Genomic DNA, 67858 nt, shown 5'->3' on the forward strand with positions numbered 1-67858 from the left:
TCTTCACTGTGTACATGTTTATTTCTCTGATTTTGTATGTCACATTTAGTTCCCTTAGTAAGAAAGCCTGGTTTTAAGGACAAGTTTCATGCTAGGATTGGTACTATGCAAAAGCAAGTAACCCAAGTTGTTTGGTCTTAGGGAACAAGGTAGTTTATTGCACATGGGAATTACATACCTACAAGGGAGAATGATGGATGAAAAGGCAGGAACATTTGGGTTGTGGGTGGAGGAGCTGTACTTTGTTAGCTTAGTTGATTAGTATTTCAGATTCCCATGAGACAGATGACTCTGCCAGAGTTTTGCCTAAACCACAAGACTGTGCCTTGAATAATAGGTCAAGACTGACTGTGTTCACCAGATTTAGAGAAGAGAGTCTGTGGCTTTTGTCTGTAATTTTGATCGCTTGGAAAATCAGGAGACCGGCAACTAGCATATGGAAGTACGTGGATGTCCTGCATCATGCAGTTGTGCTGTCTGGAAGGATTTGCAGAGCAAGCCAAGGAGTGAGATCCTCTCTGCCTCTTTCTTCTGACTCTACAAGGAGACTACAGAGACCAGCATGTCTCACCGAGTGGTGTGAAGATCTGCAAATTTCTTGCACCAATATGCTTGTGAATGAAATTGTGATCTACTGCGTAATAGCCTTCCTTTCTGCCTATTCTCCCATCTTTCCTCCTCAATGTTTAGTCCACTGTATCTTTTGGAGCTTACTAGGAAGAAGCTCTATGCCGCTGAAAAAAACGTGTAGCTCATTGAAAGAAATATGTTAACCAGTCATGATATTTTGTTTTCTATGCAGTTTCAGCCAAAAGCTCTTATCACAACCAAAACCCTTGGAATAAATATTTCACTTCTAAGTGATGATAGCATCTAATCCTTTCTCTTTCTCCTGTTGAGATCTGAGAGTACACTGGAAGAGGAGGACTTACAAAAAGATATTATCCTTTTTGACTGCTTCAGATCATTCTGCATTTTATCCTTCTCTAAGGCTATTTTCTTCACAGTAGCTCTTTATGCTGAAAATCCTTAAAAACCTCTTGGTAACAGTAATGTAAGAAGTCTATAGAAGTTTAATATAAAAATTGGCATTTCCATGATCTTGTCCACATCCAATCATGCTTTGAATACTTGCTTATATTTCAAAGACTAATTACAAGCAGCGCAGACATTTAATCAGATTTGTATGACCAGGATGAAAGCTGGCATTTGTATGTGCTCTGTCTAACTGAATACTCAATGAGTAATGTAAACCTGAATTATGTGCTATATACAAAGTATATTTAGAAGTCTTGCTTTGTATGTTGCAGAATTTTTATTCCTAGGAGTATGCATTGTCTGCTTTATTTGTAATAGGACTAATAAAGAAAATTTCCTGACACAAGAACTTAAACAATTCCATACCAATTTACAGAGACTTCCATTTATTCCATCATCATTATGATAGCCAGGAAGGAATGTTTTAGAAGAAAATATAAGAATCATGGAGTATATAGGCATTATTTGAATATAGTATTATTATTTGGTATTAATCAATTAAAATAGGCATTATTGCTTGAATATATATATCACTATCTCTCCTGAATCCAGGTAGAGTTACCTCCTGTGGCAGTGAGCTCTGCTGTCTATTCACACATTTTGAGAGAGCATTTCCCTAACCCAATCTTGAGTTTGGCACCTTTTAATGTTATTGAATATCATTCTTTTTCTTTCTTGTGTTATGAAGCAAAGAATAGAGACTTTGTATGTCATACAGTTTACAATTTATAGATTGTTCCCTGAAGGAAGATATCTTTCACAAACTAAGCTCTTGTCTGATGCTTTCATACATCGTGGATAATTGCTCTGGTGTGCTGTGGCCAACCCTCACTACAGCCCTGGCTCTCTAATGTGTTGTGTGTGGTATTCCTGATGTATATAGAATATTCAGCCACCTCATGAGTGCTTACACTCCTTTCATGATCCTGGATCTCGCAATATGTTTCCACATGGCTACTGTTTGTATTTTCAATGGGTGTTTTTGCTGAGGTGTCTTCCTGTTACTAGCTGTGTTTGCTAGGCAAGACGTTGAATGCTATTGTTAAGGCTGTTATGTACATATGACCAAAATATTTCAGTCTGAAGGCAAATGTAGTAGGGCTGTTTGTGGTAGGTCATACATAATGTCTTCTTGAGAATGAGTGCACTTGATTTATCAGATTTATCTCAGATTGAAAATATAAACAAAAATATAAACAAAACCATGAGGACTTTATTTTGCAGTAAAAGGCAAGTTCTTTCAAGATTTTTGCATTCACTGCTATAATGAAACTCAGTGCCTAGCTCTTCTTTTACACTGCATATTTTCTTGTGTTCAAAGTTGTTTTTTTATGTTTAGCCTCACTGATATCAGCTGAAATCTGAGTGAACAACTATGCCAAAACATAGGGTACAGTTACACAAAGAGTGCTTACATGAAAGTTTAGTTTACTCAGCACTGAGATCTGCTGGCATGGAATGGCCTATGCCTAACAAAAGGTCTCACCCTCCAAACCAGAGGGCTGCACACAAGCTCTCTTCTTGGAATAAATGGGACATTCTAACTGACAAACCATATCTAGGAATTGCTTATGGAGAGAGCTACTTAAAACAGGCCAAACTTGTTAGTAATAATCGAAAATTAAGTTCTTGAAAAAATGTGTGTGATTTTAACTCTTGCCAGGTTGCTTAGATAAATAAAATCATTTATATAGTATGCTGAGCTTATGAAGATAAATTTTCTTCAGAATGCATAGACTCTGCCTTGGTTTTGTCTTTCTAATAAGAATATGAAGTCGAAACACTAAAATTTAAATTAAAAAAGTTTCCTGAGATATATGATTTTATGAAATAAAGAATCATTTAATGTGAGTATTTGCAAACTATGCTTTCTACTCACACTGATTATAGCATAATAGATAGTAGGGATGGAAGGGATGTTGAAAGATCATGTAATTGTTCTAGCCAGCTGAGGGAAATGATGGCTAACCACTTCCAATGATGGAGAGTTTGTGGTCTCCCAAGTATTCTACCACTTAACAACACTTGCATTAGAAAATATTTCCTAATAAATAATCTATATGTCTTTTTCTTAAGTTTAGGCCCTTCCTCATTATATGCAGTGATATACAGAAAAAAATCATTTTTGTCTTTTTATTGTAGAAACTTATTGTATATTTAAGATTTTCTTCCCTGAGTTTTTTTTTTTTTCTGTCTTTTAGCCTGAAGAACCTTAATCTCTTTCAGCCTATCCCATAAGCGATATTTTCTACACCTGTAATCCTTCTTACTGCTGTTGTGTGGACATCAGAAAATCTAATACTCAGAACTAAACAGAATACTCCATTAGAAGTCTTGCTGGGAGTAGTGGGGTAGAAGACTTATTTACAGAGATCCTGTTAATACATGATTGTTTGATATATGCCTCTTTCACAGCAATGCAATGTTTCTAAGCCAAAGTTTGAAGTCCTCCAAGTTCTTTCCTGAAGAACCTCTGCTGATTTCCAACCGAGTGATTTTCTTAAGGTAGTTTCATCTAAACCATATTTTTTTTAGTCTGAAAGTTCTCATGTGCTAAAGGTGGGATCAGGTAGTAATTTTTGCTCGGAAGTAGCAATTCAAAATCTTGAGTTGCTTTGAAGGAGCAGGAATGGAAGGGCTGGGAATAGTGTCAAATCTCAAAACTAGAGATAACCCCTTTTGCCTTGAATTCATGCTCCAGGCTGGGTGGATAAAGCAGGAAGACACAGATTTCTTGGAGGAGAGAAGAAGGAGAGGTGGAGGAGGTGAGAAACCAGGCACCAGGCTGAAGCAGAGGGAAAGAGCTCTTCCTCGGCATGGCTTGGACAGCAGGATGAAGGTGGGTATATAGAGACAAAAAATGATGGGAACTAGGCTGTTAATAGCATGAAAAAATAAAGTAACATGCTTTTTCCCTTTGTTTCAATTTAATCTTTTTCTTTACTATTCTTAGTGCTACTGAAAAAAATGTTTTGACTGAAACAACTATTTTACATAATTGTAGAGTTTATTCCATTAGTCTTTTTTTATTCACCCTAAAAGCCCCTTAAAATTCTTTCAGTGTCTTCTCATAAATGCTTCTTTTTAAAAGTAATAGCTAGTAACTTTTCAGACAGAAATAAGAATTTTCTTTCAAACTCCAAAGGACCCTTTTATTTGTGAACAGTGAAACTAGGAAGAAATTATAACAGCATAATGAATGATTACATAAATTCTGCTCCACGGAAGAAATATAAAGGGAATAAACAATAAATGATGAAGTGTCTGCTAAGAAACCACAGTAAGCCTACTGAGCTCCTGCCTTTTTTCTTTCTCCCAGAATAGATGTAAAAAATATGCCAGTTTTTAAATACAGACCACATTCCTGGCTTTAGAAGTTTCTTCTTCTTCTTCTTCTTTTCTTTTTTTTTCCAGGGTGGGGGGTAAAGTCTTATTATTTGTATCTTCATGATTTTTTTTGTTTACTTGATTCTGCCTATGACTGATTTACAAACAGATGGACACAGTGAATTTCTGGAGAAGTCCTGCAGTTTGATTGGATTGTTTATTTGCAGATTTTGGCTAAGTCTGGGGAAATATAACAAGGAGAAAAGTCTAAGGTCAAAATTTAAATGCAGGTGTTTTCATAAGCTTTCGGCTCTAGTGCTGACTTTCCATATGGGTACGCATTTGTTCCCAAATTTGCTCACATGGCCCTAGTCATTTTATTTTTATCATTAATAACCTTTCTTTCAACAACTACATTGCACAGGATTTATTTATCTTTTATGTGAGACAGAGAGTGCCCAACTTTTTCATAAAAACACAAATTTTGCAAGGCTGTTCAGAATTATTACAAGACTGTCTCAGACATATGTTGATGTTAAGGCACATACAGTCAAAATGGCTAAAGTCTGCTGGCTTGGTTCCTTCCTTCTGAGAGCATTCCGAGTGTGAGGGCTAATGCTGTGTATGGTCCCACTTGATGAATCTCTTTTTAAATCATTGGCCCAAACAAGTCTTAATGTTATGAATTTCTGCACACAGCTGCCAGCCAGAAAACTTTGGGTTATGGTTAAGGCATGGATTAGATGGTTTAGATCTTCCAACTATGGTACCTCTTAAAATAGTGGAAACATTTCATTATACTGCTAGATGGATTTGTGTCTTCTCCATTATCTTGGAAACAGAAGGGACTTTGAAGGCAGTATAAGAACTGACTTAAAGACAGATAATAATTTTCCATCATAATTTCCATATTAACCCTTTATCCTATAGCATTTTCATTAAATAATACAATAAGTAAATACAATAATACAATACAGTAATACACAAAATTGTTGTGAAATAATCAGCGTAATAACTTCACTATATATGAAATGTGCCTGCTGAGAAGTAGAATTTTATTATACCTATCCTTCTAAACACTGGGCTTCTAAGTGAAAAATTATCCTAAGAAGACTTCTTGTACCCTGAATATTCAGTCTATTACTCTGATAGGAAGCAAGGCAATGGCATGAGGCCTGTGTATATAGGATTGTAGATCCTTTACCATTTTCTGTATGAAAACTAGGATATGATATATTTTCCTAAGTCCAACCAGTCACATAAAATGCAGAAATCAATATGATATACAATTGTAAAAGGACTATTTTCCTGACAGTATCTATTATCTGAGCTGTGATAGGACGTTGAGCTTGAAGTCTCCCATATGGATGCATATAGATGCAAAAGACAATCTTTATTTCAGGCAACAAAAATGAAGGCAGAAAGGCTGCATACGAAGCAGGCTTCAGCATTGCTCTGTAGACAACGCTGCACATCTTTTCAATAAGATAAATGTAGCATAATTAAAGGTTTGGTTGTTCTGGCTACTATGGTTGTCATTTCCACAGTGCAGTTCACTTTCCTGGGGTTTCCTGGTGTCATGGGATCTTCCTGTGTGTCTTAGGATGTAGGTGCCAATCTCTCAGGTTAGTGAATTAGGAGGAATTTGGTTCTGCCAAACTTAAACCCTCAAAAATTTTGCATGTTAGGCACTGTGGTTGGCCTAAGCATAGTGAGACTTTGCAACAATAGAATAACAACTATTATAATCTGTCCAAAAGCTTTTTTTCAAACTTTCAAAGTGAATTTTCTCTGCAACTAGTACAGTCAGTTTCAGTTTTAAGTTTTATCTTGTGATGCTGGGAGACAAAAAAAAAAAAAAAAATTAAAAAAACATAATATCATGACACAAAGAATAGAATTAAGGTGTAGTTATATCTGGTCAGTTTTGGAAACTGTGTGCTGTCCCCATACTATACATTTCTCCATGAGAGATACGATCTACAGAATGACTATGGAATGATTTTTCCACATAAGATAGGAGAAAATTACACTAATTTCTGCTTCATTAAAAGCTTGGCCTAGTCTATAGCAGAAATGCCATGTTCAGTTCATGAAGAGCTATTTTGTCTGTTCGATGCAGGACTCTAGAAATGTAGGCATGGAGAAAAAAGGTCATCCATGCTCCTGACCTGCATATCTAACAGTCATCCATACCTAGAATGAGGCCCAGGGCACAAAGTATGGGCTAATTTGCTTTACTGGATCTCAGTGCTGTTCCAGCACATGCAAAACAGGCTTCAATCAGCTGGATCCATGCAGCTTCAATCAGTGACACTTGTCATCCTGTTTACCATACATCCAGTACTATCTGATGACATACCTTACAAGTTGGTAAGGTATGTGTTTCTGAACACTTTAGCAGTGTTCAGAAACTGTTTTCATTCTGCCTTACTCTTATTAAAGGCAGTTTCAACCTAGTGGATGGGGAGAATTAGAAAAAGATGCATGCGCATCAGGCATACTGGCTCCTGCAAGGGAGCAAGCTAGAAATTTTTAAAGCATGGAACCATCCTGCTTGGGTAGACTGGTGTTTAGTCATGTGCATATTCTGCAAATCTGCCACTGAGAACATTTTGGAGGGTAAGTTAAACAAATGCAACAAACGTCATGTCGGCTCTCATGTGCTTGATAATTATCCACATGGTCACACTTTGTTCAGGTAAGTACTCCTTCACATTCAGTAGGGATTTTAGCCTTGGAGTTACCCTTCCTTTCGTGCAAATACTCCTGTTTAGGTTGAGAGTGAAATTGCAATTGTCATTTTTTTCACCCAGTAGGAAAAGAGACTCTCTAAAAGAAAAAAAAAAAAAAAAGGAAACAATTGCATGTGGCCACCTTCTTCTTACTTTAGGGGTGATCCTAGAGGAAAAACTAACTCTTTCAGGTAGTAGAAGTTTAAAGAATGGGGGCACACAAGTCTGATACAGTTCTTTGCCATTTCTTATGTTTTCACTCTGCCTTCTTTCCCTGCTATTAAAAGAGAAAGATAACAAGCAGATGATTATACTGATTTTACCTTTTACACTTGACTAATAATAAGTTTAACTGTTGATCTATGCTGAATAAGAGAGTTAGTGAGCAGAATATAAAAATAAATATAGAAGTGAAATCTAGAGCTTCACTGAAACTTATGCAATATTCGTTTTTTAAAAATACAGTTGTAATTTAGCTCTATTTCAAACCACTGAACTACTGCGGATTGTTTGAAGTTTTTCTGTCCCTGATCTTATAACAAAGATCAAAGGCAAAAAATCTTCAGGACAGCAAGAGAGAATGTTCAGTTGATACTGCTTGAAAGATAAGAAAAACAGAGATGAGCATTAAGCTTTCAGGTCAGAATGAAAAAGATCTCAGGGATGCTGTATGCTATTATTACAAGGAAACTTTCCAAGGAAACAGGTTTTATAGAAACAAATATGAACTAGAGGTGAACAATTTTATGAGGCTGCATTCAGCAAAGAGCTATTAAACAATGGCAATGAATAATAACGACTGAACTGCAAAAGTCTGAGAAACACATGTAGTTCACACAGTTCTGGGAAAAACTCAAAGTTCAGATAATAAATTAATCTCTATATAAACCTGAGAAGCTGAACAAGAAATCTAGTGGCAGAAGATTCATTCATAACAGTGCCAGTTATTTCTGTTTATGATTTTGCGATGCATCTGTTTGTGATGCATCTGTTTGTGATGCATCTTGCAGCTTTCACACCACATTTTACTTCATGGACTGAGGCCAGGAGATACAGAAATGCTAGCAAATGAAACGGCAACATAGTTATTGATTCTGCATCATTTCAAAGTGTATAAGTTCATTATGAGTTTTGTACGGGATTTCTTAGTCAAATCATTCTGCCCAAGATAAAGCCAGCAACTCAACAAATAGCATCACTGGAGAATTTTGAGGTGAGATCAGCAGCAATATTTAACATAAAGCGCCTGTGTGTATATATATATATACACCTATTGCTGTCAATTCTATTTGAATTTCATTTAAAACTTAAATAACTAGATGGCTTTTCTTCTTTTAGGAAAGGACAGTTCAGAGCAGAGAGCAAAACTAGTCCATTTTCCTTCAGGACAGCCATCAGTGGCAGTGGGTAGTGGGAACACAAAGACTTCTTAAGCCCAGGATTGCCTCATACACACTCATCCTCCTTCCCAAAACCCAGCTTTCCTGTACCTGCTGGGTGGGAGAGCTAGGTAAGTTTCTACCCAAAGGTAAATTTTCATGTCTAGCTTCGGTGCAGATCAAGAACCAGCTAATTCACTATTTCCCTGAAGAACCTGTACACCTTGCTACCCTGCCATAAAGGAGTTAAGCTCTTTTATAGAACAGACAACCAAAACACTGGGAATTATGACTCAAAACACATGCCAGCTGCAGAGATCTGAACTATGTGGGAGGAGGGCTCTGCTGGAGGATGTGTTTTGTGGAATAAGCTGCCAGTGTGGAGGCAGGGTAGAGACAGCAGAAACACCAGGGAATTCGACAGTCAAGGCAAGCAGTAAGTCAGAAGAATATTGCAATACGACCTGGGAAAACCCTAAGAGGAGAATTTGTAGGGATAGTGTTGTCAGGCTTGGAGCTGTTGGAGTCCTACAGCACATCAGGGAAAGGTTGCATCCTCTTGGCAGAGGCAGCTTACTAGGCAGTGGCCTCATGTCTGGTCCTGGCTGCAGCTTAGCAGAAGTGATTAACCTTTGCGGCGGACAAGCATCTCTGCAGCAAGTGATTCCTTTAACCTGAATGGTGCTCACATATTCTGCCTGGGTTGCCCCTGACCTGCTCTTCCGTTGCTTGTCACCAGTCCTGGCTGGAATTATTGCTGCCTTCCTGTTACCCCCAAAGCACCCCACCAAACTGCTGGCATGACTGTTCAGGTGATCACCTCAGCACTCAGCCTAGAAAAGACCTAATATTTATGACACTTATGTATGCCCAATTTGTTTTGATTGAAGCAGGAAGCATGTGTGTAGGAACAGTTAGGAAGGAACTGTGTAGGAACAGTTACTCCAGTATTCCAGTATTCTAGATTTAGCAGCCTCCAGCAAAGGGACAATAATAAGCAGCTAGGAACAAGCTGGGGCTGGCAATGTCTTCATTTAGCTCTGCTGCAGACCGAACAGGATGTCTGGCTGCAGGCTGAGATTCAGTATGAGCTGCTCAGGTCAAGAAGGCTAATTATCTTTGGAGGGGCTTGTATCTTTATTTTGATGCCCATGTGTAAATGTTTAAGGATTAGCAATGGTGAATGTTTCCTTCTTACTTGCTTTAGAATTGAACGTCTCTTAATCATTTATCAATGACATTCAAAAATAAACATCATTGCTCTTTATTAGGAAGATCAATAAGAAATTCTGGAGAATCTTTTTTTTTCCTTTTTTTTCTAGACTAACTTTGAGATTGCTGAATGTCAAGTCCCAGCATCATCTTTTGAAATGCAATAATAAAAGGTTGTGTGCCTCTCACCAAACAGTGCTATATTATAGCAGCCTGTAAATACCAATGACTGTCAGTGGTAGGAAGACTGAGAGAGTGATGCTTGCAAAACCTACCTTGCTTGACATCTGCCAAATTGCCGCGACACAGAACAGGCCACAGCTGGGTCACATCTGCTGCTCCTCCATCCCAAGCTGCTGCCTGGATGTCTTGCAGCTCACACTGCCTAGCTAAAGTAAACACCCATAGAAACCACTTGGAGACGCAAATCCTTTCAGTGACTGCAGTGCTTCATTGCTCACTAGACACAGGTAGAAATTACCATTTGTCTGAAAGACTCTGGGTCTTTGAGAAAGACACACCTGCACCAGAAAGTTTGGGACAGAAGAACTGTTATTCTGGAAAGAATAAGTGCTGGATAAATCTCCTATGAGCTTTGGTCTCCCCTTTCACTGAAAGTTTGTGCTCTCTGGCTGCCTGTGCAGCACACAGCCCCATTGCAGACAGCACCATCCCAGAGTGCCTTCATTCTTTGCAGCTGACGAGAAGGCAATGGCCTTTCCACACGATTATTGCACTACCTGTGTCACATGCCGGACTCAGTATCAGGAATTGTCCATGTTTTCTTTCAGTGGATACAGTGAGGGCAATTGGCTCTCCTCAACTCTTCAGATTTATTGTGTCATCTTTTGGTTCAGTGACCACACTGCTATTCTGTCACATTGCCCTTCCTGATCTTCAGTGTATATACTTCCCTCTGCAGCCTCCATGTACTTCTTTCATGGCCCTTCCTTCATCATTACATGATGCTGAAGCTGTGGTGACTCTGAGGGTACCTCTGTGCAGCTGGAATTAATCTTGCAGCAGAGCTGCGAACTACGGGAGGAGAATAGAAAGCTTAGGCAAACAGTGCTGTCAAGTTTGGGGTTGGGGAGCCAGTCTGACAGTCTTAAAGGCAGCCAGGACAGGTATGCAGGGGGGTTGGACTAGATGATCTCTAGAGGTCCCTTCCAACCCTAAGCATTCTATGATTCTATGATTCTATGTAACTTTTGAATACGTTTCTTCCAATTGTGTCTGAACCCTTTTTTGCCATCAAATTTTTAAACTTATCTATACAGCCATGAGAGACAAAATTTACTTTTTGTTCAAAAAGAAGAAAAAAAAGGGGGAGGGTAGAGAACAAGACAAAGATTTTCACCAAATTACATAGCTCCTCAAGATAGGGTCTTAGAAACATAACTATATATAATGAAAAATAGGAGTAACAAAAACACTGGTTAGAAGTTGTCCCTCTCTTTGCTGCTTGGAGTGCTTCCTTTTAAACTACATATTTAGACAAGGCTTTGCCATTCTAGAGAGAAGCAAGCTCCAAAGATTTCCACCTTCTAATCTATTTCACTGAAACTATATATTTGCATTTTAATAGAAAGTTGATATTGTTCACAAGGGGCGGCACCGGCTGGTGGTCAGGCTAAAGTTCAGAGACATAAAGATACCATAATAGAGTCCAAGTATAGAAATATTCCAAACAAGAAATGAACTCTTGTATCTGCATTGGGATTTATCAATGAAACAAGACTTTCAACAGTTTGATTTTCAAATATACCCCTTGTGATATTGTTCATAGTAGTGATATTGCTTTTTTTCTAAGAAAATAATATCTGAGCCAAGTATATTGCAAAAACCACTCCTCTTTTTCAGGAATGAGGCTGTTTGTCCTCTTATTAGAAGACTTTGGTTCGTTCTAGTCTTATGGCTCTGTGTTGTGTGCTGGGATGGGATTTACCTGCATCTGGGGTACTTGTCTCAACTTTCTTTATGGTCAGTGGAGAGTAATACAAACTATTGGAGCATGATTCATCTTCTCCTACAACAAATTTTTAAGAAAGATCAAAAGAATCATCTGTCCTTGTAGCTGCTTCTCGCAACTGACAGAAAGGAGTCTAACAGAGCAGCAACTCTGATACATGCATAGATGTTGTAAGTACCTAGAGATAGTTGAGATGAAATGTGCCTTCAGTGTTTGTGAAAGATTGACTCTGCCAATGTGAATTGGCTTCTAGATGAGATGGAATGTGCGTATGCATAACCTGTAAGCACAGAGGTCTGTTCTTCAAGACAAATAATCATGTAACCAAACTGTCCATCAGGTTCACATGGACTGAGCCTTTATTTGGCAGGGCTTCTGCTTCCATTTCAGGGAAAAAAAGAAAAGACTATGGAGCCTCATGATTTTTGTCAAATACATATAATTTTCCAGTAAAACATCTCTCTACCATGCTATTTAATTGGAAGATTCTTGGCCACTTTTAATTGAGGCATTTGCTGCCATGTAGAGCAGTAACATTAGCTATGCTCTCAAATAGGTTATGGCAAATGTCAGCTAGGAAGTAGATAATGGGCTATACAGGCTAATATAGATGAGTTAATGATGCCCTGATTGCCTTTTGTGAGAGTGCCTACTTTTCTTTATGGCTTTATATAGGGAAATTAGACAAAAAGCTGGAGTCCTCTGATTCATATCTGAATTTGAACTCAGCTAACTTTGAATAGCTGAGCATGAACACCTGTATGGTAGTGAATCACTATAAAGAAGTACTGAATCAATAAGCAATAACAAAACTTTTACTAATATAAATGCGCACAAAAGAAAAATTACTAATTAACCTGACCTGCAACATTTTTGTTGTTATTAAACATTCAAGAATACAGGAAAATGCATGACAGATTAATCTTATATATTTCTTTTTAAATGAAAATACAGACTATGTGAACTAAAGCCAAAATTTTCAGCCTGGAACTGTTACTATTATAATCTTAAGTGGACTCCAATTGACTTTGTCCCTGAACAAAGCGTGGTCTGGCTGTCGGAAATGCTCAAGATTTTCTAAAATTCAAAGCCATAAATCTTCTGATATCAGTCAGGACAACCTGCTATCCATCCCTTTCATTCCTTGGCATATTGGGATTAAAATTGTTTTATTTTCCTATATTGTTACCTGCAACGCTCATCACATTTTGCACTCAGACCTTCCTTAAGAAAATGGGAGGTATTCAGTGGCTCATGTAACTCAGTGCTGTGTGTGAGAACTTGGAAACTATGCTTTTATAGGAACAGTTAGTTTAAAAGGAACCTTAGGAGATCACCTGGTCCAACATTCTGCTCAAAACAAGGTGAACAGGGAATTCAGCCCTCAGCATCCTGATGACCCTTGCTGAACTCAGTCCAACTTACCAGTGTCTTTCTTATACAGAGGAGCCCAAAACTGGATGCAGTACTCCAGATATGGTCTAATGAGCACCATATAAAAGGGAATAATTACTTTCCCTGATCTACTGGCTGTGTTTTTCTTAATAAGGGAAGCAGGCCAGTACACACTGCTGACTCATATTTACTCACCAGCATGTATTAATACAGCAGCAGACTATTTTACTGCACCTCATGGATCTGCAGGCAAAAGCTTTATTTGAACCGGAGGTAGTATCTTTGTGGAGACAGTCTTGTATTGTTAGTGACACCATGTTTCAAACATACCTGGATGTCTGAAATTGATTTTCTGAGTAGATGGCAATTCTGGATTTTCTAGAGAAAAATATATGCATATCTCAAGATTTACTCATGAAAACTTTTCCTAAATACAACAAATCCTTTTCCATGCAGCTCTCATACAAAGTGTCTAGTGCACCAGACAGTGATCTAGAAAAGTAGAAACCTATATGTGATGCACACTGGAAGATCTCTAGCTACCTTAGCTACAACACAGCACTTCTCTCTCAGCTCTTCAGTGCTGCCAAGTTGAGGGGGCCCAGATGACTTGGCCTGGAGCCAGCCTGGTGTCACTGTATTCCTTGGTGCTCCTGTTTCCAGGACAATGCGGAGACAGTCATGTTGGCCCTGGGTAGGTCTGGCAGAGCTTTTCAGCTGGGCTTCATGCCATTCTCCTCAGGATTTCACTCTTGGTAGGTAATAAAAATGTTTCCTTTTCACTGGCTTATTTAATAGCTTTTAAAAATTCTATATGTAGGTGAAGTCCCTATATATATACCAGCAATATACCAGGTTTGGTCTTTGGTTAAGAACAGTCTTGTCTCCTGAGAGACTATCTCAGTCTTTTTGAATTATTTAATTCCCCACACTTCAATTGAGAGCTCACAATGGACAACATGAAGGGCCTGTTATAGGACATATAGGATATATTCCCCTTCAGATATATATATTTTTTCTTTTATTATTTAGGCACACTCTCTAACTTTCAACCTTTTATCCTTCATGCAGTGCTACATTTCCACTTTCCTTGTGGAATCAGAATTCACATCCCATTTATTTTCAGATTTACAATCCATAATCTTTGCCTGCAAAATTGCCTGCTACTCTGGTCATCCTCTTTGTCTATCCTGTAAATGCTGAGCCAGAGCTTGTAAACTCTGGTAAATGCAATGCAATACAGATTGTGTTTCTCTTTCTAAACACTTGGTATCATCTTGGCTCATGATGTTTGCCACATTGTTCACTTCCATCTGTTGTTACAGGATTATGATTTGGTTCTTTACAGATCTTTTTCCTCTACGTCTTTTTTTCTATTATTATTAATTTGGCTTATAGGTCGACATCAGAGATCTCGTCCACATTTTGCAAACTTTATTTTGAACTGGATAACTCTTTGCTCTGCAAACTATAACTGCTTTCTCAAAGGTTAATCTTGGATATTCCAGTAGTTCCTCTGGTTTGCCTCAGATCCACCCAAACTTGGTATCTCCGGTTGTCTGCCTATCTTGCTTTTCACTGGCACCACACATTTTCAGATTTAGTGTGAAAGATTATTTGGATTTTTTTCCAGCAGTCTTTCACATTTCCAGGCTTTCTGTTACAGCAGGACTTTTATCACTCATCCACACAAGAGTACTTTTCTTTGTTTGTTTATTTGTTTCCAATTTATTGTACTCCTTTTTCCTACCCTTATCTAAAATCTTTCAGGGGTAAAAACTGTGGTAGAATTCTGATGCTCTATTCTTAGTCATCAGCATAGTGTGAGTTAAAGCTTCAGCTTGTACACTAATGGTACAAGCTAGTTCTTGTGAAAGCTGATAAAGTAACAGCTCCACACAGATGAACGTGATTTCTGTTTTTCTTCACTGCTATGGAATTCACCTTCTTTTAGACAATTATCAAAATTCAGGGCAAAACCATAAGGATGTAAAAGGGTTGTCATTTCACTGAAGTGATTTAGGGCTTAAGTTGTCTTCAGACTGCATGCACAAAAGATAGTGTGAACTTTGTCTAACAAATGAAAGAACCAGCCTTACGCAGAAACACTGTGTGCGTCTGCTGCTTAGAGCTCATCTCACAGGAACATGGGCAATATATTCTCGCATAGAATCACAGAATCCTTAAGGTTGGAAGGCACCTTTAGACGTCGTCGAGTCCAACCCCTCTGCACACGCAGGGTCACCTAGAGCACGTGGCACAAGTTTGCATCCAAGCGGGTTTTGAAGATCTTCAGAGAAGGAGACTTCACAGCCTCTCTTGGCAACCTGTTCCAATGCTCTCTCACCCTCACTGTTAAGAAAAATTTCTGGTGCTTCAGTTTTTGGCCATTTCCTCTAGTCTTATTGGTGGCCACCCCTGAAAAGAGGCTGGCCTCATCTTCTTCACTCCTTCCCCTGAGGTATTTATAGACACTGACCAGATTCCCTCTCAGCCTTCTCTAGAAGTTAGCTAGTAGGCTAGCTACTGTCCCAAGGATCTAGCCTTGTCTGTACGAGGGAGGCAAGCAGTGGAAATAATAGTTGTTGAATTTCCTTATCTTTCATACTCACATCTTCAGGCTTAGTCCTGACTACCACAGGTCATCTCAGAGGCTTCGTGTCACTTGCCCAAGCTAGCAGTAAAGCTTGCTGATAATTTTTGCATTAGGAGCCTTGAAGTCCATGATGGCTTCATAAGCACACTATTTCCTTGCCTACATGGACACAGAGGTGGGACAAGAACAAGAAGAGTAGTTTGAAAATGGGAGGCTGAAAACTTTTGCTTCTTTAGTTTTAAGCTAGTTCAGACCTTTGTTAACCAAAGTTGTGCAAGTGAAAGTACCCATTAAGAAAACATCTCTTACTGTCTCATGTGTATGAATAACAACACTAATCCTACAAAACCTTCATCTTGGGAGCTATGACTTAATAACAAATTACATATGAAGTGTATAAAAACACACGAGGCAAACAAAGCAAAATATGGTGGTACATTACATAGACTTTTGCTACCATCCCAGTATCCATTCAGATCATCAGTAAAGTTTTTCTGCTAAAATAAAAGGCAAATAGCTGACACTCGGTTTAGATTTTAACCTTCAAAAATAGTCTGCAATTTCCATCTGCTGTGGGCCACCTAGATTATTTTCATTGATTCATTAAAGCAAGAGACATATATCTTTTCTGTCTCTGTTTTCAAATCTTGACATTACTTGATCAAAAATTAAGTTTGCAAATGTCAAAAAATTTCACCCAACTGCACTGTTTTAAATCACTTTTTGCTAGAAAAATAACTGTCACTGTGAGTGACTGTATTCATATCTGTTTAATTTAGTGTTGTGTGATGTATTTGTCTTTTTCACATAATGATATTATAATATTTTGAAATAACATAACAACATTTGCTATGTCTACTGTCATTTGAGATAATTAAAAATAATTTCAGTGCTTCAAATCCCATCCCAAGAAAAATAGCTGGGAATATTGATTTTCACTCTTGGAGCAAAAATAATTCTAAAATCTTCGGAATTTTTCTCAAGGAAAGAAATTCCACATTCTAACGTGATGCTTAAATTTCTTGTAAAGACTTCTGTTTTATGAACAGTGGAGTCTATGTTAATTTATGCAATATTTGACTAAAAAGATCCCATCAGTGAAACAGTGGAAATATTTACATGGTTTGCTCCTGCATATTTTTGTTTTTCGAAGAACTCTCAAAGGCCAAAGTTTTATAATTATTCAAATGAATATTGGCACAGATAGTTCGCAGGCAGGTTTTTCTTATTGTAGTAGAAGCTCCATAAACATACAGTATGTGCCAACCCTTTTCCCAGAGTATTCACATCCTGAAAACACAAGCTGCAACAGGTGGATGAAAAACAAGGAGTGAAGCTGAAGTAACTTTTGCAACAGACTGTTTTAATAAAACTAATTAGTTTTGGAACTGAAAGCCTATTGGTGGCAGCAATAAATAAACGTTTCAAGGAAGACATGAAAACCAGTATCTTCTTAAGTTTCTGTTTCCTAGCAATATACCCAAAAGTGCTGTCAGCAATACTTCACTACAAGTTGTCCAGTCTTTGCAATAATGAGGATGTATGATCTACCCTGCTAAGTAACCAGCCTTTGAAACATGGCTGAGAGTGTACAAAGCTTTTCTAAAACACAGACCATAAAATAAATATGAAATATTGGCTTAATAATAGTAGACCAACAATTTAATGTGGCTTTAATTTTCAAAGACCTTAAGCAGTCAGCATCAAGAGCTGATACTAAATTCTGTTCTGTTTTCTTATTTTAAATTTACTTTACATTTCCCAGTGGAGACTTTAAAGGTTTGCTGTTGCATTCCATCTGAAGAGAATCATGGATGATAGTACACATAAAAACATAAAAGTTAGCACAATCAGGAATTTTAGATCTGCCAATATCTTGTTTTCCTTTGTTTTTCTGCTAGACTTCTTAAGAGTTATTGAGTTAGTGTTTCCAGGAAGACATAATTTCCTACCACCTGTAAAATTCTGTTTTGGTTACATAATTGCTGAGGTTTGAGGTAGTTTTTTTTATATATATACACATATATTTAGTTTGGGCAATTTAGGTGAATTATTATGCTTCTCAAAAAATGCAAAGGGCTTCTGCTTCATCTTCTATGATGTTTTTTTGACAAGTCAGTTACATTGGAACCCAGATATCTACCACTGCAAAATTGATTTATCGTGTTTGAGTGGACTTCAGGTATAATTATCACAGTGATGTTGCTTCAGTTGTAGCAACATCATATTGCACAAGCATGCTCAGCATATTTAGATGTACCTTATGAGGAGTAGTGAAGATCTCCTGACTGATTTTTTTTAAGTCAAGATGAAGGAAACCCCTGCTAAAAACAATGGTTGTCATCCCTTGAACAAACTAAAAACATAAACTAAAAGATAGTTTCCATCTCTAGTTTCTGTGATTGAGATATAACTTTAATACTATTTAAATATATTTGTCACCCATAGAAATTTATAATATAATTAATTCTATGCTATTTCCATTGGCTTGCAAAAATAACACTTCATAATATGCTGAAAAGTCACTAAATATGCACATGGAGTGTGACTGTCTGTCAAGGCTGCAAGTCTTTTAATAAAATAATTAAAGCAGAATTTAATAGAACATCTTGTCTCTTGTTTTGCCTCTTGCATGCTTATCTTTTGCAGAAAGCAATATCTCTTTCTGCACTGATCTTTGTTGATTTGGAGATCACATATAATGCTTACAAGTTTCATAATGAAGGATAAGGCCTTATGAGTATAATTCAGGACGTCCTTGATCTTCTAAATGGATGAGATGCCCAGAATCCTATAGTTTTCTAGTGTTATTGATTTAGTAGGTTAACTTCTCTTCTTCCTTGGCTTGCCAGCAAGATCTTATAGCTACATGTTTTAGAAAACGCACTGTCAATTTTTTTCCCAGGGTTATTGCCCTTTTCTTGACATGAAAGGCTTAATGTTTGATAGAATGTGCACTGTCTTTAGAGAACTAAAAAGCAAAGGAGGAACAAGTCCTTTAAAGAAACAGAGGAAAAGTGGATGATTTTCTCTTTTATTTTTCTTCTCCCACATTGATCCAAGAAGAGACAGTTTTGGGCATACCTTAGGTAACTCTAAGGGTTTATATGAGTAATGATAGAGGTGTCTCTAGATATTGCAATTTTGTCTACTTGAAAGCTAGGGCCACCATTTCCATGCTGTTATCACATATGGAAGATTTTGCACAGGAGGATTGTTGGGCTTTTTTAAACCACTGTTAATTGTGGAAGTTTCTAAAAATCTTCTAATTGTAGCTCTGCTAAAGGTTATATAATCACAGATTCACAATTTGGAGTTTTCATATAAGGCATAATATAATGTATGATATCTAATGATGTATGTGATATAAGGATATACCTTTCCTTGACTTTTTCTACAGAAAAAAAATGTAGCAAAAATTCCTTTGGATGCTTCCAGAAGGAATTTTTTGCTTCTGATCTCTAAGCGGGCTTTATAGTGTCTGGATTGGGTCTTTACACCTTCATCTAGAAATGTAATGGTGATCCTTTATTTTTACCAAACAGTAGGTAGCACTGGCCTTTCTAATGTATTATGCATGACTGTTTGTTAGACTGCATCTTCTCTCTGGCAAAGAGGACTAGACTAGGGGAGCAATGTTGTCTACTGGTATAGCTGCATACGCTGGATGGCATGTTAAATGTGAACACTGTGGGTATGCAAACAAAATCACACTTAAAAGCAGCTGTTACAAAGAGGCAGTCAGAGTCAATCTTCCTGGCCAAGATTTTACATCTTTTTTCTCTGTGGCAATGGATGGGCTACACCTTGTTCCTCTCTTACTGCATGGCAGTACAAATATATATGAGGTATCTCTGCCTAGGCCCAGGAATTGTAAATATCTGATATCCCAGCCTGCTTGGACTAAGCAGACATAAAAGTGGTGGCTATGAAAGTCGTGGGCTGTGTCACCGTGGCAATGTGTGCTGACCCCTTTCCATTCCTCTGTTTCCCAAGCACTCCTCAGACGAATACGAGTTGTGAGTTTGCCCATACAGATGATGATATGTGAGTTGTCACATATCATCATCTGCACAGGCAAACTGCCCAGGAAATAATAGCCAAGTACACCCTAATGCTGGTGGCAGAAGATTCCACCCACCGAGCAGATCTCTCTCAAATGGCTCTCAGGAAACAGGGCTCATATAAATGGCTCATGGATCAGATGAATTTCCCTGGCAAATCACAGGTGAGGAGGGAAAGTGAAGAGGAGTAATGGGAGATATCCAGGTAATAATGCTGACCTGCTATACAAAAATGTTAGGAACAATTCAATTGCTCAGGCAGAGTGTAGCTATCTATGTGGACATTATTTGTGTGTTTGTATTAAGTCAGGAGGAAATTAATTTTCCTTCTTGTCCCCTCTGCTCTATAAAGGACTAGGTAAGACCTTGGCTGCTACACAAATTAATTTTATGTCATATTGAGAACATTTCTCTTTTACAGCATTTTCAGTCATAAAAGTTCATTGCACATTGTGCATTATTAGTGCTACACCCACTATTCTCATCTGACTTTCAGCTCCAGATTTCTAGCACATAGTGGGCAGTACCAGATGGCCCCAGATATCCCCAACTGAGAAACTGTGCACAGCAAGGTGGGTGCAGCTCTCTAACTCTCCATCATACCTGTCATCAGGCATCTCCACTAACTCCCTCCCTGTCTCCAGGTGCCGAGCTTCATTTTTAGTAAGGCTAAAATGTTTACTGTAAGGCCTCCTAACAAGGTGAGGTGAAGTATCATCTGTTATAATAAAAAATCTAGCAAATCCGTATTTGTCATATTTGTCATATTTTGAGGTGTGTGGAGTAGCCTAATAATGCAAGATGTGCTGTGAGAGCCTGTTTCCATATTTTTATTACTTAAAGGACTTATATTTTTATATCTCTTGCTGTAACTGAGGGTGGAAACATCTTTGTCTTTTGGAACATTGATATTCCACTGCTGTCCTCCCTTATGTGGCAGTACTTTCATTTCCAATCTATAAGTATTCCTTTCTACGTAAAAAACCTTTTTTAGGATATTCTTTCCTTTCAGTATCCCACTTAATGAGGGGAGAACTGGTTATAAAATAGAAAGTGACTCAAGCAAGTGACTCTTTTTTTTGGGGGGGGGGCGGGGAGCGGCTCTTTCATTTCTCTTTAATCTAACAAATAAAATAACCTAACTTCTGCTCTAATATACCTTTTCCCAGAGTTCTTGAGAGGTAGATCTTTAAAACAAATTTCCTTTTCCTGATCTGCTTTTTTTCCTGATCTGCTTTCTTAAATGCTTATAGTGTTTTAGGCTTTAAAAGTTTCTCCAGCAGTGAAAATATACAAAAATCAAGTATTTCAAGTATTATGGTGGATTATCTTCAAAAAGTAAAAAAAAAAATCCTCACACAGAGTAGCATGCAAACACCAACTCTGCAGACAGTATGTTCCTTAGCTGTAGCAGAATTGCTTATTATATCCATTGCTCCTAGATCTTTCATGATAAGCTTAATGTCCCCTTATGCCTACCCATTTTCTTTCTGACAATCTATTATTTATCCCTGAAAAATATCTTATGACTTGATAAATTCATACTCTAACCTGAAACTGTGTGATAAAAACATGTTACTAAACTTTTCCAAAAGTTGGGCTAGAATTGTAAAATTCTATTCCAAATTATAGTAATGCTGAGCACAGATGGAGAAGGACTGCATCTACAGTAAACTGTTATTTGCAAAGGCTTATGAGACTGTGTAGGAAGTTAGATGCCTCAGATTTGGATTGATCATAAAGCTAGATAAAGGATGGATGCTTTGGTTTGATAACTTGAATTAAAAAAAAAAAAGATTAGATGAGAACAAAAACTCTGGAGGGCTTTTGTTAAATAAAAATCTCCAATCTCCTAAGACCTCAATATTTCACTTTGAGAAAAAAACAAAAGATATAAACTGTCAAGATTTAATTAAATATACATGTTATTCATGCCTTTTTTGCCCCTAAGATACCAAGCCACTTCAAAATCCAAACGTAATTTTCAAATAAGATAGAAATTCTTTAGAAATGTCACAATAAAACAATTTAGAATACATCAAAATGAAAGATTTCTATGGTTTTACATTCCCTCCTCTATTTTTAATTGTCCAAATTCAGTTGCCATTTCCTAACAGTATCATTTTTTCCCAAAGTTCCATTTTAATTCTTTGTGTGTGCAAATCTCCTGTTTGCTGAAAATGGCAGTCAGTTCCAATTAACCTCAGCCAACACTCTGGAGTAGGAGCTGTCCAAGTTAGCTACCAAGAAGCACTGAGGTCAGAATTACACCTTAATTATTTTTTTCTCTCTAGGATAGAGATTTTTCTGTGCAGATTGCAAGAAGATGTCTCCCTCAACATATGGCTCCTAGCCCTGAAACTTCTCCTGGATTTTGCTGTCTCTGTTCTTTCTTTCAAAAAAAAAGAGAGCAGGTCAGTCTTTTAAAATACTGCCACACAACACGGAAATAGTGGTTGTGCTTCCCATTTCATTCAGTTTCTTTCTTTGTGGTAAATCACTAGCCCTGGGTGAAAAATACTAGGGTTGTCTTTTCAGAGTGATGGATAAAGACAGGCAGACAGAAATATAGGAGGATCTGATGAGCAAGGATTAGTCAGCAAGAAGGCCATTATTTCAACAAGCGAGGCTTCATCTGCTCTGGCCTTTCTGAAAGGCATAGTGAAAAGGACGATTTTCAGAAAATGGTGAGGAATCTCTGCAGGTGTTAATAGGAGTTCTTGCAAGCGCAAAGCCTTTGAGAAGGCAAAAGGCACTGGGCACCATTTGGAAAGGGGCAAACTGACAATGGGGGTACAGGCTATGAACAATCAGATACATGGGACAAATTACTGCTAATGGATGAGAGATGCTAAGCAGGACGTGAGGTTGTATAATTACAACCTGATGGACCTTGAAAATCAAAGCAAGTAAAAGCATGCTTGACATGGGAGATGTGCAAGGTTTTTAGAGTGCTTCACAGAGCTAGCATGAAGCACGTGTGTGCTTGCAGGACTGAGACTAAAAAGGCTAAAATGTCAGATTTGCAGAGAGGAACTCTGCTGAATCCTAGGAAGCCAGCCAAAAGGTGGCTAACTACTGCTTAGAGATTGAAGGATGTTAGTTGGCATCTCCTCCTTGTAGATGCCTATTTGGTTCCTGTGAAAAAAGTTGTTGGAAGGAAAATTCTGAAGTGTTCACGTTGCTCTGATTGAATGGCAATTTGGGGGTGAAAAAAAATGTATTTGGAAGCTACTGGCTAATCGAGATGTAGGAAGCTATCTGCTGGCTAATCGAGATGTTTTGTAAGTTTCTAGGTTGGAAGTGAGGTTTTTTTTTATTGTTGTTGGAAACATATCAAGAAGTCTAATAAATACAAGGAGAAACCTATACTACTTAAGAAATGACTGGTTTGTGAAAATGGCTTTCAAACCGCATAAAATGCCAGGAGGTCCCAGGTCTTCTAGAGCTACTCAGAATCTGCCTCCTAAGAGATTTTGCTTGCATTGCTAATTTGGGCACAGATTCATCAAAATGCTTCAGCACATCTTTAAGACAATATTTTTTAAACATAAGTTTACTAATGCAGCATATGTTTCACAGTCATTATTACTTGAGAGGCTTAGCCCTTTTCTGATCAGCCAGCTGGTAAGTTATCCCTCCGCTGAATATACATTATATGAAAATGAAGTCCTGAATTTATTATAGGTCAAAAATCAGAAGTCCTATGAAGTGTATTTATTTCATTTATGTATTTATTTATTTGTAGTCTCTTATGCCTAAAATTTTTGTCCATTTCCCTCCTGCCTGGGTAAATATTTTTCTGCTGCTTATTCGATTGAAAATGCAGGTATCAGTTAAATAGGCTAACAAGGTGTTTGCTGCTTGGACCTTCATTATTACAATACGGAATAGACTGTATTCACACTATTTTACCTTGAAATTTTAGAGGATAATGAATTCTTTATAAGGAATAATATGGTTATTTTATTATAAAATTGTGTATGTAGGTATATTTATAATAATATAAAATAATCAAATTGTGCCATTAAAACACAAAATCGTAGCATAATTCAGTTCACTGTGGCTTTAAATTTCTTTCAAAGGAACAGTGCTGAGAAATCCTCGAACCAGAGAACAAGTGTTTCTTTCAAGATGCATACAAACAATGCTTGAATAGTTGAACAAAAATGGACTACATGACTTACATGTCAAATTCCTGAAGTTAGGCAAATGAATTTAAGTTCTATCATTCGGTAGCTTATTATATTGCATTCATACAATTAATTGGACCTAACTTGTTTTGCTTTTGGTTTGAGGGATTTATCTGTGAAAAAGATGCTTTGAAATTTTCAAATTATACCTACTTTTATCTGTTTAGCCTGTTTGAACTTGTTTATGATCAGCAAACAAAAGTCGAAGAACAGAATATTTCCAGTAGGCTATTTTATTTAGATTCCTTTAAATATTAATGAGAATGTATTCATTTGCTAGAAAATAATGGTTTACTGTTCCTGAAAAGGAGTGTCAAAGTGAAATATTTTTTGGTACATACAAATGGCATTGGTCTGCCTTCACACAGTGTGAGTCACCAATGGAAACAGAATTCAAAAGGAAATGAATCTTGTAGGTATTTCATCAGGATAAATTCTTCCCTCAATACATAATGAAATCCTCAGAGACAGTATCTAATGAAGCAAGAAGAGCTCTTGAAATACATTGATGGGTCAGATAGGTTCCGCCTTTAAAGTATCATATAGGAATTGCATTGCTGAGAAACTCTGATTCTGATGCAGAGATTCTGTGAATAAAGCGCCTAGATGAAACTGATGTATTGTTTGAAACAAAGTAGAATAACGTAATACTCTTGGAAGTGCAACTGCTCATCAAGAAGTCAGAAAAGTCCCAGGTGAAAATTTTGAAGGAATGCGCTTTTCTATGTACAATTTCATAATTATTTTAAAATCTGAGTTCATGTTAGGGCTTTATGGTCATGCATAAACTATTTCTAAAAAGAACTTCCAAAGCCTTTTTCCAGCTCAGTAACCTGAAGAAGGGATAGTCTGTTACAGCCATCTTCCCATACAAATGCCTTCCTGATATTGTCACCCACATATACAAATTTCCCTCACCTCTCAGCAAACAGCCTTCACTCTGCCGCAGCCCACATGGCCAGGCCACATGCAGCCAGCCATTTCTGGAAAAGGTCATGCCAACAAGCAAAGAAAACAGACCCGCTGATGCCATCCCCTAGGCCAGTCTCCAAGAAAAGCCAAGAAGGAAGAAACCAAGGAACAAATATGGGAGCTCCCAGCTCTCATCAACTGCCTCTTTTATTCTCACAGGGTTTGGGTACTCGTGCCCTTGCTTGGGGCTCATGCTTGGCTCCTCCCATGACATCTTCATGGCCTCCTGTAAGGATCTTGTGAGCGCCGTACAAGCCTCGAGCGTCCTCGCCTTCGGTCTGGCCCTGTCTGGCCTGACGGGCTGCTGCTCTCAGGAGCTGGAGAGGTGGACGATGATGTTGATTCTGGATGGCTGCTGCTCCTGGTGCCAGCCACGTCTGACTGTGCAGCAGAGCCAACAAGGGAGCTGGAGCCCAGCTCTCGCTGGCTCCTGCTGCTGCTGCTGGTAGTAGGGGTGCTGGTGGGACTGGTGCTGGTGCTGGTGCCGGCCAGCTCTGACTGAGTCCTGGGGGCTGCAAGGGGAAGCGCACAGTGAGCACCATGGCCCCAAGCTCCTGCAGCCAGAGAGGCTGGAGCGGCGTCCTCAACCCTCGCAGGGGCAGACACGCACTGGCAGCCCCTCGCGGAGCACCCGCCGCCAGGCCTTGCCTGCAGCCCGGCCTGAGCGCACGGGGACCTGTGCACTTGGCCTCTTACCGGGGCCCAGGCCGGCACACTCATCACATTCCCACGTGTCCACGGCCGTGCCCAGGCCTGAGCAGCGTCGATGGGTCCCCTTGGAGGCACACGAGGAGCACAACAGCAGCTCCCAGGGCCTGTGGAAGGAAAGGTGGTGTTGGTGCTGGCAGCCAGGGCTGGCACTCGTGCCAGGAAGGCGCCATGGACAAGGCAGTGCCCGGCCAAGCTCTTGTGCTAAGCGCCCTGCATGCCTGTGCCCTCCCAGAGCGCTGCGTGAGGCCAGGAGCCACAGCAGCGCCCTAGCAGCAGCCTCCACTGCTTGGAAGGCCTCTTGCGCAGCACGAACAGGGGCATTTCTCCTGCCCTGGCAGCTCTGCATTCCCGTGCCAAAGCCTTTCCCTGTGCCCAGCCCCACGAGGGGTCCTCCTCTCAGGGCCTGCAGAGAGGTTCTGCATCCCACAGCATCTTACAGCCACCCCACAGGCAGTGTTGACGTTGCTGCACTGGTGACGCACCCTCTTTCCTGCGCCTGCTCCCTGCCTTGCCGGGAAAGGCAGCGGCTGGCGTCGCACCGGCTGTGCCGCTCATATAATTCCTCGAAGCCCCCTCCTTCCTCCCAGGCTGGTGTTCTGCAGGAGAAGGGAGGGAAAGGCCTGCGGCTCCCGCACACGGCACGGCAGGCAGAGGCAGGACGTCCCCGCTCTCCTGTCCCTGCGCCCCCCTTGAAAGCCAGTGGGGAAGCCAGGGAGCAGGCAAGCAGCAGCTGTGTGGGGCAGCAGCGCCTCGCAAGCCCTTGGCCGTGCGCAGCTCTTGTGCTCTTGTGCCTCTGGAGCCTGGCAGCTGCGCAGTAGCAACCTACCTGTTTGGGATGAGAATGCCCATTCTCAGCATTTCTGGGATAAACCTTTTCTTGTTATTGCAGTGGGGGCAGCGGAAGCAGGATCTGCCGGCGTTGACTGCCTGTCCCTGCAGGAGAGACACAAGCAGTGTTGACAGGACGCTGCTGCTGGGCGCCAGCCGTGCCCACACAGCGAGGGAAGGGCCTCCTACCCGGATGCAGGCGCGGTGGAACCAGGCGCCTTTGCACGCTGGGCACACCATGGTAGTGTAAGATATTTTGTCCTCCACCGGCTCCAGGCAGATGATGCAGGTGGTGTCGGCCTCAGGCCGTGCCTGCACTGCCTGCTCGGGGCGGTGCTCCCAGCAGAAGGACCTGCGGCGAGGAGGGCAGAGAGGGCTCAGCTCAGGAAGTACCGAGGCCCCGGGGTGGTGGAGATGAGGGCAAAGGGCCGCGGAGGAGCCCTCCATGTGCTGGCTCTGGAAGGCCACTCGCAGGGGTCGCTGCCAGGCAGGCAGGCTGCTTCCTCGGCTGCCTGGCCCACGCTGGCACGAGGGGTGTCGAGGCTGGGAGGCTGCGGCAAAAGGACAGACAGCCCTTACTTGAATTTCCTGAAGAATTGGGTGACGCAGCCATGCTCGGAGGCGCAGGGCAGGTGGAAGCTGCGGCTGCAGCCCTTCTCCTGGCAGCTGATGCATGCGCCCCTCTCTCCGCAAGCGAAGCAGCGCTGCCAAGAGCACAGCCGTCCCGTCACTGACACGCGCTGGCCCTCCAAGGCCACCACAAGGCTCGGGTAGGTCATGGGGCCCTGGGCCCCGCTGGCTCACAGCCCCCACATCCACCTCCTGGGGAGCTTTCTGCCTGCGCGGGAGCTGCCTGGGGGATAAGGCAGCAGGAGCTCTGCCCAGAACTAGCTGGAGACACTGGAATTTCTTTCCCATGGCACAGGCTGAGCTTCCGCGAGCCTTTCCGTTAAGAGATGTCCCCATCCCTGCCAGGTCTTCACCTTCTGGGCTGCGTTCTTCGCTTTCTGTTTGATATCCGCGAGCAAGAACCCGCAGATACCCTTCCGCTCGGTGCCGCGCTGCTCGAGCCCGCTGGCAGAATACTGAAAGCAGAGAAGGATGGGAGCTCAGGAGGCCGTAGAGGCAGGGCTGGGTGCCGGGCAAAGCTGGAGGGAGCCCCAGAGGCAACTCACCAGGCAGCACTCGTGCACACACACATCCCGCTGCTGGTGTTTCGGCCCGCAGACCTCAGTGCTGACATCTGCGCGGCGACACAGCAGGCACGCTGGAAGACAGAGAGCAAATGTGGCCACCAGGAAGAGTACCTCATCAGGGCCAGGGGTTACATCCTGAAGACACACGCCCTAGGCCCTGCTCTGCCCCAGCCTTGCTGGGTCACAGGGAGGTCTGGAGCTGCTGCAAAGGTGCCCCGTGGCATGCAGGGACACACAGGGACATTGCTGAGGGGCTGCCCCAGAAGGCACCCACATACAACCTGGGCACCCTTTGCTGAGGGCAGCAGAGGCTCTGCTCTGGGGCACTCGGAGAGCTCCTGCCTGCCCCTGCTGCTGCGCACATAGCTCCGGGACAACCTTCTCCAAGCCAGGGGGTACAGGGAGCTGTAGGGACAGGCACATCGCCCTCACCGGTCTCCCGCGAGTCAGGAGCCTTGCGCTTCATTGCGAAGCCAGGACAAGTCAGTTGAGCACTCTGGAGAGTCCCGTTCACCACAGTGCGGGCTTTCTCTTCCACACGCTGCTCGTCTGACCTTGAGGGAGAAGTGGGAGCAGGATTAGTTGACAGCACGGATGCCAGAGCCCCGAGGCAGGGGCACCCACTTCTCCTTGGCACCCCGCGCCAGCCCCTGCGTCCCTGGCCCTCCTCACCCCTCACCTACCTGCCTCCCAACTTGGGACCACGGTGGGAGCTGTGACGCTCTCTTTATCCACCATGGGTGGCCGTGTCACAGAGCACCGCTGTGACACGCTCCCTGCTCTTGCTGAGCTCGCTGGCCAAGTACGGTCATGAAAGCCCCAGGGCTGCCTGCTCTCCACTATGACATGGCCACCGTGTCACTAGGGCCCATGCTAAGCAGCCCAGCACAGCTGCCCACTTGGCATTTGGCAGCCCAAGGCCGTGCCATGGTTGTTGGGTTCCCACTCACCCCCATTCACTCCCAAGAGAAAGCGACTGCCCCATCTGTGCTGATGGGACCCCAAAGGGCAGCGTGCAGCCAGGCTGCCAATGGCCACCTGCTCCACCAGCACCTCCGTCTGCCCTACCCATGGCATTCCTCCATGCCATCGCTTCCCAAGGGCTTGCCCAGCACGTGTCCCTGCTGCGCCCTCCAGCTGATTACAGGAGTGGGGGGCAGAGGGTCATGTGGGGCGTTGAGGGGCACTGTGTGGTGCATCTGAGGCTACTGTGAGAGGCTCGTTTCCCTGGGCCAAGGGCTCAAGGCTTGACTTAGGCCCATCTTGCCCTCCCTAGAAGTTCCCCATCCCTCTTGTACTGGGGAGCCCAGACCTGCACACAATACTCCAGGTGTGGCCTCACCAGAGCTGAGTAGAGTAGGAGGATCCCCTCCCTCCACCTGCTGGAAACACTCCTCCTGACACAGTCCAGGATCCCATTGGCCTTCCAGGCCACAAGGGCACATTGCTGACTCCTGGTTAACCTGTTGTCAACCAGGACTCCCAAAGCATAGAATCATAGAATCACAGAATCACAGAATGCTCAAGGCTGGAAGGGACCTCTAGAGGTCATCTAGTCCAACCCCCCTGCACATGCAGGGTCACCCAGAGCACGTGGCACAGGACTGCATCCAAGCAGGTTTTGAAGATCTCCAGAGAAGGAGACTCCACAACCTCCCTGGGCAGCCTGTGCCAGTGCTCTGTCACCCTCACTGTCAAGAAATGTTTCCTTAAGTTCCTGTGGAACTTTAGGTGTTTCAGTTTGTGGCCATTACCTCTACTTCTGTCTGTGGCCACCGGTGAAGAGAGGCCAGCACCATCTTCCTCATTGCTGCACTGGTGACGCACCCTCTTTCCTGCGCCTGCTCCCTGCCTTGCCGGGAAAGGCAGCGGCTGGCGTCGCACCGGCTGTGCCGCTCATATAATTCCTCGAAGCCCCCTCCTTCCTCCCAGGCTGGTGTTCTGCAGGAGAAGGGAGGGAAAGGCCTGCGGCTCCCGCACACGGCACGGCAGGCAGAGGCAGGACGTCCCCGCTCTCCTGTCCCTGCGCCCCCCTTGAAAGCCAGTGGGGAAGCCAGGGAGCAGGCAAGCAGCAGCTGTGTGGGGCAGCAGCGCCTCGCAAGCCCTTGGCCGTGCGCAGCTCTTGTGCTCTTGTGCCTCTGGAGCCTGGCAGCTGCGCAGTAGCAACCTACCTGTTTGGGATGAGAATGCCCATTCTCAGCATTTCTGGGATAAACCTTTTCTTGTTATTGCAGTGGGGGCAGCGGAAGCAGGATCTGCCGGCGTTGACTGCCTGTCCCTGCAGGAGAGACACAAGCAGTGTTGACAGGACGCTGCTGCTGGGCGCCAGCCGTGCCCACACAGCGAGGGAAGGGCCTCCTACCCGGATGCAGGCGCGGTGGAACCAGGCGCCTTTGCACGCTGGGCACACCATGGTAGTGTAAGATATTTTGTCCTCCACCGGCTCCAGGCAGATGATGCAGGTGGTGTCGGCCTCAGGCCGTGCCTGCACTGCCTGCTCGGGGCGGTGCTCCCAGCAGAAGGACCTGCGGCGAGGAGGGCAGAGAGGGCTCAGCTCAGGAAGTACCGAGGCCCCGGGGTGGTGGAGATGAGGGCAAAGGGCCGCGGAGGAGCCCTCCATGTGCTGGCTCTGGAAGGCCACTCGCAGGGGTCGCTGCCAGGCAGGCAGGCTGCTTCCTCGGCTGCCTGGCCCACGCTGGCACGAGGGGTGTCGAGGCTGGGAGGCTGCGGCAAAAGGACAGACAGCCCTTACTTGAATTTCCTGAAGAATTGGGTGACGCAGCCATGCTCGGAGGCGCAGGGCAGGTGGAAGCTGCGGCTGCAGCCCTTCTCCTGGCAGCTGATGCATGCGCCCCTCTCTCCGCAAGCGAAGCAGCGCTGCCAAGAGCACAGCCGTCCCGTCACTGACACGCGCTGGCCCTCCAAGGCCACCACAAGGCTCGGGTAGGTCATGGGGCCCTGGGCCCCGCTGGCTCACAGCCCCCACATCCACCTCCTGGGGAGCTTTCTGCCTGCGCGGGAGCTGCCTGGGGGATAAGGCAGCAGGAGCTCTGCCCAGAACTAGCTGGAGACACTGGAATTTCTTTCCCATGGCACAGGCTGAGCTTCCGCGAGCCTTTCCGTTAAGAGATGTCCCCATCCCTGCCAGGTCTTCACCTTCTGGGCTGCGTTCTTCGCTTTCTGTTTGATATCCGCGAGCAAGAACCCGCAGATACCCTTCCGCTCGGTGCCGCGCTGCTCGAGCCCGCTGGCAGAATACTGAAAGCAGAGAAGGATGGGAGCTCAGGAGGCCGTAGAGGCAGGGCTGGGTGCCGGGCAAAGCTGGAGGGAGCCCCAGAGGCAACTCACCAGGCAGCACTCGTGCACACACACATCCCGCTGCTGGTGTTTCGGCCCGCAGACCTCAGTGCTGACATCTGCGCGGCGACACAGCAGGCACGCTGGAAGACAGAGAGCAAATGTGGCCACCAGGAAGAGTACCTCATCAGGGCCAGGGGTTACATCCTGAAGACACACGCCCTAGGCCCTGCTCTGCCCCAGCCTTGCTGGGTCACAGGGAGGTCTGGAGCTGCTGCAAAGGTGCCCCGTGGCATGCAGGGACACACAGGGACATTGCTGAGGGGCTGCCCCAGAAGGCACCCACATACAACCTGGGCACCCTTTGCTGAGGGCAGCAGAGGCTCTGCTCTGGGGCACTCGGAGAGCTCCTGCCTGCCCCTGCTGCTGCGCACATAGCTCCGGGACAACCTTCTCCAAGCCAGGGGGTACAGGGAGCTGTAGGGACAGGCACATCGCCCTCACCGGTCTCCCGCGAGTCAGGAGCCTTGCGCTTCATTGCGAAGCCAGGACAAGTCAGTTGAGCACTCTGGAGAGTCCCGTTCACCACAGTGCGGGCTTTCTCTTCCACACGCTGCTCGTCTGACCTTGAGGGAGAAGTGGGAGCAGGATTAGTTGACAGCACGGATGCCAGAGCCCCGAGGCAGGGGCACCCACTTCTCCTTGGCACCCCGCGCCAGCCCCTGCGTCCCTGGCCCTCCTCACCCCTCACCTACCTGCCTCCCAACTTGGGACCACGGTGGGAGCTGTGACGCTCTCTTTATCCACCATGGGTGGCCGTGTCACAGAGCACCGCTGTGACACGCTCCCTGCTCTTGCTGAGCTCGCTGGCCAAGTACGGTCATGAAAGCCCCAGGGCTGCCTGCTCTCCACTATGACATGGCCACCGTGTCACTAGGGCCCATGCTAAGCAGCCCAGCACAGCTGCCCACTTGGCATTTGGCAGCCCAAGGCCGTGCCATGGTTGTTGGGTTCCCACTCACCCCCATTCACTCCCAAGAGAAAGCGACTGCCCCATCTGTGCTGATGGGACCCCAAAGGGCAGCGTGCAGCCAGGCTGCCAATGGCCACCTGCTCCACCAGCACCTCCGTCTGCCCTACCCATGGCATTCCTCCATGCCATCGCTTCCCAAGGGCTTGCCCAGCACGTGTCCCTGCTGCGCCCTCCAGCTGATTACAGGAGTGGGGGGCAGAGGGTCATGTGGGGCGTTGAGGGGCACTGTGTGGTGCATCTGAGGCTACTGTGAGAGGCTCGTTTCCCTGGGCCAAGGGCTCAAGGCTTGACTTAGGCCCATCTTGCCCTCCCTAGAAGTTCCCCATCCCTCTTGTACTGGGGAGCCCAGACCTGCACACAATACTCCAGGTGTGGCCTCACCAGAGCTGAGTAGAGTAGGAGGATCCCCTCCCTCCACCTGCTGGAAACACTCCTCCTGACACAGTCCAGGATCCCATTGGCCTTCCAGGCCACAAGGGCACATTGCTGACTCCTGGTTAACCTGTTGTCAACCAGGACTCCCAAAGCATAGAATCATAGAATCACAGAATCACAGAATGCTCAAGGCTGGAAGGGACCTCTAGAGGTCATCTAGTCCAACCCCCCTGCACATGCAGGGTCACCCAGAGCACGTGGCACAGGACTGCATCCAAGCAGGTTTTGAAGATCTCCAGAGAAGGAGACTCCACAACCTCCCTGGGCAGCCTGTGCCAGTGCTCTGTCACCCTCACTGTCAAGAAATGTTTCCTTAAGTTCCTGTGGAACTTTAGGTGTTTCAGTTTGTGGCCATTACCTCTACTTCTGTCTGTGGCCACCGGTGAAGAGAGGCCAGCACCATCTTCCTCATTGCTGCACTGGTGACGCACCCTCTTTCCTGCGCCTGCTCCCTGCCTTGCCGGGAAAGGCAGCGGCTGGCGTCGCACCGGCTGTGCCGCTCATATAATTCCTCGAAGCCCCCTCCTTCCTCCCAGGCTGGTGTTCTGCAGGAGAAGGGAGGGAAAGGCCTGCGGCTCCCGCACACGGCACGGCAGGCAGAGGCAGGACGTCCCCGCTCTCCTGTCCCTGCGCCCCCCTTGAAAGCCAGTGGGGAAGCCAGGGAGCAGGCAAGCAGCAGCTGTGTGGGGCAGCAGCGCCTCGCAAGCCCTTGGCCGTGCGCAGCTCTTGTGCTCTTGTGCCTCTGGAGCCTGGCAGCTGCGCAGTAGCAACCTACCTGTTTGGGATGAGAATGCCCATTCTCAGCATTTCTGGGATAAACCTTTTCTTGTTATTGCAGTGGGGGCAGCGGAAGCAGGATCTGCCGGCGTTGACTGCCTGTCCCTGCAGGAGAGACACAAGCAGTGTTGACAGGACGCTGCTGCTGGGCGCCAGCCGTGCCCACACAGCGAGGGAAGGGCCTCCTACCCGGATGCAGGCGCGGTGGAACCAGGCGCCTTTGCACGCTGGACACACCATGGTAGTGTAAGATATTTTGTCCTCCACCGGCTCCAGGCAGATGATGCAGGTGGTGTCGGCCTCAGGCCGTGCCTGCACTGCCTGCTCGGGGCGGTGCTCCCAGCAGAAGGACCTGCGGCGAGGAGGGCAGAGAGGGCTCAGCTCAGGAAGTACCGAGGCCCCGGGGTGGTGGAGATGAGGGCAAAGGGCCGCGGAGGAGCCCTCCATGTGCTGGCTCTGGAAGGCCACTCGCAGGGGTCGCTGCCAGGCAGGCAGGCTGCTTCCTCGGCTGCCTGGCCCACGCTGGCACGAGGGGTGTCGAGGCTGGGAGGCTGCGGCAAAAGGACAGACAGCCCTTACTTGAATTTCCTGAAGAATTGGGTGACGCAGCCATGCTCGGAGGCGCAGGGCAGGTGGAAGCTGCGGCTGCAGCCCTTCTCCTGGCAGCTGATGCATGCGCCCCTCTCTCCGCAAGCGAAGCAGCGCTGCCAAGAGCACAGCCATCCCGTCACTGACACGCGCTGGCCCTCCAAGGCCACCACAAGGCTCGGGTAGGTCATGGGGCCCTGGGCCCCGCTGGCTCACAGCCCCCACATCCACCTCCTGGGGAGCTTTCTGCCTGCGCGGGAGCTGCCTGGGGGATAAGGCAGCAGGAGCTCTGCCCAGAACTAGCTGGAGACACTGGAATTTCTTTCCCATGGCACAGGCTGAGCTTCCGCGAGCCTTTCCGTTAAGAGATGTCCCCATCCCTGCCAGGTCTTCACCTTCTGGGCTGCGTTCTTCGCTTTCTGTTTGATATCCGCGAGCAAGAACCCGCAGATACCCTTCCGCTCGGTGCCGCGCTGCTCGAGCCCGCTGGCAGAATACTGAAAGCAGAGAAGGATGGGAGCTCAGGAGGCCGTAGAGGCAGGGCTGGGTGCCGGGCAAAGCTGGAGGGAGCCCCAGAGGCAACTCACCAGGCAGCACTCGTGCACACACACATCCCGCTGCTGGTGTTTCGGCCCGCAGACCTCAGTGCTGACATCTGCGCGGCGACACAGCAGGCACGCTGGAAGACAGAGAGCAAATGTGGCCACCAGGAAGAGTACCTCATCAGGGCCAGGGGTTACATCCTGAAGACACACGCCCTAGGCCCTGCTCTGCCCCAGCCTTGCTGGGTCACAGGGAGGTCTGGAGCTGCTGCAAAGGTGCCCCGTGGCATGCAGGGACACACAGGGACATTGCTGAGGGGCTGCCCCAGAAGGCACCCACATACAACCTGGGCACCCTTTGCTGAGGGCAGCAGAGGCTCTGCTCTGGGGCACTCGGAGAGCTCCTGCCTGCCCCTGCTGCTGCGCACATAGCTCCGGGACAACCTTCTCCAAGCCAGGGGGTACAGGGAGCTGTAGGGACAGGCACATCGCCCTCACCGGTCTCCCGCGAGTCAGGAGCCTTGCGCTTCATTGCGAAGCCAGGACAAGTCAGTTGAGCACTCTGGAGAGTCCCGTTCACCACAGTGCGGGCTTTCTCTTCCACACGCTGCTCGTCTGACCTTGAGGGAGAAGTGGGAGCAGGATTAGTTGACAGCACGGATGCCAGAGCCCCGAGGCAGGGGCACCCACTTCTCCTTGGCACCCCGCGCCAGCCCCTGCGTCCCTGGCCCTCCTCACCCCTCACCTACCTGCCTCCCAACTTGGGACCACGGTGGGAGCTGTGACGCTCTCTTTATCCACCATGGGTGGCCGTGTCACAGAGCACCGCTGTGACACGCTCCCTGCTCTTGCTGAGCTCGCTGGCCAAGTACGGTCATGAAAGCCCCAGGGCTGCCTGCTCTCCACTATGACATGGCCACCGTGTCACTAGGGCCCATGCTAAGCAGCCCAGCACAGCTGCCCACTTGGCATTTGGCAGCCCAAGGCCGTGCCATGGTTGTTGGGTTCCCACTCACCCCCATTCACTCCCAAGAGAAAGCGACTGCCCCATCTGTGCTGATGGGACCCCAAAGGGCAGCGTGCAGCCAGGCTGCCAATGGCCACCTGCTCCACCAGCACCTCCGTCTGCCCTACCCATGGCATTCCTCCATGCCATCGCTTCCCAAGGGCTTGCCCAGCACGTGTCCCTGCTGCGCCCTCCAGCTGATTACAGGAGTGGGGGGCAGAGGGTCATGTGGGGCGTTGAGGGGCACTGTGTGGTGCATCTGAGGCTACTGTGAGAGGCTCGTTTCCCTGGGCCAAGGGCTCAAGGCTTGACTTAGGCCCATCTTGCCCTCCCTAGAAGTTCCCCATCCCTCTTGTACTGGGGAGCCCAGACCTGCACACAATACTCCAGGTGTGGCCTCACCAGAGCTGAGTAGAGTAGGAGGATCCCCTCCCTCCACCTGCTGGAAACACTCCTCCTGACACAGTCCAGGATCCCATTGGCCTTCCAGGCCACAAGGGCACATTGCTGACTCCTGGTTAACCTGTTGTCAACCAGGACTCCCAAAGCATAGAATCATAGAATCACAGAATCACAGAATGCTCAAGGCTGGAAGGGACCTCTAGAGGTCATCTAGTCCAACCCCCCTGCACATGCAGGGTCACCCAGAGCACGTGGCACAGGACTGCATCCAAGCAGGTTTTGAAGATCTCCAGAGAAGGAGACTCCACAACCTCCCTGGGCAGCCTGTGCCAGTGCTCTGTCACCCTCACTGTCAAGAAATGTTTCCTTAAGTTCCTGTGGAACTTTAGGTGTTTCAGTTTGTGGCCATTACCTCTACTTCTGTCTGTGGCCACCGGTGAAGAGAGGCCAGCACCATCTTCCTCATTGCTGCACTGGTGACGCACCCTCTTTCCTGCGCCTGCTCCCTGCCTTGCCGGGAAAGGCAGCGGCTGGCGTCGCACCGGCTGTGCCGCTCATATAATTCCTCGAAGCCCCCTCCTTCCTCCCAGGCTGGTGTTCTGCAGGAGAAGGGAGGGAAAGGCCTGCGGCTCCCGCACACGGCACGGCAGGCAGAGGCAGGACGTCCCCGCTCTCCTGTCCCTGCGCCCCCCTTGAAAGCCAGTGGGGAAGCCAGGGAGCAGGCAAGCAGCAGCTGTGTGGGGCAGCAGCGCCTCGCAAGCCCTTGGCCGTGCGCAGCTCTTGTGCTCTTGTGCCTCTGGAGCCTGGCAGCTGCGCAGTAGCAACCTACCTGTTTGGGATGAGAATGCCCATTCTCAGCATTTCTGGGATAAACCTTTTCTTGTTATTGCAGTGGGGGCAGCGGAAGCAGGATCTGCCGGCGTTGACTGCCTGTCCCTGCAGGAGAGACACAAGCAGTGTTGACAGGACGCTGCTGCTGGGCGCCAGCCGTGCCCACACAGCGAGGGAAGGGCCTCCTACCCGGATGCAGGCGCGGTGGAACCAGGCGCCTTTGCACGCTGGGCACACCATGGTAGTGTAAGATATTTTGTCCTCCACCGGCTCCAGGCAGATGATGCAGGTGGTGTCGGCCTCAGGCCGTGCCTGCACTGCCTGCTCGGGGCGGTGCTCCCAGCAGAAGGACCTGCGGCGAGGAGGGCAGAGAGGGCTCAGCTCAGGAAGTACCGAGGCCCCGGGGTGGTGGAGATGAGGGCAAAGGGCCGCGGAGGAGCCCTCCATGTGCTGGCTCTGGAAGGCCACTCGCAGGGGTCGCTGCCAGGCAGGCAGGCTGCTTCCTCGGCTGCCTGGCCCACGCTGGTACGAGGGGTGTCGAGGCTGGGAGGCTGCGGCAAAAGGACAGACAGCCCTTACTTGAATTTCCTGAAGAACTGGGTGACGCAGCCATGCTCGGAGGCGCAGGGCAGGTGGAAGCTGCGACTGCAGCCCTTCTCCTGGCAGCTGATGCATGCGCCCCTCTCTCCGCAAGCGAAGCAGCGCTGCCAAGAGCACAGCCGTCCCGTCACTGACACGCGCTGGCCCTCCAAGGCCACCACAAGGCTCGGGTAGGTCATGGGGCCCTGGGCCCCGCTGGCTCACAGCCCCCACATCCACCTCCTGGGGAGCTTTCTGCCTGCGCGGGAGCTGCCTGGGGGATAAGGCAGCAGGAGCTCTGCCCAGAACTAGCTGGAGACACTGGAATTTCTTTCCCATGGCACAGGCTGAGCTTCCGCGAGCCTTTCCGTTAAGAGATGTCCCCATCCCTGCCAGGTCTTCACCTTCTGGGCTGCGTTCTTCGCTTTCTGTTTGATATCCGCGAGCAAGAACCCGCAGATACCCTTCCGCTCGGTGCCGCGCTGCTCGAGCCCGCTGGCAGAATACTGAAAGCAGAGAAGGATGGGAGCTCAGGAGGCCGTAGAGGCAGGGCTGGGTGCCGGGCAAAGCTGGAGGGAGCCCCAGAGGCAACTCACCAGGCAGCACTCGTGCACACACACATCCCGCTGCTGGTGTTTCGGCCCGCAGACCTCAGTGCTGACATCTGCGCGGCGACACAGCAGGCACGCTGGAAGGCAGAGAGCAAATGTGGCCACCAGGAAGAGTACCTCATCAGGGCCAGGGGTTACATCCTGAAGACACACGCCCTAGGCCCTGCTCTGCCCCAGCCTTGCTGGGTCACAGGGAGGTCTGGAGCTGCTGCAAAGGTGCCCCGTGGCATGCAGGGACACACAGGGACATTGCTGAGGGGCTGCCCCAGAAGGCACCCACATACAACCTGGGCACCCTTTGCTGAGGGCAGCAGAGGCTCTGCTCTGGGGCACTCGGAGAGCTCCTGCCTGCCCCTGCTGCTGCGCACATAGCTCCGGGACAACCTTCTCCAAGCCAGGGGGTACAGGGAGCTGTAGGGACAGGCACATCGCCCTCACCGGTCTCCCGCGAGTCAGGAGCCTTGCGCTTCATTGCGAAGCCAGGACAAGTCAGTTGAGCACTCTGGAGAGTCCCGTTCACCACAGTGCGGGCTTTCTCTTCCACACGCTGCTCGTCTGACCTTGAGGGAGAAGTGGGAGCAGGATTAGTTGACAACACGGATGCCAGAGCCCCGAGGCAGGGGCACCCACTTCTCCTTGGCACCCCGCGCCAGCCCCTGCGTCCCTGGCCCTCCTCACCCCTCACCTACCTGCCTCCCAACTTGGGACCACGGTGGGAGCTGTGACGCTCTCTTTATCCACCATGGGTGGCCGTGTCACAGAGCACCGCTGTGACACGCTCCCTGCTCTTGCTGAGCTCGCTGGCCCAGTACGGTCATGAAAGCCCCAGGGCTGCCTGCTCTCCACTATGACATGGCCACCGTGTCACTAGGGCCCATGCTAAGCAGCCCAGCACAGCTGCCCACTTGGCATTTGGCAGCCCAAGGCCGTGCCATGGTTGTTGGGTTCCCACTCACCCCCATTCACTCCCAAGAGAAAGCGACTGCCCCATCTGTGCTGATGGGACCCCAAAGGGCAGCGTGCAGCCAGGCTGCCAATGGCCACCTGCTCCACCAGCACCTCCGTCTGCCCTACCCATGGCATTCCTCCATGCCATCGCTTCCCAAGGGCTTGCCCAGCACGTGTCCCTGCTGCGCCCTCCAGCTGATTACAGGAGTGGGGGGCAGAGGGTCATGTGGGGCGTTGAGGGGCACTGTGTGGTGCATCTGAGGCTACTGTGAGAGGCTCGTTTCCCTGGGCCAAGGGCTCAAGGCTTGACTTAGGCCCATCTTGCCCTCCCTAGAAGTTCCCCATCCCTCTTGTACTGGGGAGCCCAGACCTGCACACAATACTCCAGGTGTGGCCTCACCAGAGCTGAGTAGAGTAGGAGGATCCCCTCCCTCCACCTGCTGGAAACACTCCTCCTGACACAGTCCAGGATCCCATTGGCCTTCCAGGCCACAAGGGCACATTGCTGACTCCTGGTTAACCTGTTGTCAACCAGGACTCCCAAAGCATAGAATCATAGAATCACAGAATCACAGAATGCTCAAGGCTGGAAGGGACCTCTAGAGGTCATCTAGTCCAACCCCCCTGCACATGCAGGGTCACCCAGAGCACGTGGCACAGGACTGCATCCAAGCAGGTTTTGAAGATCTCCAGAGAAGGAGACTCCACAACCTCCCTGGGCAGCCTGTGCCAGTGCTCTGTCACCCTCACTGTCAAGAAATGTTTCCTTAAGTTCCTGTGGAACTTTAGGTGTTTCAGTTTGTGGCCATTACCTCTACTTCTGTCTGTGGCCACCGGTGAAGAGAGGCCAGCACCATCTTCCTCATTGCTGCACTGGTGACGCACCCTCTTTCCTGCGCCTGCTCCCTGCCTTGCCGGGAAAGGCAGCGGCTGGCGTCGCACCGGCTGTGCCGCTCATATAATTCCTCGAAGCCCCCTCCTTCCTCCCAGGCTGGTGTTCTGCAGGAGAAGGGAGGGAAAGGCCTGCGGCTCCCGCACACGGCACGGCAGGCAGAGGCAGGACGTCCCCGCTCTCCTGTCCCTGCGCCCCCCTTGAAAGCCAGTGGGGAAGCCAGGGAGCAGGCAAGCAGCAGCTGTGTGGGGCAGCAGCGCCTCGCAAGCCCTTGGCCGTGCGCAGCTCTTGTGCTCTTGTGCCTCTGGAGCCTGGCAGCTGCGCAGTAGCAACCTACCTGTTTGGGATGAGAATGCCCATTCTCAGCATTTCTGGGATAAACCTTTTCTTGTTATTGCAGTGGGGGCAGCGGAAGCAGGATCTGCCGGCGTTGACTGCCTGTCCCTGCAGGAGAGACACAAGCAGTGTTGACAGGACGCTGCTGCTGGGCGCCAGCCGTGCCCACACAGCGAGGGAAGGGCCTCCTACCCGGATGCAGGCGCGGTGGAACCAGGCGCCTTTGCACGCTGGGCACACCATGGTAGTGTAAGATATTTTGTCCTCCACCGGCTCCAGGCAGATGATGCAGGTGGTGTCGGCCTCAGGCCGTGCCTGCACTGCCTGCTCGGGGCGGTGCTCCCAGCAGAAGGACCTGCGGCGAGGAGGGCAGAGAGGGCTCAGCTCAGGAAGTACCGAGGCCCCGGGGTGGTGGAGACGAGGGCAAAGGGCCGCGGAGGAGCCCTCCATGTGCTGGCTCTGGAAGGCCACTCGCAGGGGTCGCTGCCAGGCAGGCAGGCTGCTTCCTCGGCTGCCTGGCCCACGCTGGCACGAGGGGTGTCGAGGCTGGGAGGCTGCGGCAAAAGGACAGACAGCCCTTACTTGAATTTCCTGAAGAATTGGGTGACGCAGCCATGCTCGGAGGCGCAGGGCAGGTGGAAGCTGCGGCTGCAGCCCTTCTCCTGGCAGCTGATGCATGCGCCCCTCTCTCCGCAAGCGAAGCAGCGCTGCCAAGAGCACAGCCGTCCCGTCACTGACACGCGCTGGCCCTCCAAGGCCACCACAAGGCTCGGGTAGGTCATGGGGCCCTGGGCCCCGCTGGCTCACAGCCCCCACATCCACCTCCTGGGGAGCTTTCTGCCTGCGCGGGAGCTGCCTGGGGGATAAGGCAGCAGGAGCTCTGCCCAGAACTAGCTGGAGACACTGGAATTTCTTTCCCATGGCACAGGCTGAGCTTCCGCGAGCCTTTCCGTTAAGAGATGTCCCCATCCCTGCCAGGTCTTCACCTTCTGGGCTGCGTTCTTCGCTTTCTGTTTGATATCCGCGAGCAAGAACCCGCAGATACCCTTCCGCTCGGTGCCGCGCTGCTCGAGCCCGCTGGCAGAATACTGAAAGCAGAGAAGGATGGGAGCTCAGGAGGCCGTAGAGGCAGGGCTGGGTGCCGGGCAAAGCTGGAGGGAGCCCCAGAGGCAACTCACCAGGCAGCACTCGTGCACACACACATCCCGCTGCTGGTGTTTCGGCCCGCAGACCTCAGTGCTGACATCTGCGCGGCGACACAGCAGGCACGCTGGAAGGCAGAGAGCAAATGTGGCCACCAGGAAGAGTACCTCATCAGGGCCAGGGGTTACATCCTGAAGACACACGCCCTAGGCCCTGCTCTGCCCCAGCCTTGCTGGGTCACAGGGAGGTCTGGAGCTGCTGCAAAGGTGCCCCGTGGCATGCAGGGACACACAGGGACATTGCTGAGGGGCTGCCCCAGAAGGCACCCACATACAACCTGGGCACCCTTTGCTGAGGGCAGCAGAGGCTCTGCTCTGGGGCACTCGGAGAGCTCCTGCCTGCCCCTGCTGCTGCGCACATAGCTCCGGGACAACCTTCTCCAAGCCAGGGGGTACAGGGAGCTGTAGGGACAGGCACATCGCCCTCACCGGTCTCCCGCGAGTCAGGAGCCTTGCGCTTCATTGCGAAGCCAGGACAAGTCAGTTGAGCACTCTGGAGAGTCCCGTTCACCACAGTGCGGGCTTTCTCTTCCACACGCTGCTCGTCTGACCTTGAGGGAGAAGTGGGAGCAGGATTAGTTGACAGCACGGATGCCAGAGCCCCGAGGCAGGGGCACCCACTTCTCCTTGGCACCCCGCGCCAGCCCCTGCGTCCCTGGCCCTCCTCACCCCTCACCTACCTGCCTCCCAACTTGGGACCACGGTGGGAGCTGTGACGCTCTCTTTATCCACCATGGGTGGCCGTGTCACAGAGCACCGCTGTGACACGCTCCCTGCTCTTGCTGAGCTCGCTGGCCAAGTACGGTCATGAAAGCCCCAGGGCTGCCTGCTCTCCACTATGACATGGCCACCGTGTCACTAGGGCCCATGCTAAGCAGCCCAGCACAGCTGCCCACTTGGCATTTGGCAGCCCAAGGCCGTGCCATGGTTGTTGGGTTCCCACTCACCCCCATTCACTCCCAAGAGAAAGCGACTGCCCCATCTGTGCTGATGGGACCCCAAAGGGCAGCGTGCAGCCAGGCTGCCAATGGCCACCTGCTCCACCAGCACCTCCGTCTGCCCTACCCATGGCATTCCTCCATGCCATCGCTTCCCAAGGGCTTGCCCAGCACGTGTCCCTGCTGCGCCCTCCAGCTGATTACAGGAGTGGGGGGCAGAGGGTCATGTGGGGCGTTGAGGGGCACTGTGTGGTGCATCTGAGGCTACTGTGAGAGGCTCGTTTCCCTGGGCCAAGGGCTCAAGGCTTGACTTAGGCCCATCTTGCCCTCCCTAGAAGTTCCCCATCCCTCTTGTACTGGGGAGCCCAGACCTGCACACAATACTCCAGGTGTGGCCTCACCAGAGCTGAGTAGAGTAGGAGGATCCCCTCCCTCCACCTGCTGGAAACACTCCTCCTGACACAGTCCAGGATCCCATTGGCCTTCCAGGCCACAAGGGCACATTGCTGACTCCTGGTTAACCTGTTGTCAACCAGGACTCCCAAAGCATAGAATCATAGAATCACAGAATCACAGAATGCTCAAGGCTGGAAGGGACCTCTAGAGGTCATCTAGTCCAACCCCCCTGCACATGCAGGGTCACCCAGAGCACGTGGCACAGGACTGCATCCAAGCAGGTTTTGAAGATCTCCAGAGAAGGAGACTCCACAACCTCCCTGGGCAGCCTGTGCCAGTGCTCTGTCACCCTCACTGTCAAGAAATGTTTCCTTAAGTTCCTGTGGAACTTTAGGTGTTTCAGTTTGTGGCCATTACCTCTACTTCTGTCTGTGGCCACCGGTGAAGAGAGGCCAGCACCATCTTCCTCATTGCTGCACTGGTGACGCACCCTCTTTCCTGCGCCTGCTCCCTGCCTTGCCGGGAAAGGCAGCGGCTGGCGTCGCACCGGCTGTGCCGCTCATATAATTCCTCGAAGCCCCCTCCTTCCTCCCAGGCTGGTGTTCTGCAGGAGAAGGGAGGGAAAGGCCTGCGGCTCCCGCACACGGCACGGCAGGCAGAGGCAGGACGTCCCCGCTCTCCTGTCCCTGCGCCCCCCTTGAAAGCCAGTGGGGAAGCCAGGGAGCAGGCAAGCAGCAGCTGTGTGGGGCAGCAGCGCCTCGCAAGCCCTTGGCCGTGCGCAGCTCTTGTGCTCTTGTGCCTCTGGAGCCTGGCAGCTGCGCAGTAGCAACCTACCTGTTTGGGATGAGAATGCCCATTCTCAGCATTTCTGGGATAAACCTTTTCTTGTTATTGCAGTGGGGGCAGCGGAAGCAGGATCTGCCGGCGTTGACTGCCTGTCCCTGCAGGAGAGACACAAGCAGTGTTGACAGGACGCTGCTGCTGGGCGCCAGCCGTGCCCACACAGCGAGGGAAGGGCCTCCTACCCGGATGCAGGCGCGGTGGAACCAGGCGCCTTTGCACGCTGGGCACACCATGGTAGTGTAAGATATTTTGTCCTCCACCGGCTCCAGGCAGATGATGCAGGTGGTGTCGGCCTCAGGCCGTGCCTGCACTGCCTGCTCGGGGCGGTGCTCCCAGCAGAAGGACCTGCGGCGAGGAGGGCAGAGAGGGCTCAGCTCAGGAAGTACCGAGGCCCCGGGGTGGTGGAGATGAGGGCAAAGGGCCGCGGAGGAGCCCTCCATGTGCTGGCTCTGGAAGGCCACTCGCAGGGGTCGCTGCCAGGCAGGCAGGCTGCTTCCTCGGCTGCCTGGCCCACGCTGGCACGAGGGGTGTCGAGGCTGGGAGGCTGCGGCAAAAGGACAGACAGCCCTTACTTGAATTTCCTGAAGAATTGGGTGACGCAGCCATGCTCGGAGGCGCAGGGCAGGTGGAAGCTGCGGCTGCAGCCCTTCTCCTGGCAGCTGATGCATGCGCCCCTCTCTCCGCAAGCGAAGCAGCGCTGCCAAGAGCACAGCCGTCCCGTCACTGACACGCGCTGGCCCTCCAAGGCCACCACAAGGCTCGGGTAGGTCATGGGGCCCTGGGCCCCGCTGGCTCACAGCCCCCACATCCACCTCCTGGGGAGCTTTCTGCCTGCGCGGGAGCTGCCTGGGGGATAAGGCAGCAGGAGCTCTGCCCAGAACTAGCTGGAGACACTGGAATTTCTTTCCCATGGCACAGGCTGAGCTTCCGCGAGCCTTTCCGTTAAGAGATGTCCCCATCCCTGCCAGGTCTTCACCTTCTGGGCTGCGTTCTTCGCTTTCTGTTTGATATCCGCGAGCAAGAACCCGCAGATACCCTTCCGCTCGGTGCCGCGCTGCTCGAGCCCGCTGGCAGAATACTGAAAGCAGAGAAGGATGGGAGCTCAGGAGGCCGTAGAGGCAGGGCTGGGTGCCGGGCAAAGCTGGAGGGAGCCCCAGAGGCAACTCACCAGGCAGCACTCGTGCACACACACATCCCGCTGCTGGTGTTTCGGCCCGCAGACCTCAGTGCTGACATCTGCGCGGCGACACAGCAGGCACGCTGGAAGGCAGAGAGCAAATGTGGCCACCAGGAAGAGTACCTCATCAGGGCCAGGGGTTACATCCTGAAGACACACGCCCTAGGCCCTGCTCTGCCCCAGCCTTGCTGGGTCACAGGGAGGTCTGGAGCTGCTGCAAAGGTGCCCCGTGGCATGCAGGGACACACAGGGACATTGCTGAGGGGCTGCCCCAGAAGGCACCCACATACAACCTGGGCACCCTTTGCTGAGGGCAGCAGAGGCTCTGCTCTGGGGCACTCGGAGAGCTCCTGCCTGCCCCTGCTGCTGCGCACATAGCTCCGGGACAACCTTCTCCAAGCCAGGGGGTACAGGGAGCTGTAGGGACAGGCACATCGCCCTCACCGGTCTCCCGCGAGTCAGGAGCCTTGCGCTTCATTGCGAAGCCAGGACAAGTCAGTTGAGCACTCTGGAGAGTCCCGTTCACCACAGTGCGGGCTTTCTCTTCCACACGCTGCTCGTCTGACCTTGAGGGAGAAGTGGGAGCAGGATTAGTTGACAGCACGGATGCCAGAGCCCCGAGGCAGGGGCACCCACTTCTCCTTGGCACCCCGCGCCAGCCCCTGCGTCCCTGGCCCTCCTCACCCCTCACCTACCTGCCTCCCAACTTGGGACCACGGTGGGAGCTGTGACGCTCTCTTTATCCACCATGGGTGGCCGTGTCACAGAGCACCGCTGTGACACGCTCCCTGCTCTTGCTGAGCTCGCTGGCCCAGTACGGTCATGAAAGCCCCAGGGCTGCCTGCTCTCCACTATGACATGGCCACCGTGTCACTAGGGCCCATGCTAAGCAGCCCAGCACAGCTGCCCACTTGGCATTTGGCAGCCCAAGGCCGTGCCATGGTTGTTGGGTTCCCACTCACCCCCATTCACTCCCAAGAGAAAGCGACTGCCCCATCTGTGCTGATGGGACCCCAAAGGGCAGCGTGCAGCCAGGCTGCCAATGGCCACCTGCTCCACCAGCACCTCCGTCTGCCCTACCCATGGCATTCCTCCATGCCATCGCTTCCCAAGGGCTTGCCCAGCACGTGTCCCTGCTGCGCCCTCCAGCTGATTACAGGAGTGGGGGGCAGAGGGTCATGTGGGGCGTTGAGGGGCACTGTGTGGTGCATCTGAGGCTACTGTGAGAGGCTCGTTTCCCTGGGCCAAGGGCTCAAGGCTTGACTTAGGCCCATCTTGCCCTCCCTAGAAGTTCCCCATCCCTCTTGTACTGGGGAGCCCAGACCTGCACACAATACTCCAGGTGTGGCCTCACCAGAGCTGAGTAGAGTAGGAGGATCCCCTCCCTCCACCTGCTGGAAACACTCCTCCTGACACAGTCCAGGATCCCATTGGCCTTCCAGGCCACAAGGGCACATTGCTGACTCCTGGTTAACCTGTTGTCAACCAGGACTCCCAAAGCATAGAATCATAGAATCACAGAATCACAGAATGCTCAAGGCTGGAAGGGACCTCTAGAGGTCATCTAGTCCAACCCCCCTGCACATGCAGGGTCACCCAGAGCACGTGGCACAGGACTGCATCCAAGCAGGTTTTGAAGATCTCCAGAGAAGGAGACTCCACAACCTCCCTGGGCAGCCTGTGCCAGTGCTCTGTCACCCTCACTGTCAAGAAATGTTTCCTTAAGTTCCTGTGGAACTTTAGGTGTTTCAGTTTGTGGCCATTACCTCTACTTCTGTCTGTGGCCACCGGTGAAGAGAGGCCAGCACCATCTTCCTCATTGCTGCACTGGTGACGCACCCTCTTTCCTGCGCCTGCTCCCTGCCTTGCCGGGAAAGGCAGCGGCTGGCGTCGCACCGGCTGTGCCGCTCATATAATTCCTCGAAGCCCCCTCCTTCCTCCCAGGCTGGTGTTCTGCAGGAGAAGGGAGGGAAAGGCCTGCGGCTCCCGCACACGGCACGGCAGGCAGAGGCAGGACGTCCCCGCTCTCCTGTCCCTGCGCCCCCCTTGAAAGCCAGTGGGGAAGCCAGGGAGCAGGCAAGCAGCAGCTGTGTGGGGCAGCAGCGCCTCGCAAGCCCTTGGCCGTGCGCAGCTCTTGTGCTCTTGTGCCTCTGGAGCCTGGCAGCTGCGCAGTAGCAACCTACCTGTTTGGGATGAGAATGCCCATTCTCAGCATTTCTGGGATAAACCTTTTCTTGTTATTGCAGTGGGGGCAGCGGAAGCAGGATCTGCCGGCGTTGACTGCCTGTCCCTGCAGGAGAGACACAAGCAGTGTTGACAGGACGCTGCTGCTGGGCGCCAGCCGTGCCCACACAGCGAGGGAAGGGCCTCCTACCCGGATGCAGGCGCGGTGGAACCAGGCGCCTTTGCACGCTGGGCACACCATGGTAGTGTAAGATATTTTGTCCTCCACCGGCTCCAGGCAGATGATGCAGGTGGTGTCGGCCTCAGGCCGTGCCTGCACTGCCTGCTCGGGGCGGTGCTCCCAGCAGAAGGACCTGCGGCGAGGAGGGCAGAGAGGGCTCAGCTCAGGAAGTACCGAGGCCCCGGGGTGGTGGAGACGAGGGCAAAGGGCCGCGGAGGAGCCCTCCATGTGCTGGCTCTGGAAGGCCACTCGCAGGGGTCGCTGCCAGGCAGGCAGGCTGCTTCCTCGGCTGCCTGGCCCACGCTGGCACGAGGGGTGTCGAGGCTGGGAGGCTGCGGCAAAAGGACAGACAGCCCTTACTTGAATTTCCTGAAGAATTGGGTGACGCAGCCATGCTCGGAGGCGCAGGGCAGGTGGAAGCTGCGGCTGCAGCCCTTCTCCTGGCAGCTGATGCATGCGCCCCTCTCTCCACAAGCGAAGCAGCGCTGCCAAGAGCACAGCCGTCCCGTCACTGACACACGCTGGCCCTCCAAGGCCACCACAAGGCTCGGGTAGGTCATGGGGCCCTGGGCCCCGCTGGCTCACAGCCCCCACATCCACCTCCTGGGGAGCTTTCTGCCTGCGCGGGAGCTGCCTGGGGGATAAGGCAGCAGGAGCTCTGCCCAGAACTAGCTGGAGACACTGGAATTTCTTTCCCATGGCACAGGCTGAGCTTCCGCGAGCCTTTCCGTTAAGAGATGTCCCCATCCCTGCCAGGTCTTCACCTTCTGGGCTGCGTTCTTCGCTTTCTGTTTGATATCCGCGAGCAAGAACCCGCAGATACCCTTCCGCTCGGTGCCGCGCTGCTCGAGCCCGCTGGCAGAATACTGAAAGCAGAGAAGGATGGGAGCTCAGGAGGCCGTAGAGGCAGGGCTGGGTGCCGGGCAAAGCTGGAGGGAGCCCCAGAGGCAACTCACCAGGCAGCACTCGTGCACACACACATCCCGCTGCTGGTGTTTCAGCCCGCAGACCTCAGTGCTGACATCTGCGCGGCGACACAGCAGGCACGCTGGAAGGCAGAGAGCAAATGTGGCCACCAGGAAGAGTACCTCATCAGGGCCAGGGGTTACATCCTGAAGACACACGCCCTAGGCCCTGCTCTGCCCCAGCCTTGCTGGGTCACAGGGAGGTCTGGAGCTGCTGCAAAGGTGCCCCGTGGCATGCAGGGACACACAGGGACATTGCTGAGGGGCTGCCCCAGAAGGCACCCACATACAACCTGGGCACCCTTTGCTGAGGGCAGCAGAGGCTCTGCTCTGGGGCACTCGGAGAGCTCCTGCCTGCCCCTGCTGCTGCGCACATAGCTCCGGGACAACCTTCTCCAAGCCAGGGGGTACAGGGAGCTGTAGGGACAGGCACATCGCCCTCACCGGACTCCCGCGAGTCAGGAGCCTTGCGCTTCATTGCGAAGCCAGGACAAGTCAGTTGAGCACTCTGGAGAGTCCCGTTCACCACAGTGCGGGCTTTCTCTTCCACACGCTGCTCGTCTGACCTTGAGGGAGAAGTGGGAGCAGGATTAGTTGACAGCACGGATGCCAGAGCCCCGAGGCAGGGGCACCCACTTCTCCTTGGCACCCCGCGCCAGCCCCTGCGTCCCTGGCCCTCCTCACCCCTCACCTACCTGCCTCCCAACTTGGGACCACGGTGGGAGCTGTGACGCTCTCTTTATCCACCATGGGTGGCCGTGTCACAGAGCACCGCTGTGACACGCTCCCTGCTCTTGCTGAGCTCGCTGGCCAAGTACGGTCATGAAAGCCCCAGGGCTGCCTGCTCTCCACTATGACATGGCCACCGTGTCACTAGGGCCCATGCTAAGCAGCCCAGCACAGCTGCCCACTTGGCATTTGGCAGCCCAAGGCCGTGCCATGGTTGTTGGGTTCCCACTCACCCCCATTCACTCCCAAGAGAAAGCGACTGCCCCATCTGTGCTGATGGGACCCCAAAGGGCAGCGTGCAGCCAGGCTGCCAATGGCCACCTGCTCCACCAGCACCTCCGTCTGCCCTACCCATGGCATTCCTCCATGCCATCGCTTCCCAAGGGCTTGCCCAGCACGTGTCCCTGCTGCGCCCTCCAGCTGATTACAGGAGTGGGGGGCAGAGGGTCATGTGGGGCGTTGAGGGGCACTGTGTGGTGCATCTGAGGCTACTGTGAGAGGCTCGTTTCCCTGGGCCAAGGGCTCAAGGCTTGACTTAGGCCCATCTTGCCCTCCCTAGAAGTTCCCCATCCCTCTTGTACTGGGGAGCCCAGACCTGCACACAATACTCCAGGTGTGGCCTCACCAGAGCTGAGTAGAGTAGGAGGATCCCCTCCCTCCACCTGCTGGAAACACTCCTCCTGACACAGTCCAGGATCCCATTGGCCTTCCAGGCCACAAGGGCACATTGCTGACTCCTGGTTAACCTGTTGTCAACCAGGACTCCCAAAGCATAGAATCATAGAATCACAGAATCACAGAATGCTCAAGGCTGGAAGGGACCTCTAGAGGTCATCTAGTCCAACCCCCCTGCACATGCAGGGTCACCCAGAGCACGTGGCACAGGACTGCATCCAAGCAGGTTTTGAAGATCTCCAGAGAAGGAGACTCCACAACCTCCCTGGGCAGCCTGTGCCAGTGCTCTGTCACCCTCACTGTCAAGAAATGTTTCCTTAAGTTCCTGTGGAACTTTAGGTGTTTCAGTTTGTGGCCATTACCTCTACTTCTGTCTGTGGCCACCGGTGAAGAGAGGCCAGCACCATCTTCCTCATTGCCTCCCTTGAGGTACCTATAGACACTGATCAGATCCCCTCTCAGCCTTCTCTTCTCCAGGCTGAACAGGCCCAGCTCCCTCAGCCTCTCCTCACAGGGCAGATGTTCCAGGCCCCTGATCATGCTTGTAGCCCTGCGCTGGACTCTCTCCAACAGCTCCACATCCCTCTTGTACTGTGGGGCCCAGGACTGGACACAGTACTCCAGATGCGGCCTCACCAGGGCTGAGTAGAGGGGCAGGATCACCTCCCTCGACCTGCTAGAGATGCGCTGGCCCTCCAAGGCCACCCCACAGCTCGGGAAAGTAATGGGGCTCTGGGCCCAGCTGGCTCACAGCCCCCACATCCACCTCCCGGGGAGCTTTCTGCCTGAGCTGGAGCTCTCTGGGGGATAAGGCAGCAGGAGCTCTGCCCAAGCTCCTTTTGGTGGCTTCCTGCCAGCCTGAAGCAGAGGCAGGCTTGGTGATCCCGTGACTGCATAAAAAAGGAGGCCTGAGCTTCAGCATTCTTATTCATTCCCTCCAATCTTGCTTCTCACAAAAATATTTGTATATTTGCTCCCTGTGCTTCTTGCTCGACATTTTCCAGCGCTCTTATCTCTTATCAGGGCTCAGGCTGGCACACTCATCACCTTCCCAGCTGTCACTGGTGGTGCCCAGGATTCTGCAGCACCGATGGGTTTCTTTGGTGGTGCACGGGAGTACAGCATTTCCCAGGGCTGAAGGCAGCAAAGGTGTTTTTGGCAGTGGCAGCCAGGGCTGGCACTCATGCTGGGAAGGCAGCCATGGGCAAAGGCACTGGTGCTTCTCAGGGTAAACAGTATCTCTAGGCTGATGGAGCTGCCACGGTCAGGTGTACTAGCAACCTCTTGTCCCATTCTCTTTGCACCCTCCTTTCCGGTTTTTGTAGTTATTGGCAAGATATTCCCTGTTTCAGTGTTCTTTCGTCCATGGTGAGGCAGCCCATCTCTCTCAGCCTTTCCTCATATAAGGGATGCTCCAGTCCCTAATTGTATTTGTAGCCCTTTGTTGGACTCAATCCAGTAGCTCCATGTCTCTCTTGCAGCGGGGAGCCCAGCAATGGACACAGCACTCCAGATGTGACCTCTCCAGGACAAAGGGGCATGATCATCTCCTTCCACCTGCTGGCAGTGAGTGCTGTTCCTAATGTACCCCAGGGTACCATTGCCCTTCTTTGCCACAAAGTTACATTGCTTTTTCATGGTCCACTTCTTGTCCACCAGGACTCCCAGGTCCTTCTCTGCAGAGCTGCATCCTATCAGATTAGCCCCCAGTTTGTACTGGTACCTGGAATTATTTCTCCCTAGATGTAGGACTTCCCCTTTTCAGCTTCATGAGCTTCACTTCTGCATCTCTCTCCAGTCTGTTAAGATGTCTCTGAATGACATGCTGCCAATCAGGATAGCATAAATGAAATATGAATTGCATAGAGTAATGCAATCAATAGCAAGGAGTACCTTTATGAACTGATATGATAAATAATAAATAATTGCAATGATAAACAATTCTATTAAGGCAATCAATCAGTTTATGATGCCACCATAACTCAGAGCCAGCACTAATTTTAGGTAACTATCACCATATACAGTTACAAAGTTTACTGTGTACCAAGTTTCTCACTGATGGTGATTTTGAGATGAGGAGGAGGAAGACAGAGATGTTACCGAGAGCAGAACCCGTGCTGAAATCCAAAAAATGTCACTCAATGTTGCAGTACATTTTGCTGTAACTGTTCATTTAATTATTAAGTTCACATAGCATAAAAGCCCCAAGAATAGATGGCCTCATCCCTTTTCAGCAGACAGTTACAAATCTCCACAGCTTAATGCCTGGGTCTTGGCTCCCACGTTCCTTTCTAACTCATCTGAGTCATGATTAGATTTTCTACCCTTTAGTTGCAACTTGTTGCCAGATGGTTTTGGCTGAATTTAGACAGGCACAGATGCCTTCATGTTTGCTGTCTTTGCAAATGAAAAAGAAAAAAAAAACTCCACTTTGATCAAACGCCATGTTCCTTTCCTCCACCTTATTTCTGTGTTCACATATATGTCTATATGTCAATTTGACATGCCATGAAGAAGAATGGTCAACAGCAAAGAACCATATTGTGCTAATAAATAATAACAACAGACATGTTTTCTAATTTCAGAAAAGACTGGAATATTATAGACTATTTCAACATAATAGTTACATGTGTGCAGTTCCAACTATGGTACAATTAAAGTAGGTCTAAAGCCAGAATCACAAACATTTCAACACTGAATACTACATGTTCTATAGAAAGATAACCAATAGCTTTAGAATTCAATAAATCCCTCGCTGAAAGCCTTTCTTAGAAAGGAACAGAGATTATCCAAATATAAACAAAACCCTGAGGCATGAAATGCTTTTGAATTCTACCTCTCTAACCTCCTGCTAGGTCTCTGTACATCAAAATCTGCAAGTAAAGTCTTCCTGTCTCTGCATTAGGACCTACAAAATTCAATGCAAACCTAGACGCAGCTGTTCTCTTCTTTGTACTATTTTTGCACTGCTCTGTATTTCTGCACTGTTTTAGAACATTACAGAAACTAAACATTGGGTATACTGACATTTTTTCCCCAAAATTCATCAAATTTGAGAAGCAACAAAATAAACAGAACTACTCTTAAACAAAAAAAAGTTAAAAGAGAAAAAAAGTAGAAGCATCAGAAATCAAAAATCCTTCAGATTCCTTCAGATTAGACTGAAGATTCCTTCAAACTTTTGTCAGTAATCCATAACGAAATAATCTTTCATGTTTCATTTCGTGTTTAATTTTCATTTGAATAAGCTTCATTTCACCTGAGAATTAACATCTAAATCTAACTTTAGTGAGATCTGAATAGTTTAGGAACTTGTTAATTCTGCTGAGTATTTATACTAAGGCATGAAAAATTTTAATTATGGAGCGATTATTTTTATGAAGGGATTTGGTCCAGGTTTAATGAAAGCAAATGCAGATCAGTAATACACAGCCTTTGAAACCCTTGGAATACAATCAAAGTTGCTGATAACCTATGAAAATGGGATCAATACAGTGCCTATCCAGTAGGCTATTCTCCGTAGAGGCATAGAAAAACAAATGTGCAGTTTTCATTTTCAGTGGGAAAGAACTGAATCAAAAATGTTAGTTAGAAATGATGCAAGAAAAGTATGTGCATCCATCTGAAAAATGACTCAAAGGCAGTAGTACTAGTACTATAACACATTTTTATAGTATAGCTAGTCAGTAAAATATTTAAGTAACCTTGCGGCTTTAACCTGTTTCTTGTCACAACAAAACCTGAGTGTTTTCCAAGTGAATCCAGCAGTGTTATGGAAGCCTACATGAATTTCAAGTACCTGGCTTACATTTCTGGCTTGTGGTGAAAAGTGCTTCTTTTCACACTCATTCATTAGTGCTTGAATAAGGCAGTGACTGGAAAGAGACACGTTGTGCTGCATAGCAAACTTGACTGTCACTGTGGCATCCACTGTCAAACTGATAATGCAAAGAGAAAATAGTAAAGTAGGAAAAAAAACACAAAAAAACAAAAGCATCTTGCAGAGCTTGAGTATTGTCAGTTTGTTGTTTGACACAGGAAACTATTAGCAGAGCTGTCCTGTGCAGGCAGATGAAAGAAGCGATCCTAGAACTGATGATTCAAAAAAGCAGATGGCCTTTGCTCTTCCTCTAGAAAGAAACTTTTTTTTTAATGTGATTTCCATTAGATAATACTTACCCAACTGTGAGAGATTTTTAACATAAACTAGAGCTGAATGTTTGGCATAGCTGAGGCTATGTAGTATTCCAAGCTTTTCTTCCTCTAGTAAAGCACATATTTCCTTACTGCTATACGTATGCCCAATGCTTTCAAGTTCATTTTGTTCAAGAAGGTCTGACTGTCATAAAGGCACTGGGGTAGCCTGAAGGGATAGCATCTGTAAGATGCATGGTGAGCCACCTCTACAGTTTGTGCAGTAGTTACATTATATGTTCATTCTCTATCTTAAGCAGAAAAACTTGAGATCCAACCTCTAGGCGGATTAACAGTTAGGTGTGATAGACCATTGCATGGCTTGGGGTTTCAGTGTGAAGTAAGAGATAACTCATCTTCATTTTCCTTTGACACTGTAAGCAATGCTTGCATTTAGGAAGTAGGATGGCTGGGAGGTATTTCTGTGCCTGTCTGTAAAGTGCAATTCCCCAGGCTGTGAATCAAAACTGCCAAGTTTCTCCTCAGCTCGTCTAGTTGTGCAGCTCTGCAAGGTCTGGTAGGGCTCAGTGCCCACACCCTTACTATTCTCCTCTTCCACATTATCTCAGAAAGCTTTTGAAACTCTTCACACACGAAATTTTTGATTGTCATTGGCTGGGAGACAACTGGCACTTCACTTGTGATGGACATTAAAAATGCATCAATATTTTACGAAGTATTTTTAAAAGTCTGCAGATTATAATTATTTATGAGGACAGGCTGTTTACAGAGATGCTCTCCTAGAAGAAAGAGTGAGTACAGAAGTGTCTAAAGAGACAGTCTGGCCAAGTACTCAAAAGATGAGCAACGGAAAAGAGAAATTGATATTTTAAAATGATTTCTACTTTCTAATTTCAAATATTTCTTTCTTATGGTCTCACTGGAATCTACAGTATTTTAGGACATCTGGTGGCCACTAAACAAACAAGAGATTCCCAACTTTGTTTCTGCATGCCTTGCACAACTGGAATTATCCAGTGCTCAGTATTTGCTGCTGTTTTTGCACAGAGTAAGCTTGACTTTGCTGGCTCTCAACCAGCAGGAATTCAGACTAGCTCTAGTGTATTTATTGACTTCCATCCAGACTGAGCTGGTGGGATAGCAGTAGCTGGCCTTTTGTTGTCCAATGTCACAGCAAATGCCTGAATAATAACTGAACCAGAAGGCAGCCTAAAGTCTTCTTACTGACATTTCTCCAGTAGGATTATCTATCTAATTATTGTCTATGAATTGCTGTCTTTGAGAGGGTCCTCCTCCCAGAAAACACGTAAAAGAAATACATATTTTTTCCCCTACTGAACACATTCTTTGCTGAATGAAAAAGATAATCTCTGCTTTGTAATGGTCAGCATTTTGGCAAAATTTTGTATTAGATGATTTTTGAGAAGAAATGGACATACAAAATGTTCATATATAGATGCTACTGCTGGTAGGTTTGGGCAGCCATTTTTTTTCCCCAAAAAATGTACTAATGCAAATCTGTATTCTGCCAGTTGCTGACTTCTTTTTAACCACTGAAAACATTCTTAAAACTTGAAAGGTGGCACAAGCAAGAAAATAACTGGAAAAAAAGATAAGCAGCCCAACCTAGATACCTTTTATTTTATGGAAATAAGGGAATAAAGGAATATTGTCAGCATTTTCATAAATTTCATCCCTGTTTTTTTTTGTAAATTTCACAAGTTTTCAATAAATGTACCTTAGTTTCAAATAAATTAGAAATGCAGTAAAAAAAAAAACAACTAAAGCTGCTAAAATTCAGAAAAGCATTTGAAGATTTACAAACATTGTATTCCTATGAATATAGTTATTTCTAAAATTAAAATCAAAATTACATTTGAATGTTATCTTGATATGCGTCCTAAGTATCCTAAATGAGCCCATCCCATTTTGGTCATTTTTACACATTTTTCTAATTATGCTGTCAGTAACAGGAATTTTAAATTGATTTAAGTGCCTGAGATGCCCATTTTCACAGAATCACAGTAGGATTTAATTTCTATGGACTATAGAAAATGCCTAGGAAACGTTTCAAATATTGGACTATTACACACGAAATAATATGACTTTGACATATTTAGAAAGTTTAAGAAATGTTTAGGTCCCGCTACCTGAATATCTGCAATTTTCCGTAGAGATTTTTTTTCCTTAACACATAATTTAATTGTAGGGATCACTCAAAACTTAGCTATTATTTTTCAAGTTGCAAAAACAAACCCTCATAAGTAAGGGAATGTTAAAAGCAAATCAATCTATCTGATCTTAATTTATCCCTGCATCCTGTTGACTTAATCATGTTTAAAACTTTCCACAGGTGTCCTGCCTTATATACTGGGCAGTTTTCAGCATTATTTTTCTCCTCACATCTGCTGTATCAACTACTATTTGTATACTTGTCTATGAACAGATTAATTCCTTTTCTCACAGGGTTTTCAATGACATCAATCACTGTATTATCCCGGTAACTAATCAGTTCATCTAATAATGTATTAACAATTAACTTAGTTTCACAGTTCCTGTGAAGTATAAAAGAACATTATCTCAATTTTATGTCCTGGGAGTTGAGTCAATGAATATAAAACCTAACCACCTCATTTGGACAACTGATTTCAGATAGCAGAGATCAGACTTTCCAGGACATAGTAACAAAAACTTGCACATTTAGACCACAGTCCAAGGTGGTGTACCTGTTTGTGCTACAGACCTTGGAAAATCATACATCAGAAGTTTAAGTTAGCTTCCCGTGAAAATGTTCTTCTTAAGATTAGATAGTGTTTTTGGGCAAGATCTGAAACAAGGAGCTGTTTCTCCAGGGCAGGATGCGGTCGATGTATGAGAAGACTGTCTTATTCTCTTGGCCTTATTCTTTCCTCTTCTCTCTCTCTAAGGACCTTGCATTCAGCAGTTACCTTTACTTCACAGCCCTGGTTCATCCCATATCACACAGTAAATGAGGCAGGGAATAAACAGAATGTAATCATGTAAATAAAACTCTAGAGTATCGCACAGAAGTGAGCAGAAGGGGGCTGATTCTTATTACCTTCCAGCACCCTTAGTCGTGAGCTGCATTTGTGGGGAAGGTCCTGCTTAGCGCAAAACATGATTTTTTTTTTTTTTGTGGCATTTTCACTGCTAAAATCATGTCTTTCTCCTACATATGTGAAATGGCATTTTTCTAAAATAAGAAGTCATGGTTAATGTGTTTTTTGCAGATGTTAAAAGCAACAAACCTAGCACAAATCCGAACCATTGCTATATTTTAAGTACAAGCTCCAAGTTAAATCTTTTCACAGGAAATGCCTTAGGCTCGTAGCCCTTCCACCCACTTTTTTTTTTTTTTCCTGGAAAGAGCAAAAATATTCAGCAGTAACTGTAAATGGGAATTTACATTTTTGTGAAAATTTGTTTTGAAATATCTCAGTCCAAATATTTCAAGTAAGGTAAAGTTATTAATAAATGAAAATAAGCTCTGACACAAAAAGAATTAAACACCCTTTCATAAATGCATTTCTGCTATACTGTCTGTTGTGTTATCTAGTACAGGAAAAGTTACAGGGATAATGTCATCTTTGTATGTCTGAGATAAAGAAAACTCTGATAATAATGAGGATATAATTTTGCAATCTGGATGAAGGAATTTATCCTTACATATTTCTTATTCATTAATCTGTGGGAATAGTTGATTTTTCAGTGTGAAATGTGCAGGGAAACAGGTTTATCAAAGTATAATTACAGCAAAATGAAAGGCTGAAAATGCAGTTTTGCTTAACATATAATGATTCTTTTTATCTAAAATTAAAATTTTCATTTCCAGGCAGCTGTAAAATATCAAAATAATAATAGTAATATAACTTCAGATGAATAAATGATTAAGTTCTGTCCAACAGCTTCATGGTTTATGAACTTAACATGTAGAAGAGTAGAAGGCATTGGTGATATTGCCTTCTTTTCTTTTTCCTTTTTTTTTTAAAGCATGTTGGAGCTATGTTCCTCATTAATAACCACCGAGTTCAAAAGTCTGCTATCGATCTGTGGAGGTCAGAAGCATTTCCAGGCTATCAAAACCATGCAATGCACAGACACTTTCCCTCTCTTTGTTGGGCTTTCCACTGGAAGAAAACCCAGTTCTATGAAGCAGAAGAGATGTCCAAATAGGGCCAAGTTCCTAAGCTAAATGCTTGGGGGGCAATACCTGGAGTAGGCAGGACAAATGTAGACAGTTTCCTGAAGGTAAGGATTATCAGATGATGCTGCAGAAGTACTTGGTGTTGACTAGTGGAGGGACTGTTACCCAGGAATCCCCAACACATGCAATTGTGCTAAGTAACCTCTAACAATGTTTTAAAATATGACGGGCTACTAGGACTGCACTTTGACACAGTGCGGCCTAATCGATACCTGACGCCTGTCAATTCTTTCCTCTCTTCTTCGGGAGATCTTACATATTTCAGATTCACACCTCTGATCTTCCGCAGCTTTTATCATTTCACACCTTTTGTGTTTTTTATGTTCATTTGCCTCTCTTCATTCCTTTGCTTCATCAGCTGCTTTTGTCTGGCAATACCTCATTAAAAAAAAAAGAGAGAGAGAGACTGAAGAGACTGAAAAGCCATATGACTGTAAAATTCAATACCTTATACTGATGGAGTAGTAATGGCCTCCTCCAGTGAAATCTGCAGTATTTTTCAGTTGGATTATTTTCTGGGGTTGTTGTAATTGTTGTTATGCATTTCTGCTTTTGCCTTATGAATTAACTTCATTCACTTGCCTTGACAAGTCTTTTCCAACGTCACCGTTAACAACGTGGGGACAAGCCTGATGCCTTTATGGGAGTCTAACTATTTCCTTGTGACCCTTGGCTGTCAGTTCCTCTCAGATGGAGCAAAGCCTGCTTATTCATTAGAGACTTCTCCCTGAAAAGGACTTCCTCACATGCATGTATTTACCACTTTTCTGAGATTATATGTGGGAATGCAATGCTAAATGTTTAAATGACAAGATTTGCAAAGATTTACGAGACGGAGACAAAATCAGTGATACTTTTGATAGCTAAGTATATACATATATATGTGTATATATGAATTTACTAGTATTTTGCAGAACACTATTTTAGAAAAGTATTTTAGTTAGGAATTTTAGTTCGAATTTAGTTAGGAATTTGAGTTAGGAATTCTCTCATTTGGTGCAGAGTGGGCACAGTCATAGTGCACATATAAAATAGTCCTGCTATTAGTAACAAATCCATGTTTCTAAGTCATGAGTAATTAATGGCACTGGGAAAACAATTAAAATAGTAGAAAATAGTAGAAGGTTCCAGAAACACCATGACAAGAAGATTGATCCAACTGTTAAGAACTCAGAGCATTCTGCTGAGCCAGGGAGATATTCCACTACCATTTTCACATTTTATAATAACTCGGATGTAAAGTGTTTAAATATTCCATCTCAACTTGTCTTGAATATAGAAGTAAGCTTCTATATTTACTTACAGAGCAACCTCAGAGCTAGTAAGTCTTGGAACTCTGAAACATTGGTAACTCATACCAACTATAAATCAGACCACTCCCATACTATGAAAATACCTGCTTAGAAAATTATCCAGAGTCCTCATTATGTCCAACCATCCACACTCCACACCATCCACCATCTTGGAAGCAGACTCTAGCTGGTGGCAAGAGCCAAAGATGCGAATGTGACATTCTAAATAAATCTATAAATATTTCAGATAATCCAGCAGTGAGGCAGTAGCAATCCTGACTCCAGAAGCCAAAGGAGATACTTGACTGAATCATGTAATACTAGGAAAAGCCAAAAATTATTGCTCTGCTGCATAGTTTGACTGTACCAAATTGCTAGAGAACTGGGGTCTCCGTATCTGGTGTTTCTCCTCAGGGAGTCGACCCTGTATTGGAAAGCTGATGTGAGGTTATTGCTTCAGTTTGGAAACGATAGTTTGGGGTTGGTAGCTGCATTTCTTGCCACATTGGCCGTCCCTAAGGACTGGCCTGAACTGGTAGGAGCGGGTAGTGTCACCCCACAGGAGGTTGAATGTGCTTTGAGAGCATGGCCCTTCTGTGCAGACTGGCCTGAACTGGCAGAAGGGGGAAGTGTTACCCCGCAGCCTGTTGAATCGGCTTTAAGAGCATTGCCCTGTTGGGCGGCCTTGGTGGCTTCTCAGAAGCTAGCCGGTTGCCTTGGCTGGGCACTTTATATCGCTATTAGGCCTTTGGATAATATTGTACTGTTGCAACAGCAGGTTAAGGATTTGGAGAAAGAAGAGGGGAGCTTTTCTTAGCTTGGATGGTGAGAGCATGGGGTAATGAGGCCAGATCCTTAGCCTTGTTAAGGGAGTAATTAAACCTAATGAGCCCTTATCTACAGACGCTCCAGTACAGCACTACCTTCCTCAAGTCACATGCACGTGACGGTGCTGGCAACCTGGTGCCCAACCCCACATTATATCAGTGGTTGTGCGTTGCGGTAGTGGAGGTGTACCAGTCCACTGGTGAACTGGCATCTACGATGGGGACACGGCGAACTACAGAGGAGGAGATTAGTGCCCTGAGGCAACTGGGCCTTGCCACCGGCCTGGCAGACAGGTACGGCCCAGATGGAGTGGAATTGACTCATCAGATGAAAACACAGCTGCTGAAAGAAGCCCCAAATAGCCTAAAACCCCTTTTATCAGGGACAGTGATGTTCACTGTGGTACAGTAGGGACCTTAGTCAACAGTTTGCAAGACCTAGCAGTGATGAGTAACACTGGTGCAAGAATGGTCCAAGGACCTGGAATTTACGTGGATTTTACATATTCCATACCATCCTCAAGCGAGTGAGATAGTGGAAAGAATGAGTGGGTTACTAAAGTGCTGAATTTGAAAACTCACACCAACCCAAACTTTGAAAGGATGGGCAAGGGTGTTACCTAAAGCATTGTTTATGTTAAATAATTGGCAGGTGGGAGCCCTCGCCTCCTATGGACAAATACAAGCAAAACTTGTATCAAAACATCCAGCCCGTATATCTGTACAAGAGGGAGGAGTAGAGCCTTGTATACTTGCTTTGGGAGAAGTGGAATTCTATATCCCTAAGCAAGTAGCCATTGAAAAGCAGGAACAGATACATTTTCATTTGTGAGTAGGATGCCCTCCTCACTGGAGGGCACCCCCACTCACACACTCATCACCCCACTCACAAAGAACTGTTCATACAGTTCTTTATATCAGTGAAACTTATGCAAATAAGTCCACTTTTATTAACCTCTGCTCAAGATTTGTCATTCCAGGTATCCATGATTGTCCCAACTACCCTTCCCCAAGGAGAACCACTCCCGAGGAGAGTTCTGGTCCAAAAAAACAGCACACTGCAAGTTCAACAAGTACCCTCAACCCATGTGTTGTTTAGTGTGTGCATATTAACCCCTCATAAGGACAAGCAGCCTGGAACTGTCCTGGTGGATGGGCCAGGGTGCCCTGGTGGTCATACTGTGCCCTTTTATCTTCCCGTTCACAGGATATCCCGGGGGCATTTATAAGATCCTGTGGGTATGCAACTGGGGAGGGCACTGGATCTGTTAGAACATCTTGCACCACATGTGAACACATGGATATGGCTGACTCAGAAATGGGCTAACCTGTCTGCCTTCTGTATCGCCAGCAGGCGTTCTCTGGATGATGTGTTATATAAGCGCACCTGCTTCAATTTAGGTGTTGCAAAATTACACATTTTTAAAGAACTTTGACAGTCTGTAACCAGCTTCCCATTGTCGGGATGGTGTGTAGAGAATAAGATGTGGAAGAATATAGAAGAGATAGGTGATGGGGATGGGCCAGACTGTTCTGGGGCACACTGACCTAACTGCACTACACTCCATGCTTGGCTTGCGGCCATGTCGTGTACACCACATACACGGACTCTGCTCATTACCATACATTGTAACGCATGATGCTTACATGCTGTTTACCTGCTATTAACACCAATCAAATTGTAACACGGATGGTCAAGCGCTTAGTAGTTGTATAAGAGCATATGTTCCCCTTCCCCTCCTACTCCTCTCCATGGACTGGTGCTCAGTGGTGCTTGGAACCTCCTCCTTGTTCTCTTTCTCCCGCTGGGCGCCTGGGGAGCCCTGATGCAGAAGTGGAGGTAATAAACACCCTAATTTGACTGCTGCGGGCCTTGTGTTTGCGTTCCTGCTCCCGATGGGCACTCGGGTGACTGTGTCGCCCCATCTCTTATGGATATCCTTTGCATTTCTCTTGTGTTCTGCCATAATTTACGGCTATCTGCCTGATTAGGGAACCATCACAACCAGGCATCTGCAGTACTTAGTGCTGTTTTACCTACTAGTCTGGGATTTGCTAGACATTATACTAAGCACTGAAATATGTATGAATCAATAATAATAATAATAATTGTATCATTTAAATGTGTTTTGAAATCCAAATGGATGCATTTGTTTGCTCTTGAGAAGTTCTCTGATAGCCATTTTAATTTTTTGAAGTATGTTTTCATGGTGAGAAAGACAAGTGAGCCAATCCATGTGAAATCCAAAGTCCCTGTTTGGACAGATGTTTTCCACGTTCACTGTGTATATGTGTTTGTAAAAGCCAGTAGTTTAAAGTAAATGTTATTGAGCTACTATGTAAAAAATTCTAAAGTGAGTTCATAACACTGATGAACAATTATTCAACAGCATTTTAAAGTGTTTTAGCTGCTTTGTATCTAAACACATTTAATATATTTTTAAGTGAAAAACATGTTTTTTAAAAAATGTGCTTTTTAGCAGCACTTTATTTCTCGGTTAAATTTCTGAAGGTATGTTTAACTAGCTTTACAGATCTCTAGGAGCTGCAGAATAAATATCCATTTCAAAGTAATAGGATAAATCATTGCACACTTCTTTATAAGCCAGGAAGATCTGAAGAGCAATTTCGGAACCTTTATGAGCCTTGAATAGTGTTACTGTGTTTATGTTTACCTGTTCCAGCATGGCTTAAGGGATTTAATATGGCCTGGCTGTTTTGACAATAACGTCCTATCCCAGAATTCCTAATATCTTGTGTTAAATCTCTGTCTCTTGACAATTTTCATGACAGTCTCTTGCCTCATCCAGAAATCATGAAAACTGATCACCCAAAAAGAATGGCAAGGCAAAAAAGGATGTGGGTTTTCCTTGGTGGATTTTCCACACTGTTTGTTAAAAAAGTGAATATTTTCATTCTTCATGCATAGACTGCCAGCTGGTTAGGTTCTGAAGCTGCCAGAGTCTTTTTTAATCTTTAGTTTTGTTTTTCAGCTGTTCTCCAAGTGCCATACAAGATGATCCCAGTTACTTCTCTAGAGATCAGCTCTGTGAATTTTTGGGAAGAAAAATTAGAAAACTAGATTTTCTGCTTTTTAAAGGTATGTCAATAAGTGTATTGTCTGGATAGATAATCAAAATTTATTAATCAAAAAGGTTTTAAGCAGTGAAAGAAGAGAATGTACTGACTTACAGTGGTTATCCAAAGATTCTAATAACTCTGTTTTTGAGCGGCAGATATTAGAAATGGCACCGGTGCTAAGTGATTACATCTAGAGATGCCCTCTGTTTGATATCCTTACCGCTGTGCCAAACTTCAGTGTTTGGAGGTTAACTTGACATTTTATCAGCCCGTCTCCCTTTCTGGCTATTTTATTTCAGAATGAAATTTCTCTGCTGTGCTCAGCTGAACCAGCCTACTCTAGCGGTGGAGGTAGCATAACTGTATTGCTGTTATACTCCATTAGTCCACCTGTTTCCCAGGAAATTTTCTGCTGAAAGGACTCCGGTGGCTGTGTTGCCTGGCATTGCCTTGGGCAGTGTGAATCCACCGCACAGGACACCCAAGGACACACCTGGATTTCCATGAGTGGGACATGCCCTCTTGGCTGCAAGCTGGCTGTAGACAAGACAACTGGCTGGCTCGTGGGGTCCCAGTGCTTCCGGGATATCCTTGCACTTTCCTGTGGGTACATGAGATGCTGGTGTGAGCTCTGGGATGCCCCTGCAAATTCAGCTAGCCTGAAGAGCCAACGAGAGTGAGGCTGTCTAGGACCTGGCTCTTTGCAGTACTATTTTTTTGCAAAGGCCACTGCTAGTTGTTACATGGCCAACACTTCTGCAAATCAAACTCCAGAATATTCCCAAAATATGCATCAGTTTTTAATATAGTAAAACTGTGGAGTTCACTGGCCTTATAGCTCTGATGAATGGAAGCCGAGATTGGAATCTCAAGTTATAGGAAGAAGAAAGAAATAACTTTTGTGCCGCTTACTAATAAAATAAAATAAAACAAAACAATTCAGGAGTTGAAATTGGTTTTACCACCATGTTGGTACGCAATGTGTACATACTGTAATCATTATAAAGGGCACTTCTATTTGCCGTTTGTGCAAATTTGTGCATAATTTGTGTCTGTACATGTTACTTTGCCAGTAGCTCATATATAAAGTAAGTTGCAACTAGTGTCACTGAAAAAGGAAGTCAGATCTCAGATACTTGAAGCCGGGCAGGTGCTTGAAATTACATGATATGAATGACAGCAGTAGGTAAGAAGTTAAACAGACTAAGTCTACTTTGTCATTGTGCTATTAGTCAATGTACTGAGAAAGGCCAAGCACTAGGAAACTGGTGTGGAAATTGCGTGCTTGCTTTGGATTCTCATGCCATGACACCTTCATACACAAAAGCGCAGGTGCTAAAGAATGGAAGTTAAATGGTCTGGTATTGACATTATCCCCCATTGATGCTTGGATGCTGATGCTTTGTTATAATTTATAACTCTCTTCCCTTTTGATGCTAGCAGCAAACGAGTACATTTTATTTGGTAGATGAGAATGGTTCATGAGCTCTGCAGAAAGTGGAGTTTAGTATCTGGGGAAAAGCTGCTGCATTTTCTGCCAATAGTAAGGAAATTAAAATGAAGGTTTCTACTGATAAAATATTACAAATAATAATGCAGCATAAGAATCATATGTGCTACATTTTCATATTACAGTCCTTTTACCCTGCACTGAATTTTAAGAATGTGTATTAATAAAGTATACTTTCTATGAGTTGTCGGAGGAAGTGGAGAGAGGAAGTTTTGGCAACTGGGAAAGGGGCATTTCAGCAATCATCAAGTGTGGGAAGCTTGTAATGGAAAAAGCACATGAACTGCATATGTCTTGCTAAAACAACCACTAATGACATTTATAAAGTCTGACATTTAATTAATCATCAGTGGGTCCAAAAATTAGAAATCCCCAATTGTCTATCATATGTTTCAGGCATTGCTGTTCTGACAGATAGCAATACAGTTAACTTGATTCTTCTTCTTTTTAGAGGATTATAACCTTCTACAAAGAGAAGAAGCTTGTTAAATTCCTCTGCCTTATGAGATACAGACCTTTTGTTCTGTGAGATTTTGTGAAAATAGAAGGAAACTCAGAAATTAACAGGAGGAGCAACTTCCGTCGCTAAGGGAAACATTAATTTTTCCCCTTGTTAGTGCATTATGGTGGGCTTATACTTAAGAAGAGTTATAGGGAAAATTAAGGCATGTGAATGCCAAAGAACTAAGGAGGAATGTTACAATGTTTGAAATAATGAGATGAAAAATGCCATGAAATACACACTTTTTCCCTGGAAGTCTTCTTTTCAAGTTCTAGAGAAGATAGGAGAAGATAGAACCTGTAGTTCAGCGCTATCATAAATGAAAAAAGTTCAATCCAGCCACTGCTTTCACAGAAAAAGGGTTTTCTGTGTTTGTTTATACTCAAATACAACATTAATTTAAGCATACTGAGAATGCTTAGCAATTTGTCATTTATACTAAAGCCTTATCTAATCTGTCCTTACATGATTCTGCCATCTGCATGTATTAAAAATTGATAACCCTACCTGAATGGTTATGCAACAAGCAAAGAAAAGCCACATTTTGCTTATGACCTCTGAGCTCTCATTTCACCAAATTGTATTATGGTTCAGGTACAGCCCTTAATCTCAATATGACTTGAATGAATTGGGCTCTATATCTCACTTGACTGAACTGGAGAGTTTTTAATCACTTTTTATAACATCATTTATGTGAATGGTGCTGAAGAAAAGCATGAGTATTGATTCAAAAAAGACAGAAATTATGCTGTAAACTTTACATTTGCAACACAATATAAGCAACACTAGCTTACAGAAAAAAAAAAGCAAAGGAAAGGTTTATTGGTATCATGATTCATTTTATTTATCATTATATAGGTGGCAAGTAACTTCAATATGCCTGAAAACAAAACCACCACCACCAAAAAAAAAAAGTACAACTCTTGTCTTCAGGAGCTTATGACCTAGCATCCTGCCTCTACTTGACTGCTGTGGTCCTACAGTAGTCCTGCTGCACCACGGAGCTGCAGAAGCCTCCAGGAAACTACTGCTCCTGCCATACCAGAGAAGCAGTAGAAGCCTTCAGTGAATGAAAAGGTCAAAGGTGAGGAGAAATTTGACAGAAGTGAAGAAACTGGGAAAGTATCACCAGAGGAACCTGTGAGCAAGTGTGAAGATGAAACATAAAAACACAGCAAAGCAAAAATGTTGCAGGTGAGGAACAAGAATAGGGAAGGGGAAGGAAAGAGACAAACTTCTATCACCTGAGCTTGAAACATCCCTAGGTTGCTTAAATGTCTTTGAAACATTCCATTCATACATATGTCTGTGTATGACCACCTTTTCTTTGAGATGTTGACAGCATTGCCTATTACTAAGTTGAATTATCTAACTAGAACAAATAGGTTTAGGTTGATTAGCCTCTCTAAAAACAAGTCAGTGAGAGTAAGACTGTTTTTCCTCATTAAAAAATGTTGAGCCTTTCTTTTAAGAAGCAATATGTCTGCAGTGTTTTGGAGGCAAGAAATCCATTAGTCCTGTGAGTTCTATTATCGCATTCTGAGATTCTATGTTGCTGCGTGTGCAGAGGGGTTGGACTAGATGATCTCTAGAGGTCCCTTCCAACCTTAAGCATTCTGAGAAGCATTCTGAGATTCTATTAAAAATGTGTCCAATGTCCATCAAGTTAAGAAATTTTGAAGCCCCCGTTTGGTAAGGGCTGGCACCAGAAAGGAGAAGAGAGCACCTATTTCTTTTGCACTATCAAATAGTCATGTGTGGTGCACAGAATTCCTAGAGCAAAAAGATAACAGCATGGGAGAACAAAGGTACATGCTTGCAACTAGAGATGGAGATGGAAAGGCAGGAAACACAAGTGTAGAGGAACTGATTGCAAATCTAGAATTAGCTGGTTTGAAGGACCTGGAAAGAAAAAGGGCTGTCTTGATAGGAAGATTCTGAGAAGGAAAAAAAAAAAAAAATGGTTTAGGACGTGAAGGGTTAGCTCAGATTCAGAGGTTGGTGACTTTGGGGCAAGGAGACAGGGACTGTGATTTCAGAGATGTCTTGGGGAGTCTCAGCTTGTCAAAGGTGGAGAGAGACTGATAGACCATGCACTGGAAGTGAGGATCAAGACAAAACAATGGAAGAAGAAACAGAGACAAAGGCAGAAACCCAGTGTTGGGTTTTGGGCAGAACAGCTTGAAAGGAGCAACTGGGATGGTTTCTGGGCCCCAGTTGGGTTTGAGTGGGGGATAAAAGTGTTGCTGCAGGGTGATTGTGTGTAAACAGGAGTACAACTCTAAACCCTTGGGAAAAGCTGTGGCCAGAAAGCAAGTCGTGGGTTTTAAGGCTTTCTGGTTTTTAGATTGAAGTTCTTAACTGCCTGTTCTTGCTTTTGGCACTTTCATCCTTTATTGGATCTCATCCTTGTAGCAGCATTCTATTGCAAACTGGGGTAATACTACAAGAAGGATGGAGTAAGGAAGCTTAGCTCTTTAACTGGTCTGCCGAAGTATTCATTTAAACCAAGCAAAATAATCCCTTTTTCATTTTTTTACCTGTGTTGATACTGATGATACTGATGACTCCTATTTTGATTGTGGAGATGCTTTAGCATAAGCAAAGCTTGTGATTCAAAAAAAGAGGGTGGAGACTGAAACCTTTAACTTTAACTTGCTTAGGCAGATAGCATACAAGATATGTTCAACCACAGTGGTACCTGTTTAAGAATATTATTATAAATTAGTTGTGCAGGAAAAACTCATGGTTTCCATGGTCCTGCACATGTGAAATATTAGAGTTATTATCTGATTCTGGCCTCTTTATTTTTAAATCACCTTTTCTTTTTCTTCCAAAAGTGAATTAACTTAAGCAAGATTTCTTAAGCCTGTGATACATAGCAGGGATGATAAAATCACAAAATCTCAACTTCTTAAATCCTCTAAATCCCAACGATGATCACAGATATGAGACATCAGTGAATATTGTCTTTTCTGACAGGTTTCTGCCAAGGAGGATATACAACTCCCATACTCTTTATACCAAGAGAGATTATTGAGC

At 47.1% G+C, this 67858-nt stretch overlaps 7 protein-coding genes across 7 annotated transcripts; all 7 read right to left on the bottom strand.

Annotated features, from left to right (window-relative positions):
* Positions 1–25099: 25099 nt before the first annotated feature.
* Positions 25100–28084, bottom strand: LOC148594256 (E3 ubiquitin-protein ligase PHF7-like). Its single transcript, XM_088527256.1, has 9 exons — positions 28051–28084; positions 27598–27689; positions 27406–27507; positions 27002–27126; positions 26612–26774; positions 26421–26527; positions 26077–26190; positions 25580–25698; positions 25100–25395 (listed from the first exon to the last, which is right to left on the bottom strand). The coding sequence occupies exons 1-9, from the start codon at positions 28082–28084 to the stop codon at positions 25100–25102; spliced, it is 1152 nt and encodes a 383-aa protein (XP_088383382.1).
* Positions 28085–29354: 1270 nt separating this feature from the next.
* On the bottom strand, positions 29355–31453 carry LOC148594257 (E3 ubiquitin-protein ligase PHF7-like). Its single transcript, XM_088527253.1, has 7 exons — positions 31420–31453; positions 30967–31058; positions 30775–30876; positions 30371–30495; positions 29981–30143; positions 29790–29896; positions 29355–29559 (listed from the first exon to the last, which is right to left on the bottom strand). The coding sequence occupies exons 1-7, from the start codon at positions 31451–31453 to the stop codon at positions 29355–29357; spliced, it is 828 nt and encodes a 275-aa protein (XP_088383379.1).
* Positions 31454–32051: 598 nt separating this feature from the next.
* Positions 32052–34822, bottom strand: LOC148594258 (E3 ubiquitin-protein ligase PHF7-like). Its single transcript, XM_088527260.1, has 8 exons — positions 34789–34822; positions 34336–34427; positions 34144–34245; positions 33740–33864; positions 33350–33512; positions 33159–33265; positions 32815–32928; positions 32052–32124 (listed from the first exon to the last, which is right to left on the bottom strand). The coding sequence occupies exons 1-8, from the start codon at positions 34820–34822 to the stop codon at positions 32052–32054; spliced, it is 810 nt and encodes a 269-aa protein (XP_088383386.1).
* A 598-nt stretch (positions 34823–35420) lies between these two features.
* On the bottom strand, positions 35421–38191 carry LOC148594259 (E3 ubiquitin-protein ligase PHF7-like). The gene is made up of 8 exons (XM_088527261.1): positions 38158–38191; positions 37705–37796; positions 37513–37614; positions 37109–37233; positions 36719–36881; positions 36528–36634; positions 36184–36297; positions 35421–35493 (listed from the first exon to the last, which is right to left on the bottom strand). The coding sequence occupies exons 1-8, from the start codon at positions 38189–38191 to the stop codon at positions 35421–35423; spliced, it is 810 nt and encodes a 269-aa protein (XP_088383387.1).
* Positions 38192–38789: 598 nt separating this feature from the next.
* On the bottom strand, positions 38790–41560 carry LOC148594260 (E3 ubiquitin-protein ligase PHF7-like). Its single transcript, XM_088527262.1, has 8 exons — positions 41527–41560; positions 41074–41165; positions 40882–40983; positions 40478–40602; positions 40088–40250; positions 39897–40003; positions 39553–39666; positions 38790–38862 (listed from the first exon to the last, which is right to left on the bottom strand). Exons 1-8 carry the CDS (start codon positions 41558–41560, stop codon positions 38790–38792), a joined length of 810 nt encoding a protein of 269 aa, XP_088383388.1.
* A 598-nt stretch (positions 41561–42158) lies between these two features.
* On the bottom strand, positions 42159–44046 carry LOC148594261 (E3 ubiquitin-protein ligase PHF7-like). The gene is made up of 5 exons (XM_088527263.1): positions 43847–44046; positions 43457–43619; positions 43266–43372; positions 42922–43035; positions 42159–42231 (listed from the first exon to the last, which is right to left on the bottom strand). Exons 1-5 carry the CDS (start codon positions 44044–44046, stop codon positions 42159–42161), a joined length of 657 nt encoding a protein of 218 aa, XP_088383389.1.
* A 108-nt stretch (positions 44047–44154) lies between these two features.
* LOC148594262 (E3 ubiquitin-protein ligase PHF7-like) lies at positions 44155–48298 on the bottom strand. The gene is made up of 10 exons (XM_088527264.1): positions 48265–48298; positions 47812–47903; positions 47620–47721; positions 47216–47340; positions 46826–46988; positions 46635–46741; positions 46291–46404; positions 44896–45017; positions 44443–44534; positions 44155–44352 (listed from the first exon to the last, which is right to left on the bottom strand). Exons 1-10 carry the CDS (start codon positions 48296–48298, stop codon positions 44155–44157), a joined length of 1149 nt encoding a protein of 382 aa, XP_088383390.1.
* Between the last annotated feature and the right edge of the window lie 19560 nt (positions 48299–67858).

This window comes from Tinamus guttatus, unplaced genomic scaffold, assembly GCF_059628265.1.
Source record: "Tinamus guttatus ecotype Peru unplaced genomic scaffold, ASM5962826v1 Tinamus_guttatus_pri_ptg000271l, whole genome shotgun sequence".
NCBI classification, from domain to species: Eukaryota; Metazoa; Chordata; class Aves; order Tinamiformes; family Tinamidae; genus Tinamus; species Tinamus guttatus.

What these genes read in the sequence shown, in the direction of transcription:
- LOC148594256 (XM_088527256.1), bottom strand. Translation starts at nt 28,084, where the DNA reads ATGAAGCGCAAGGCTCCTGACTCGCGGGAGACCG. An exon ending in GGCATTCTCATCCCAAACAG is followed by an intron (nt 26,191 to 26,420) that starts GTAGGTTGCTAC and finishes CTTCTCCTGCAG; the next exon opens with AACACCAGCCTGGGAGGAAG. An exon ending in GAGCAGGCGCAGGAAAGAGG is followed by an intron (nt 25,699 to 26,076) that starts GTGCGTCACCAG and finishes TTCCTTCCACAG; the next exon opens with GCCCTGGGAGCTGCTGTTGT.
- LOC148594260 (XM_088527262.1), bottom strand. Translation starts at nt 41,560, where the DNA reads ATGAAGCGCAAGGCTCCTGACTCGCGGGAGACCG. An exon ending in CAATTCTTCAGGAAATTCAA is followed by an intron (nt 40,251 to 40,477) that starts GTAAGGGCTGTC and finishes TCCTCGCCGCAG; the next exon opens with GTCCTTCTGCTGGGAGCACC. An exon ending in GGCATTCTCATCCCAAACAG is followed by an intron (nt 39,667 to 39,896) that starts GTAGGTTGCTAC and finishes CTTCTCCTGCAG; the next exon opens with AACACCAGCCTGGGAGGAAG.
- LOC148594261 (XM_088527263.1), bottom strand. Translation starts at nt 44,046, where the DNA reads ATGACCTACCCGAGCCTTGTGGTGGCCTTGGAGGGCCAGCGCGTGTCA. An exon ending in CAATTCTTCAGGAAATTCAA is followed by an intron (nt 43,620 to 43,846) that starts GTAAGGGCTGTC and finishes TCCTCGCCGCAG; the next exon opens with GTCCTTCTGCTGGGAGCACC. An exon ending in GGCATTCTCATCCCAAACAG is followed by an intron (nt 43,036 to 43,265) that starts GTAGGTTGCTAC and finishes CTTCTCCTGCAG; the next exon opens with AACACCAGCCTGGGAGGAAG.
- LOC148594258 (XM_088527260.1), bottom strand. Translation starts at nt 34,822, where the DNA reads ATGAAGCGCAAGGCTCCTGACTCGCGGGAGACCG. An exon ending in TCCACCGCGCCTGCATCCGG is followed by an intron (nt 33,266 to 33,349) that starts GTAGGAGGCCCT and finishes TCTCTCCTGCAG; the next exon opens with GGACAGGCAGTCAACGCCGG. An exon ending in GAGCAGGCGCAGGAAAGAGG is followed by an intron (nt 32,125 to 32,814) that starts GTGCGTCACCAG and finishes TCCTGTAATCAG; the next exon opens with CTGGAGGGCGCAGCAGGGAC.
- LOC148594259 (XM_088527261.1), bottom strand. Translation starts at nt 38,191, where the DNA reads ATGAAGCGCAAGGCTCCTGACTCGCGGGAGACCG. An exon ending in TCCACCGCGCCTGCATCCGG is followed by an intron (nt 36,635 to 36,718) that starts GTAGGAGGCCCT and finishes TCTCTCCTGCAG; the next exon opens with GGACAGGCAGTCAACGCCGG. An exon ending in GAGCAGGCGCAGGAAAGAGG is followed by an intron (nt 35,494 to 36,183) that starts GTGCGTCACCAG and finishes TCCTGTAATCAG; the next exon opens with CTGGAGGGCGCAGCAGGGAC.
- LOC148594262 (XM_088527264.1), bottom strand. Translation starts at nt 48,298, where the DNA reads ATGAAGCGCAAGGCTCCTGACTCGCGGGAGTCCG. An exon ending in GTGTGCACGAGTGCTGCCTG is followed by an intron (nt 47,722 to 47,811) that starts GTGAGTTGCCTC and finishes CTCTGCTTTCAG; the next exon opens with TATTCTGCCAGCGGGCTCGA. An exon ending in GAGCAGGCGCAGGAAAGAGG is followed by an intron (nt 45,018 to 46,290) that starts GTGCGTCACCAG and finishes TTCTCCCTCAAG; the next exon opens with GTCAGACGAGCAGCGTGTGG.
- LOC148594257 (XM_088527253.1), bottom strand. Translation starts at nt 31,453, where the DNA reads ATGAAGCGCAAGGCTCCTGACTCGCGGGAGACCG. An exon ending in TCCTGACTCGCGGGAGACCG is followed by an intron (nt 31,059 to 31,419) that starts GTGAGGGCGATG and finishes TCTGTCTTCCAG; the next exon opens with CGTGCCTGCTGTGTCGCCGC. An exon ending in GTGTGCACGAGTGCTGCCTG is followed by an intron (nt 30,877 to 30,966) that starts GTGAGTTGCCTC and finishes CTCTGCTTTCAG; the next exon opens with TATTCTGCCAGCGGGCTCGA.